The 60948-nt window shown below is 42.5% G+C and overlaps 7 protein-coding genes across 7 annotated transcripts in view; 3 read left to right on the forward strand and 4 right to left on the reverse strand.

Annotated features, from left to right (window-relative positions):
- Positions 1 to 823, reverse strand: part of spata18 (spermatogenesis associated 18) — a gene marked incomplete at its 5' end in the record, with an annotated part of 4709 nt that extends 3886 nt beyond the window's left edge. The window contains one exon of the mRNA XM_080033004.1: positions 737 to 823. Coding sequence (XP_079889130.1) covers positions 737 to 823 — 87 coding nt within the window. The remainder of the gene's footprint in view (positions 1 to 736) is intronic.
- Positions 824 to 2118: 1295 nt separating this feature from the next.
- On the forward strand, positions 2119 to 6054 carry sgcb (sarcoglycan, beta (dystrophin-associated glycoprotein)). The gene is made up of 6 exons (XM_080033007.1): positions 2119 to 2149; positions 2852 to 3061; positions 3475 to 3660; positions 3766 to 3957; positions 4482 to 4613; positions 4792 to 6054. The coding sequence occupies exons 1-6, from the start codon at positions 2135 to 2137 to the stop codon at positions 4990 to 4992; spliced, it is 936 nt and encodes a 311-aa protein (XP_079889133.1). The 5' UTR covers positions 2119 to 2134; the 3' UTR covers positions 4993 to 6054.
- Positions 6055 to 19675: 13621 nt separating this feature from the next.
- On the reverse strand, positions 19676 to 26537 carry dcun1d4 (DCN1, defective in cullin neddylation 1, domain containing 4). Its single transcript, XM_080033009.1, has 11 exons — positions 26505 to 26537; positions 25101 to 25171; positions 24962 to 25001; positions 24540 to 24627; positions 24373 to 24461; positions 24131 to 24201; positions 23769 to 23860; positions 22741 to 22849; positions 22149 to 22253; positions 21871 to 21973; positions 19676 to 21769 (listed from the first exon to the last, which is right to left on the reverse strand). The coding sequence occupies exons 1-11, from the start codon at positions 26521 to 26523 to the stop codon at positions 21714 to 21716; spliced, it is 843 nt and encodes a 280-aa protein (XP_079889135.1). The 5' UTR covers positions 26524 to 26537; the 3' UTR covers positions 19676 to 21713.
- A 3426-nt stretch (positions 26538 to 29963) lies between these two features.
- Positions 29964 to 35576, forward strand: LOC307254462 (uncharacterized protein). Its single transcript, XM_080032856.1, has 9 exons — positions 29964 to 30062; positions 31715 to 31778; positions 32242 to 32297; positions 32416 to 32449; positions 32543 to 32568; positions 32651 to 32756; positions 33147 to 33402; positions 33764 to 35374; positions 35479 to 35576. The coding sequence occupies exons 1-9, from the start codon at positions 29982 to 29984 to the stop codon at positions 35549 to 35551; spliced, it is 2307 nt and encodes a 768-aa protein (XP_079888982.1). The 5' UTR covers positions 29964 to 29981; the 3' UTR covers positions 35552 to 35576.
- A 143-nt stretch (positions 35577 to 35719) lies between these two features.
- Positions 35720 to 45380, reverse strand: ppat (phosphoribosyl pyrophosphate amidotransferase). The gene is made up of 11 exons (XM_080033001.1): positions 44671 to 45380; positions 40365 to 40431; positions 39925 to 40131; positions 39153 to 39265; positions 38918 to 39063; positions 38510 to 38582; positions 38268 to 38419; positions 37013 to 37140; positions 36700 to 36921; positions 36380 to 36500; positions 35720 to 36302 (listed from the first exon to the last, which is right to left on the reverse strand). The coding sequence occupies exons 1-11, from the start codon at positions 44796 to 44798 to the stop codon at positions 36130 to 36132; spliced, it is 1530 nt and encodes a 509-aa protein (XP_079889127.1). The 5' UTR covers positions 44799 to 45380; the 3' UTR covers positions 35720 to 36129.
- Positions 41199 to 49352, forward strand: paics (phosphoribosylaminoimidazole carboxylase, phosphoribosylaminoimidazole succinocarboxamide synthetase). Its single transcript, XM_080032999.1, has 15 exons — positions 41199 to 41313; positions 41501 to 41983; positions 42078 to 42137; positions 42293 to 42853; positions 43509 to 43586; positions 43886 to 44043; positions 45452 to 45491; positions 45604 to 45801; positions 46980 to 47158; positions 47238 to 47417; positions 47510 to 47623; positions 47708 to 47791; positions 48298 to 48478; positions 48803 to 48961; positions 49050 to 49352. Exons 2-15 carry the CDS (start codon positions 41671 to 41673, stop codon positions 49214 to 49216), a joined length of 2472 nt encoding a protein of 823 aa, XP_079889125.1. The 5' UTR covers positions 41199 to 41313; positions 41501 to 41670; the 3' UTR covers positions 49217 to 49352.
- Positions 49353 to 53000: 3648 nt separating this feature from the next.
- On the reverse strand, positions 53001 to 59343 carry LOC307254575 (GTP-binding protein REM 2-like). Its single transcript, XM_080033008.1, has 6 exons — positions 59244 to 59343; positions 59039 to 59099; positions 57602 to 57899; positions 57388 to 57461; positions 55612 to 55789; positions 53001 to 53607 (listed from the first exon to the last, which is right to left on the reverse strand). The coding sequence occupies exons 2-6, from the start codon at positions 59090 to 59092 to the stop codon at positions 53321 to 53323; spliced, it is 891 nt and encodes a 296-aa protein (XP_079889134.1). The 5' UTR covers positions 59093 to 59099; positions 59244 to 59343; the 3' UTR covers positions 53001 to 53320.
- Between the last annotated feature and the right edge of the window lie 1605 nt (positions 59344 to 60948).

Raw genomic sequence — 60948 nt, forward strand, 5'->3', positions numbered from 1 at the left:
TTTTTGTTGTTTTATTTTTTTCTATAGCCTAAATATTCAAAGACCGAATTGTGACATGTGATGGACATGGATGGCAGGCATCCCACTCATGAACCAAAGAGTCTGAGGCTAGCCAAGAGGTGCAACAGGTGCTTTTAATGCGAGACACACACCAACAGGACCGACACAACAAACTGTTGAATCCCATGTATTTACTGCTGCTGTGTTAATTTACACTCATACAATAACCTGAAAAGTAGAAATGTACTGTATGTAGGCTACATTTGAGATGAATCACTTTGTTTCGTTCCCTCTGCAACGCTCTTTTCAGGTAGCGCATGTCTTACAGGAAGTAACGGGACGTGAACCATCTTAACCAACAGGCAAGTAAAACCTCTTTTCAGCCGTGGCCATGGCGACTGGCGTCCATGGCAACCAAACTCATGAAATCAATGTAACCAAACGCATTCCTTCACTGTTATATTTTAAATTATTTCAAGCATTTTATAAACAACAGTGTTAAAATAAATAGTGAGTGAAATAAAAAAAACAGGTCGAGATTAAAACTAAGCAATTAATCACCTTTTAGGTAAGCATTGTAGAGTTATCTGCAAGGCTTTTACTAAGACTCAGATTTCAACTGTAGGCCTACACAAATGTTAACTTTTAGCAAGATGCAGGTAGCCTATCTGTCCGTGGACACCGGCGAAGTGGCTCGGTCAGATTTAGGTCGGTCATTACTAATGGATTGACTTACATGGTAGTCTCTGTGCCAGCTCTCAAGCTTGTCCTGTAAAACGCTGAAGGAAGATGTATTGGTCAGTCTCCTCAAAGTGTCCGCCATGTCCGTCCACACTAAACAATAGCCTACTTGTAAAGTTAAAAATTCCGGGTGTAATTTCTTAGGGAGTGGTTTTCAGTAAAATAATAAAAATATAAATCCTATGCTGGAAGATTCTCTCTCTCCAACCTACTACGCAGATGCCACGCACCGTCTCAGTTGTGGCAACGGCGCGAGGAAGCGACAAACAAAGCGCACAGTGATTCAGATCAATAGGCTATAACCAAGGCTGGCGGACGAACTTGCTGCAGCTCCTGCTCTCCTATGGGTTGTAAACACGAGTGTAATGTCACACCGACAAACGACACCCGCAGAGTGAAGCGCGGGGCCACTTCACTCACACACATCCTGGTGCTGAGGCTGTGTCGGGTCAAATCCGATTACAAAAAACCATAGTCCTAGGCTACTATAGCATTTAATTGGCCCTATACTTTTATTTCTCTTGTAGGCCAATGCACCATACATTCGTAAACTTGTTTCATTTTTTAAATCTGATTCTGTCGGCTATTTTTAGTCTTACACAACAATACAAGGAATAGTTTACAGCTGATAAGACCCAAGCATATAGGCCTACTGTAGGCAATTATTCATGCAAAAATAACACAGGTCTAAATAATGATAATAATAAAAACTGAACAAAATGCTAATGAATGTAATAGGCCTACTAGGCTAATTAAGAGTAAAAAAAAAAGTTCAGCATCATAATTCTCCATATTTTACTGAGCCTCTTCTATAAATTTCACTAGGCCTACATACTGACAAACAATCTATCACACAATTAAGATTTTCCATATGATGCCACGTCCATAGGCTTATCCTATCCGTTTAGCCTTATAAAGTCTATGGTTAGCCTATCAAACTGTATAGGCTGCGTTTGGTTAATAACTGAAATAATAACTGAAATAATCGGTTTGTTACGTTTTAACGAGTAGCCTACTGTTTAGATAGAGTTGTTGAGCATTCAGGAGGGATTGGATTAGAAATTGAGCGCTCGGCTGTTAACCTACGGAAAATATGAATGGACAAGTTTTTCTATTTAAGGATCCTCCTGTCATTGGCTGGCTGAACTTGGGACGGACCATTTTTTATTATCAGAGAAACGTCCCATTTTCTTTTCCTATCTTCATGTCTTTTCCTAGCACGCTCAGTGCACTTAAAATGGCTCATTCTCTCATTTACATTTAACACGGTCTTGCTATTCATGAATAATCATCGTCCCGCTATAATTGAATACAGCAGAAGCAGTGTGTTCGCCCTGCACTGGGGGAATGGTATGCGCCCTGTCACTGTGCGAGCAGGAGAGGGAGGGTCAACATGGCGTCTGAACAGGTCCGTTATGTTCAATATTTGTTGTTATTCTCGCCTTTTACTTCGTTTTTTCGCGCTGTTGTTTGTTAGGAACTCTGTAGTAAATGTTCCAGAGTAACACTTTAATGTAATAAATATAAATGTTATTGGCTTCGTCGTCTGCCCCCCGTGTAGGCTATAGCCTATAATACCAGTGTAATAAATAATGGCCTTCTCTTCGTTATTATAGGCAGAAGAACAAATAAAAACATCACTGTAGCAGGTTTACTGTTTGACAGCAAAGACATGTTTCGAATATAAAGACACCATGAGCTGTATGCTAGTGAGACATTTAAGTTTATTTTCGTTTTGCTGCTAAATTAGTTGCAGTTTATTTTTAGTTATGGCCACACACAGACAGACAGACGCGGGGCATTTAACTGAGATGCATTCCAACCAACGCAGGGCTAGTTGTGTAGCCTACGGACTGTTAGTGTAGATCTGTGCATAGTTTCATACACAATGAAAAACATATTTTGCATTAAGCATACACCAGTATACAGACTCTTAAGTGTAAATTACACTAATTTTAAAGGAAAGTAGCCTATGTAATCATATAATCTGTGTATGGAGTTATGGGAATTAGATTTTAAAGGGTCATTATAATTATTGATACCTTATGATACTCTCTGCTAAAAGTATAGCTGTTAGTGCCATGCCCTGAGAGATTGTTTTGCCTTCTAGGAGAGTTCCAATGGGCCTGTGAAGAAGTCCATGCGAGAGAAGGCAATAGAGAGACGAAATATCAACAAGGAACACAACAGTAACTTCAAGGCGGGCTATGTGCCCATCGAAGAAGAACGCCTCCATAAGACGGGGCTGAGAGGACGCAAGGGAAACATGGCTGTCTGCATCGTTGTCCTCCTCTTCCTCCTCGCTTTAATCAATCTCATTGTGAGTGCTACAAATCTATGTCCATTGGCTGCGCTTGAAGGTGGAGACAGCGATTCTGGAGAAAGCCTGTTGGCAAAATCAGTGAATATCTCCTGTCAATCCTCTACCTGTCTTTACTGCGTGTGTGTGCTGAAACAAGATCCAGTGTTAATACTCAGCATGTAAACAAAGTTATGGTAAACAAATGGGGCCCACCGTTGCTAGCAACATGCCCATTTATAGAGCCTAGGCTGTGTATTAACACCGGATTGGTTTTCAGCGAACACATAGTATGTTCAGGTTGTGAGGGTTTATTCACTGATTTTGACAAGAAATTATTTTGACAACAAAGAGCTGACTCCACCTTTAATATCAGGAAAACGATGGTAAACACAGAATGATCATTGTGTGTTATTGCATGAATCGTCCTTCAGATAACTCTGGTGATATGGACAGTGATACGTATCGGTCCGAATGGGTGCGACAGTATGGAGTTCCACGAGTCGGGCCTGCTGCGCTTTAAACAGAAGGCGGACATGGGCATCGTGCACCCGCTGCACAAGAGCACAGTGGGAGGCCGCAAGGACCAGGACCTCACCCTGGTCGGCAACAATAATCCCGTGAGAAACACAGAGAACTTTTACCATCGTAGGCTAAGCATTTTAAACAACTGAGAACCTGACACAGCTGCTCTATTTTCAAATGTTTAATGTGTGTTGTTCCAGGTTGTGTTCCAGCAAGGCACCACTAAGCTGAGTGTGGAGAAGGACAAGACCTTGGTGGTCAGCGACGTTGGCATTACCTTCACAGACCCTCGTACACAGAACACATACTTCAGCACAGACTTCGACAACCACGAGTTCCATTTGCCCAAAGGAGTCAAAGTTCTGAGTGTAAAAAAGGCTTCCACGGAAAGGGTGTGTTTAATGCTAATCACCACTGGGAGCTGTAGGCTTTCAAAGCAACAATTCACTTATCATTTTGGAGTTTAACAACCTGTACACAAATGACTAAAATACAACAGATTGATTGGTAAATAAATGTAAATTTTAGAAACTTTGTACAATGAACAAATGAAGCATGATGGCCTGTGTGTCCCCCACACACAGGACATCATCAGTGTAAAGTGGAGTTTAGACCCAAAATTCAGTTTTCAGTTGCTGAACGTAGGGAACCGCAAAACAATCCTGGTTTATCTTCAGAATAAGCACCTGATTAGAAAGGCCCGGATTGGAAATGTAAAGGTGAAGTTTGCGATTCACCAAAGCTGTTTGTACTTACAGCAGTGTTTTTACAAGGGTACAAAATAAAGGGAGAAATATGAAAAAAGATCAAATATCAATCTTTCACTGGTTAGTCTGAGTGATATATATTATACAGTATTATTACATTTATGTGGAAATTATATATAGTAAGCTCATGTTTTGTCCCCAAATGTTAGATCACCAGTAGTGCTGCATCTGACCTGACCATTAAAGGGGACAGCAAGGCTATTATTCGTGGAAATGAGGGCGTCAACATCATGGGCCGGACTGTGGAGTTCAAAATGGGCGGAGGCATCGATCTTAGGGCTGTAAGTGACATGTCCTGTTAATATGGCTTGACTGTGTGAAACTGGGCTTGAGGAGTGAACGTGTTTCCACTTCTGCTACAAAAAAATTAAAAAAATTAAAATTGTTGTCTCTTTAAATAAAGCTTTGCAAACACTTGTGAGTGAACAACTCATTAATGTTATGCATTTGTCTTGGCAGGAGAACAGCATCGTCCTCAATGGATCAGTGATGTTCAATGCCTCGCGCATCCCTAATTCCGCAGGAGTCGTGTATTTCGATGAGGGAATGGAACGCTACAAGCTGTGCATGTGTGCGGACGGGACTCTGTTCCGCGTGCAGGTGAAATATCCCAACATGGGCTGCCAGACTTCAGATAACCCCTGTAGAAAAGCTCACTAGGAGACTTGACTGGAATCTTCTCTGCAATCTGCTACCACTTAAATCAGATTACATATGTGCGTATGTATAAAAGAGAAAAAACGTCTTAAAGGACGTCCATCATGACTTGCACATAATAATACCTCTGCAGTTCACCTCACAAGTTCTCCATGCCTCATTTTGTTTGTAAAATAGGAATGGCATTACAGATCATATTGCCACTTGGCCAAAGATATTGTTTTTAAGATATAACATTATTATAAGCGCTAATGTATTTGAATTGTTCTGCAGGTTTGCCAACTCTAAATAAAATGTGTAAAGAGCACATAACAATATATTTAAAAAGTATACTTTTGTATACACACTCCCTTTTGATAACAAGTAGAAGCTAACGTATTTACTTTTTGCCTTACCATCCAGTATTACTAATGTACGAATCTTGGAAAGGGGTTTTTCATTGTTTCTGGCAGCTGTGTTTGATATTTTTTCGTTTATTGTATTCTCTGACAAATGGGTGGGACATTGAATTATAATTAAAGTTTCTGTAATATTAGAAGTGTAAAACACATGACAAATGTTAATCCATCCAGTTATTTAAGAACAGAGTAGGTCTTTCTGTTTCTCTTTCATCTTGGACTCTCTATCGTGCACGTGCCAATGGATTTACGAGGGATGATGTAGAACATAATATGTATGTAATATTCAAATTTTGTTGCCAAAACCTTTTTTTTTTACGACGGAATTATACAACAACAGAGCGAGACTGTGTGTGCACAATGTTATGTTACAGATGGATGAAAATCTCTTTAAATGATGTTCACTTATGTCAGGACAGTTGAAATCATCAGTCGCTTGGTTTGAAGAATATATTGAGTGGTCTGAATTTTGTGCAATATAATATAAAAGAGTTGACCTTGACATTTAACTTTTGTTGGTCTTGTATGTTTTATAACTGTGCTGATGCTGAGAAATGTCATCATCAAGTAGTTGTTCTCAAGACATTAAAAAAGCCAATCAGCCTTATTTGAAAATGTGTTCAACATTTCCTTGCCGTGTTTGTTTCAATAAAGAAACGTGTTGCTATGCCAAACTTCTTATTGTTTGTTTTCATTGAACGTCTCCAGTGCTCACATGCTCCCTTTAAAATCATAAAAGTGTGCAGTGCCTTACTACGCTGCTTTATTATCTAATAGAATGTGCAGCTAGGGCATGGCTCTCCTGGCCATAAACGTTCAGGATTGTAGTTATCTATCACACAGGAAAACAACTACAGTAAGACATTAACTAGGCGTGGTGTAAATGATTGAATGGATTGCAAAATGGCATTTTTGGGTAGGTTGTATGTAAAGCTAAGACGCAGCAGAAATATATTTCAGACTTTGATCAGAACTGCCAGAGACAGTCGCAGTCGATACACTTAGACGAAAACGGTCACAAGTTTCCCTGACAGCTTGGCATTGGTCAGACACACGGGTGAGTTTGTCTGTATTAGTGTTCATATTAGATTTATTTTAATGTAATGATTTACTAATATAATTAATATATATACTATATATGATTCTTTATGTAAATATTGTAAAATATACTAAACTGTAAAAAATATGGTTCACGTTAGTCCTGCATTTTGCAAGCAGGAAAATGTACTTAACGTATGAAAAGCCATGACCTTTTGGCCCATTTGCGTTAAAAATTACTATCATCTTAATAGTCAATAGCCAATACATTTTTCTCAGTGTTGGGTATTAAGCCTACAACCTTTTATGAATTATACATTTTGTGTGCTTAATTCTTTAAGTAACTTATAAGTTATTAGATAAATGTAGAGGAGTAAAAAGTAAAACGTTTCCAACTGAATTGTAGTGGAACAGTAGTGGCATGAAATGATCAAATAATCAAGTACAGTACAAGGGCCTCAAACTTTTAGTTAAATTCCAACATTGACCATGTCTGATCTTATTTAATCTTTTTGAGTGAGCCGTCCATAATCTATCTATGCTTTTACGACAGGTTGAGATGGCAGCAGCAATACAGGGGCTAGTGTTGGCTGTTGTGCTGCTCGCCGCCCCCTCCTCATCCCTACCTGCTTGTCCGGAGCCCTGCACCTGTCAGAGGGACTCCCTTTTGAACTGTTCCACCACTGGCCTATCCTCTGTGCCACTACACATCCACGATTCTGTCAAAGAACTAGACTTGTCTCACAACCTCCTTGCCTCTGTAACACTGGACCGACCACATTACCACCTCAGGACTGTATGGCTGGGGAACAACAGTATCACACACCTGTCTATGTGTGTGGAGAGAAACCTGGGAGGAAGGTTTTATGTCGGTAGAGGAAGAAGACATGTGCCTCGCTCGAGACCTTGGGGCAGATGCATGTCTTGGGCCCCCACCCTACAGCTGTTATCTGTTGAGAGGAATCAGCTTAAGCAATTCCCCAAGGGTGAGTCAGTGCCAGTGGTCATACACACCCATATATAAACCAACGTCACAGCACATGAACAGCACAATAATCACTGCTTCCGGTGACCTCAGCATAAGGAAAGCATGTAAATGTGTTGTAACTTATTTTTTCTGCCACTGTGGCACCTTGGGATAGATTTATTGTATGTATGTAGCCTACACTCTGGTATTGGACTATCTTCACATATTAATCTCAAACACTTCTATATCAGTCATGTGCATGTATGCAGTGCTTGGAAGTGGAGTCTATTCCTAAACTCAAAAATATTTTTTTAAAGCCTTTTTTATCCATGAACCATTTTCACAGAGCAAATGTGGACTGCCCTTTTTAACCATTTGGATAATTTATTTAATTAAAAGTAGCTAAAACACCTTGTCAAACTATTTATAGCCTGACCTTCACAATTTAATTTAGTAAAAGTACACATTAGGCAGAATTGCCTCTGTTGGTGTTATATTATCAGTGGTGGAAAGCAACTACAGTAAGTGCATTTACTCAAATCCTGTCCTCATATCCATTTTACACCACAGTCTTCTTCTTCTCCACCACATTTCAGAGGGAAATGTTGTACATTTTTTAACTTGTTCTACATCAAAGGCTTACAGAGCCTTACAGGTGTTGTCAGTAATGTTGCTCTTTAGACCTGCTCAGGCTGGAGTTGTGTGAAGCCCTCCTGGAATTTTAAGTTATTCGTACTTATCAGAATTATAAAATAGTAAATTGCCCCACAACAAAACTAATAGGAGAACCCACAGAAAGTCCCCACAAATTAGTTTGTGGAGAGATTGTGTGTTTTTGTGCACATAAGGTAAAAAAAAATATATATGTATTATTTATCAGGACCTTGATTGTTCCATAACTAAACACAATGAATGGGGTTCCAGTTTTGCATTCTGAGTGATTTAAAGGAGAAGTAAGTGATATGGTCCTTTTAGCTAACTTCCTGTCAGTGACTGCATTTAGCAGTCCTCTCCCTTGTCCGTACGTCACCACCAGGTAAACGCGCAACCGTCTTCACCAGATAGTGCCGCGATGGAGAGCAGCGTGTCATCGTTCACGGGCACAGAAAACCGCCTCTGTATAGCGCTCTGTCTCCTGATTGGATAAAAACGAGCATGATACTCAAAATTGTATCTGGCAAATACTGCAAAGCTGAATGACTTGCAGACCTGTGTTATGAACTGCTCATACTGTTAAAGTGATTGCTGCATGAATATAGTGTGATTTTATACTTATATTAACTACACATATCACTTACTTCTCCTTTAACTTTCATACTTTAAGTACATTTTGCCAAAACCTGAAAATACTTTTACTTATGTTCTTATACTTTGGTATTTAAATTTTGACTTAAGTAAGTGATCTGTCTAATTTGATCACGTATATACGTTTATTATTTGATCATTATTATTGATGTGTCAATACATCACGTTTCATAAACTGAGCATATGCTTTTTACACTAAAACTTTAAAACCAAAAAGTAACTATATCTGTTAAAATAGATGTGGTTGAATAAAAAGTACATCAGCACCCTCAGAAATTTGATGGAATATAAGTATCATATAACGTAAAATGGAAAAACTCAAACACAGTCCAAATACTGTAGTTCACTGTAGTTCAGTTCAGATAGTTCAGTAAATTTACTTAGTTACTTTCCAACAGGCATTGTGTGAAAAGCTGTTTATTTGAATAATCCTACACATTATTTTCACACAATCTTAATCAATTATGTACTGTATACAGAGTTCATAATACTTCATCTTGTAATGACTCCTATAGCCACACCCAATAATAAGACCGAATTGGTTACATGAAATGCCCATTGTCTGGGTTTAAATACTTTAGAATCTCAAAAGTGTATAAAATGGAAGGTAAACATACACAAAGAATGCATTTCAACCTTATTGCAGCTGAAACACCCCAGCCAAAATGGTGTTCTCTGTTTGTGTTAAGAACATTATTATGTTATGTCAAGTGCAATGTTTTTGGTTAGATTTCACCTTCTGTATGGAAGTAGCTACCGTTTGCTGCTATCCTTGTTGCCACCTAACCAGTGGCTCTGAAACGTTTATACTCATCAGAAATCCATTTAGTTAAGGGATTTTGTCTCTTAGCTTTTCAGATTGTGTCATCTCAATACATTTTCCAGGCATTACCACACTCAAAGCAAAGACTTTGGATAATTAGGTGACTTTAACTCTATGTTGGTGACTTTAACTCTTCTTTTTTCTTCCCGGGATTTTATCTTGTGAACCACTATAAGGGTCTGATCTCTCAGGGGAGGAACCAATGGACAATATGATCATATAAATTCCGATCTTTAAAAACATTTTTGTGTGATTGCAGATAATGGGTGATAGTAAAGGGTCAGAGTCTACGGATGCACACACCTTTAATTGCCCCCTACAATGTTGTTGAGAAATGTCAAACAGTCAGACGTGAAATACAATAGGCATATTGTTTACTACTTTTTTAAACTTTTTTTAAGGCTTAAAAGGCGGACAGCTTATTTGTTTATATCGTAGGAGAAATCTTAACAGTGAGCATTGTTGTCTTTTCTGAGATTCTCACATATAAACAAACCCTCTCATTGATATCCTTTATCTTTTGTACTTTGCTCGACTCAGAAATGATTAAACCTCCCAAGATAATGACACTGTACACCCTTCAGGCAGCCACAGCTTTTATTGACATTCCAGTGGCTTGAGGAAAGGTGTAAACACGCAGTACAACTTTTGTTTTTCCCCCTGCATCATGGTTTTTCAAAGAATTCCTTTTGCGGGGCTGAACATACGTATGTGTGTGTCTTTGAAATGCATTGACTGTGGTGGTTTTAAAAGGCATGTGTGGACAGCCCATATACTTAGCGAGAGCTGTGTTGACAGTCAGTCTTCTTTCCTGTTTGGTATTCAGTTCACAGAAGCCTCGGTGCCTCAGACCCACAGTGCCTAACTTCAGCCCAGCACACTCAGGGAGATGGTCTCCGGCAAGGCAGACTAAGCAGCACAGAAAAATTCTTACCCCCCTAATTATTTAAATTGTAAGAATGTTCACAGTGAAAATAAATAAGCCAGTGGAATTTGGATTCATATTCCAGGAAGAGGGTTTTCACTGATTTGGAGACTTTCAGTATTCACTATCTCAAAGTCCAGGGAGAGCGACAGAAAGGCCTGTAGTTTACATGATTTCTTCTCAGCATTGAAAACTGCGTTAATGCAAACAAATGAACTTCATAGCTAAAGATAAGCAGTTCCAACTACCTTACAAATTCCATTAAAAAGGGTAAAGCTGTACAGGACTGGGAAGACGAGACACTGACCGACATCTGCTATTATGACCGAAAACCTGTAACATTAAGTATTATTTTTCCTTGCTTCCTTCAGGAGCCAGCCCCTTATAGGTTATTGTGGAGTTCTAATTACATATCTTATTTTCTCTCACCAGGGCTGGAAGCTAGTGAGTCGATACAGGTTCTGCAACTATCCTTCAACAGGATCTCCGATCTACGAACAGAAGACCTTAGCCACCTTCGACAGCTAAAAGAGCTACACCTACAACATAACCTCATCACAAGTCTCCACCCACAGACGTTCCAGAATTTAGCCCAGCTCCGGGTAACACTGTTTTTAATTTAATCTAATTCTCTGAAAACATGCACAGAATATTGAGAAGTCCACATTCTTTGCTCACCTGTTATTTCCAGAGACGTATTGTCCAATTAAAAGATAATGTAGCGAGAATAACTTAAGGGGACTTATTATAAAAAACTTTTTCTATGTGCATGCATATTTGGGTATTTGATGTCCTAACCAGCCCATACAAGCTGAAATAAGACAACCCTATCAGTTTCTTTTGGGCTGTTTAGGCCAGAGAGAGTGTGATGCAACAGCCTGCAGCTCATTAGCATATTATTCCCCCCATACAGTAGCCCCACCTAAGGCCCAAGAGATGATTTCACTTAGACAAGCAGTCAAAATGTCCTCGTGAATCTTGCCAATCAATACAGCCTGGACTTTTCGGGAAGGGGGAAGCAGGTGCTTAAACGGAGCGTTTCAGAAAGAGGGTGAAAAAGGAAGGAAAGAGTTAATAGTGAAGAATACCTTATTTTTTGAAGAAAAAACCATGAAACCCACTTCTAGTATACACCAAAAATTCAATCAACACTTATTTATGTATCCCTTTTACAGCAACCAGCTGGTATCCAAAGTGCTTTACATTAAGATAACAATAATACACATTTGAACTGGAAAATTAGCACAATATGTACCTTTAATTCAATTGTTTTGGCAATCAAATTACTTGTCTTAACATCTGGTGTATGTCCATATTGTTCCCCTACAAGGTCCTTGATCTGAGCTTCAACCTGTTGACGAGCGTCCATCCTTTGATGTACCTTAGTCTTCGTAACATTGGGGCAGATGTTAGACTGGCTGGCAACAGGTGGAAGTGTGATTGCAGTGCCCGCAGTTTACGAAGGCAGATGGCCTATGACAGGAGCAGAGGCCTGCAAGTGTGGAGTGTGGTGTGTGCTTCCCCCTCCATCCTGTCAGGCAGAGACTTGCTACAGCTGGAAGAGGATAATCTTAACTGTTTAAGTGCTGAAAACAGGCCAGATCTCCACCAAGATTTGACGGTCTATAAAGGCTCTGAGATACTGCTGTCTTGCTCCTCAGAAGGTAACACAGTGAAAAAAGTGTAACATAACTTTATACATATATAACAATGAAGGTCAGTCCAACATGTCTGTGTGGTCTTTTTTGTAGATGCAGTGTTGTGGACGCCCAGTGGTCAAACATCTGAGAGCCTACCCGAGGCTGGTCTGCTCATCAATGACGTGACAGAGAGAGACACAGGACTATATGTGTGTGTGTCTGAAAAACACAAAGTTGTGTCAGTTTTTAACCTCCAAATCAGTACAATAGGAGGAGCACGAAGAAAAACTAGAAGTTTACCCGGAGCCAGCCGACAAATAATCCCAGGAGGATCGCCAAATAGGACAGGTCAGGAGCGGAATCAGAGAACTACACAGTCGGACTTGACTCTGGCTGTTTGTCTGTCTGTTTTCATCACATTTCTGATAGCCTTTATTCTAGGGGTATTGGCAAGACCCTGTATAGATGTTCTCTGGAAAAGGATCACCACCAAGAAAAGCTCCTCTGCGACCAACTCTGTCTCAGCTGTTGAACAAAGACAATATGACAATGAGGCCTACTACGATGACAATGAACAAGGGGAGATAGGAGCTCACAGGGAGAGGAGAGTCACATTCAGCACTATAGATTATAGAGTAGACAACAATGCACCGTATTATGATACCGTGGCCAGTGAAAGCATCAGTCATGATGTTGTGATTGAATGTGGAGAAACTGAGGCTACAAAGGATACACATGCGGCTGGAGATTCAGGGAGTGAAAACAGCTTTCGACACAGCACTCCAAATGATAACCATGGCAGAGGCCTCTCAGGTGTCATCGATGCAGGCCACTCACACAACGTAGAGTTTGAACACATCGCAGATCCTGCTGAGCTTGAGAAGAGGAGAAGCTTGTCTTCATGCTCAGATTCTTCACTGTCTGACAAAGTATTAAACGAGGACCAAATTATCCAGAGAGACCACGCAACACCCAATGCTCCTAAACTTGCAGAGGATTCTGTTCAGCAGAGATCTGATTTCTCAACAGCTAGAGAACTTGAGGTGCCACAAAATTCCAGCCAGGGCAGAACGGATATTCCTGGATTTCCTTCTGAACCCTTTACAAATTGGTCACCACATACAAATAAAACCAAGCTGACATCCCCTGATGAATGGCAGGACAATGAAGAACAATTTGAATTTAGTGATTCTGTTCCAAGCACATCTGCAAGGTCAAGCAGTGTGAGTGGTTCCTATAATGACTCAAAACTGAGTGTGGCGCTCCCTGCAGATAAACAGAAGAGGGATGATGCGTCCAGCTCCAGCTCATGTGTCAGTGAGGATGGGCCTACGCACTACACTGTGAACTCAGACGAAGAATGGGAAGAGGATGTAGAAAGTAACCTCAATAAGCCTGAAGTCACTGGTGTTCGCTTTCAAAACAATGCTGGTTTTGAACAGCAGATCCATGGTCTAGACTCCATCAGACCTTCAGTGAAACTAGAAAACTCCTCCAGTACACAGGGGATTAAGAAGCATTCGGATATCAATGCCCCGTTACCAGCTTCTGATTTATCTTCTAGTGATGAGAGTATGGATGAAACAACAAAACACACAAAGAAGAAAGAACAAGGAGAGGTGGGCATGGAAGGGCTTCCAAATATGGAGTATCAATCTGTAAGCCATGATGCCATGAAGCCACAATGGCCTGTTCTAGATCTTGAGAATACTACACGCATTAAGAGACGTCTAGACATCAAAGCACCTTCACCAGACTCCAATTCATCTTCTAGTGGTGATAGTGGGGAGGAAACAATAAAGCACACACTGAGGCAAGGAAAGGTGGACATTCCACTACAAAAATCTACAGCAAATATTTATTCTGATACAAATGGGTCTACCCTAGATCTTGAGCATATTCCACTTACCAAAAAGCGTCCAGCACCATTACCACCGCCTGCTTTATCTTCTAGTTGTGAGCAAATGGAAGAAACCCAGTGGCCTGTCCTAGATCTTGAGCATACTGCACACATCAAGAGGCGTCTAGATATCAAATCACCATCAGCGGCCTGCGATTCATCTTCTAGTAGCGACAGTGAGGAGGAAACAATACACCACCAAGAGAGGCCAAGAAAGGCAGACATTGCAGAGCTTGCTTTTCAAAAACCTCTGACAGCAGGTCATGTTCCAGAAACACAGTGGCCTGCACTAGATCTTGAGCATACTACACACATCAAGAGGCGTCTAGATATCAAAGCACCATCACCCGACTCTGATTCATCTTCTAGTAGCGACAGTGAGGTTGAAACATCCAGCCACGAAAAGGAACAGGTGCAGCAGGAGTTGTACATAGAAAGACTTCCAAGTAAAACTGTAAGCTATGACCCTAAAACACAGTGGCCTGCCCTAGATCTTCAGCATATTACACGCATCAAGAGGCGTCTAGATATCAAAGCCCCATCACCGGCTGATTCATCTTCTAGTAGCAACAGTGAGGATGAAACAACACACCACAAAGAAAGGCCAAGGCAGGTGAACACTGCAGAACTTACATTTCAAAAATCTCAAACAGAAAGTAATGTTCCAGAAACACAGTGGCCTGCACTAGATCTTGAGCGTACTACACGCATCAAGAGGCGTCTAGATATCAAAGCACCATCACCCGACTCTGATTCATCTTCTAGTAGTAACAGTGAGGATGAAACAACACACCACAAAGAAAAGCCAAGGCAGGTGAACACTGCAGAACTTGCATTTCAAAAATCTCAAACAGCAAGTCATGTTCCAGAAACACAGTGGCCTGCACTAGATCTTGAGCGTACTACACGCATCAAGAGGCGTCTAGATATCAAAGCACCGTCACCCGACTCTGAATCATCTTCTAGTAGCGACAGTGAGGTTGAAACATCCAATCGCACAAAGACACAGGTACAGGAGTCGTACATTGAAAGGCTTCCAAGTAAAGTATCTCAAACTGTAAGATATGACCCTAAAACACAGTTGCCTGCTCTAGATCTTCAGCCCATTACACGCATCAAGAGGCGTTTGGATATCAAGGCCCCATCACCAGACTCTGATTCATCTTCCAGTAGTTACAGCGAGGAAGAAACAATACACAAACAAGAGAGTCAAAAAAAGGCGGACATTGCAGAGCTTGCTTTTGACAAACCTCAGACAGCAGGTCATGTTCCAGAAACACAGTGGCCTGCACTAGATCTTGAGCATACTACACGCATCAAGAGGCGTCTAGATATCAAAGCACCATCACCAGACTCTAATTTGTCTTCTAGTAGCGACAGTGAGGTTGAAACATCCAGCCACGAAAAGGAACAGGTGCGGCAGGAGTTGTACATAGAAAGACTTCCAAGTAAAACTGTAAGCTATGACCCTAAAACACAGTGGCCTGCCCTAGATCTTCAGCATATTACACGCATCAAGAGGCGTCTAGATATCAAAGCCCCATCACCGGCTGATTCATCTTCTAGTAGTAACAGTGAGGATGAAACAACACACCACAAAGAAAGGCCAAGGCAGGTGAACACTGCAGAACTTACATTTCAAAAATCTCAAACAGAAAGTAATGTTCCAGAAACACAGTGGCCTGCACTAGATCTTGAGCATACTACACGCATCAAGAGGCGTCTAGATATCAAAGCACCATCACCCGACTCTGATTCATCTTCTAGTAGCGACAGTGAGGTTGAAACATCCAGCCACGAAAAGGAACAGGTGCGGCAGGAGTTGTACATAGAAAGACTTCCAAGTAAAACTGTAAGCTATGACCCTAAAACACAGTGGCCTGCCCTAGATCTTCAGCATATTACACGCATCAAGAGGCGTCTAGATATCAAAGCCCCATCACCGGCTGATTCATCTTCTAGTAGTAACAGTGAGGATGAAACAACACACCACAAAGAAAGGCCAAGGCAGGTGAACACTGCAGAACTTACATTTCAAAAATCTCAAACAGAAAGTAATGTTCCAGAAACACAGTGGCCTGCACTAGATCTTGAGCATACTACACGCATCAAGAGGCGTCTAGATATCAAAGCACCATCACCCGACTCTGATTCATCTTCTAGTAGCGACAGTGAGGTTGAAACATCCAGCCACGAAAAGGAACAGGTGCGGCAGGAGTTGTACATAGAAAGACTTCCAAGTAAAACTGTAAGCTATGACCCTAAAACACAGTGGCCTGCCCTAGATCTTCAGCATATTACACGCATCAAGAGGCGTCTAGATATCAAAGCCCCATCACCGGCTGATTCATCTTCTAGTAGTAACAGTGAGGATGAAACAACACACCACAAAGAAAGGCCAAGGCAGGTGAACACTGCAGAACTTACATTTCAAAAATCTCAAACAGAAAGTAATGTTCCAGAAACACAGTGGCCTGCACTAGATCTTGAGCATACTACACGCATCAAGAGGCGTCTAGATATCAAAGCACCGTCACCCGACTCTGATTCATCTTCTAGTAGCAACAGTGAGGTTGAAACATCTAATGGCATAACGACACTGGTGCAGGAGTCGTACATTGAAAGGCTTCCAAATACAGTATCTCAAACTGTAAGCTATGACCCACAAACACAGTGGCCCGCTCTGGATCTTGAGCATAGTACACGGATCAAGAGACGTCTAGATATCAAAGCACCATCACCGGCCTCTGATTCATCTTCTAGTAGTGACAGTGAAGATCAAACAACCCACCACACAAAGAGGGAGAGGCAAGGGGTTGCAGGAATTGCAGGGATCTCATTTCAAGAATCTCAAACAATAAGTCATGTTCCAGAAACAGAGTGGCCTGCTTTTGATCTTGGTAATATGACTCGCCTCAAGAGGCGTTTGGACATCAAGGCCCCATCACCACCTCCTGATTCATTATTTAGTAATGTGAGTACAAACCATACAGTGGTAGGAAAGAGAGAGGAAGCTATCCAACTTAGTCCCTATTACTCTTCAAGCAGCTCAGAAGAGCAAGAGGGTATGGAAGATTTAAGCACCCCCCCAACATCGGTAGAACCAAATCCAGATTCAAGATGGCCTGACCTGGGTCCCAGAGGTGCCCCCCGCGTCAATAGGCGTCTAGATATCAAGGTTCGTTCATCTCCACTTGAGTCATCTTCAAGCAGTGATGAGAGTGAAGGTGGGACTACAGACCTACCTGTGCAGACACAGTTGCCAAAATTGAGTCTGGGTGTCCCTTACATCAACCGACGTCTGGATATCAAAGCCCCATCACCACAACCAGGCTCTTCTGGAAGGGACAGTGAGGATGACAACAAAAGACACGATGATCTCGGATTCCGAGTATCTACCAAATCAATGTCAACAGAAAAGGAGTTCATTAAGTCTTCAAGGACCCTATTGACTAGCATTCCTCGCAATCCAACCACCGACCACAATATACATTTGGAAAAGTATAGAGTTATTACAGATCATGTGGGGGACAAAACAACAAGTGACGACATTAGCAAAACACTAGAGATAAACCCAGAACTTGAGTCACGTTGGGCAACAATGAATCTTGGCGTCTCACGCTTCCGTAAGCGTCTTCAAATTACATCGCATTCACCTGAGCCACCAAATCTGCCGACATCACCTCCACCTGACTCTCGCCCCTCTTACAAGGTCATTGAAAAGTCTTCTGCTACACCAACATTAAAGACACTGCCCAATTTCTCCTCTAGCAGTGAGCATGACGATACATTAACAGAACATGCAGGTAAAGGATTGAGAGGAACTGATAAGGCACCATACCAGGATCATACGTATGTATATGTGTCTCATGCTGTCAATGTCAAACTGGATCAGTCAGTGGTAGAGCTGAAAAGCCAACCCTCAAAAGTGGAAGAGGATTCAGACTTAATACAGCCTAATTTGAGTCTCACCTCTATCCCGCATATCAGGAGGGCTTTAGACATTAAAGCACCGTTACAGAGGGAAGCATCGTCCAGCTCAAACAGTGAGAATGACACGATAGACCACAGTGCTCCTGACCTTAGCCATGGAGTCCCACGCATTAAGAGGCGTCTGAATGTCAAGGCACCATTACCAGAGCAAAGTAGTTCCCCATCTTCCTGCAGCGAGAGTGAAAATGAGGTGAAAGGACAGACTGTAAAACAAAGCATATATACGTCAAATATGTCAGGAATGACAGACAATGACTCTCTAGTCACATACAAGCGTTCAATTATCAAAGCTTCATCACTACCACCAAGTACTTCTCTGTTCCTCAGTGGGGAAACTATTGGCCATGCAAAAGAAAGATATACAGGGGCTGAAATAGTAAATTTCGCCCCAGAAGGTCTATTCCATGGTGTGGGAGACAGAAATACATCTCTTTCCCCAAGCGTAGTTCTCAATAAGAGCTTTGATGGTGTAGTAGAGAAAATGATTGAGCGGTCTGGTCGCACAACATATGTGGACCTACCACCTGAGATAAGGTGGACTGGTGTCGGTCGACAAATATCAGACCCTTCTATCTCCAGTACGAGGAGAAGTTTGGATGGAGGCTTATCATCTCCACAGCAGGCTTTACCTGCAGAGCAAGAACTTCGCCCACCATACCCTAGTGATGGCAAAGTTAAACCAGACAGAGGTACGGCAAATGTGACACTATGGCATGAACACTCATCTCTTAGTGCCAATACTTCTTCTCTTGCATCCAGCAGAGGTCTTAACAAGTTTGACAACTCATCTGGCGGAACAAATGAGATTTTGAGAGCTATTTCTGAGGAGAATAGGGAAAAGAAAGGCCTCAGTGCCCTAACAGCCATGTCTTCAAACAGAAGAGAGTGGGACACAAGGGACGAAATTTTAGATAATGGTGCATCTCGTCTTTTTGATGACAATGTATCACAAGTTGACAAGCCCCTGGCCAAACAGCCAATAAAACAATCATATCTTTCCTCTACTTCACTAAAACAGAGAACAGCTTCAGATTTGTTGTATGATATTCGCCGCTACAGGAGGCATGACTTTGGAGATATGGAACCACCACAGGACGCTCCACCACCTATTCCAACTTCACCACCACCAGATGAACAGTAGAGCTTGCATGGGTTGGAAAGCACCCGATCTTATTTGAAGCAGAGCAGGAACACAGGGGAATCTGACCCTTCTTCACTAATGTCACAAAACCTAGTAGCCTATTTTGACTCCACAAACATTAGTAATTTTTGAGACACTGCATCCTAATTAGCTACAAAACGATAAGTGGCGTTACACGATTTTAAATGTACCAGTCAATGATACAAGTATAGTGAATTATATTATATTTTATAGGCATTAAACTTGAAATTAAATGTAAATGTTAATTTATTGTATGGAACTGTTGCAGAGCGCAGTAGAGGATTCCATGTTTATCTTGTGGATTTACCTTATTTCTGTTAATTAATAAAGACGTCTCTTTGTAATCCATATCATCTTGATGGTCGTGCATTATTAACACATTAAAGAGTCCTTAATAAAATCATCACTGAACAAAAACATGAGCTTTCATTTGTAAAAATTAGTTCATCTATAGGACCAGAGTATTACCGAGGTACATAATGTTTTTTTTAATGGACAATCTATTAACCAAAGAGCCAAAAAAATTAGCCAGTACGTTAATAAACCCTTTTATTTATGTATATAGACATAGGTTATAGTGAAAACAGACATATAGACAGTTACATAGTTTACATACATATATACAGTTGGGACAAGGGTGTTCATCCTCCTGCATTCTTGTGGGAGAATAATAAAACATTTAACTCTCTACATTGGGTAGGCAATCCAACAACTACTTCTATTTTAGAAGTTTTGCTGATGGTTGATGCAATGACAATAGAGTTTTTCATAGCGCTGCAGTTGATTTTGATGTGTATAATCTACCGAAACAAATTCCAATGGGCATTTTATGTGTATCATGACAGTGTGGTGCAAAAATGTATTTAAGAAAGAATAAAAGTGTATTCAATAAATAAAATTAAATCAAGTACAATAGCCACAGCTTTACAGCATGTGTAAAATGGGGCAAATGCAGGAGGGAACTCCTGTTCCACCATGAGGTTACAGGTGTGTTCCAGGTCTTAATAGACACAATCATGTTCTCCATCAGAATTAAAATTACATGATCGTGAATATCAAAATAAGCACAAAACACTTGCACAAATTCCTGTACAAAACCAAAAATAAAACACATTTGGAAAATGTTTTCAAAAAATCTCATCCATTCACAAAAGGCTCTGTTGGAGCATGCATGCAAATATTAAATCTGACGATTCAGCATCACACCACAGCCAAGGACAAAAATGTATACATGTCTTACGAGAACATTATACTAGGCGAAAAGAACAGCATAGCATCATCACAGTTCCAAAATGCCAGTGTCCATTGATTTGATTAGATCCTACGGGTGGTACAAAGCAATGCTATCAGCAAACCTACCTTTCTACTCAAGCCTTAAGGACCTCGTCCTGAGAGGGTCACTGGTCTTCCACTGTAGTTATATTAACACTGTCAGTGTTTGGAGAGATGCTACTAGATGCCACATATCAAGACAAAATGGACACCAGCTATCAACTTTTAACACAGCCCAAAAAGTCTGAATTCATCCTGAAATAATCCCTGACCATTCAGAGAGAGAGAGAGAGTGTGTATGTGTGTGTGTGTGTGTGTGTGTGTGTGTGTGTGTGTGTGTGTGTGTTCTCACACATGTATATACATTTGGGTTTGTTGGTATGTGTGCGGGACACACACACAAAGTGACTTCCATGTTTTTAGGCACAGTAATACTCTTACCTACACAACGTGGATACATATATTAGTCATCAGACCAATAAATGCTGATCAGAGCACTAGAGGCTCACCGCTGTACTGTAATAAGAGTTAGTAAGCAGCAATGCTGATTTGTTTGGTGTTATGAGGTCTGAAGCCTTTGCAGGGGGTTAGCAAACTGTTAGCATTAGCTGGAGCAAAACAGCAGGAGGGAACAAAAACTGGAAGGAAAAAAGAAAATCACTGGCACAGATCAATAGTAAACAACACAGGCATAGGAAACCTGTGATCATTCATTTGACACAGTGTGCTTCTTGAAGAACTCCTTGCTAACTCAAAATATGACTAACAATAGTAAGTGCTGTCCATCCAGAAAAGCTCATTTTTAAGTTCATTGCACAGATATATAATATTCAAATGTGCCCAGGTCAAAGTGACCCTGTAAAAGACTCAGACACAATGCATTAATGGTCGCTTCTGTTGGTTTCTCTTTGCTGAAGACAAGGGGTGAGGAGCGGTTCTCCCACACAATACCATTTTGGCTTCCATCATCCACGCACAACACTACGTTATCCTAACACAGACAGCAATATGACATGTCACAGTGAGAGGGAGCAATGCCACTGGGGATGGCTGCAGGCTTGCCCACTGTGCAACATCTGAAGGGAACATAAGTCCACAATGGCGCCTCCGTGCGCTGGGCAGCATGCACCCAGGCTGAAAACTCAGTGCCCCCACCCAAGCCCACCCACAGCCCTCACCCCTCCTCTACCAGGACACACCCACTGTCACTGCCATACCATTTTTGTGTTGTTTACTTATTGGTTGTTGATTCTCATAGTCGTTTGTTGTCACAGTTGTATTTTTCCGATGTTGCGCTGCACCTATGACATCTGCCTTTCCTTGTACCATTCCACAAACTCGTCCAACAAAACTGGCCCTGATGAAAGGATAAGAGAATACAGGGGATTAGATTTGCGCAACAATCCCACTCCCCAATGCTCTGTTGTCACTTTTATGCTCAGATGCATGTTCACTCACAGGCACCATCCTCATCGTAGTTACTGAGGTCCAGGTTGATTGTCCTGCTGAACTCTAATACATTGCACCATTGGTCTTTGTTGATGACTTTGTACTTGGATTGCTGAGGAAAAGCAAATAAACGCCTTCAATTATTACAGCACCACCAACTTTTAGTTTCAACAACGCTATTTAAGGTCAAACTGGAAATGACACACTCTTATGCAACTTCTACTATATGGGACAACTTTAGTTTTGTAAAATGTTGTTGGGGAAATGTGTAAAACATGGCGCTTTACCTCTAGAAACTGATTGAAGACGGGAAACAGAGGCCACGTCTTTCCTAGAAGAAGCCCCAGCATACACTTGGCTGTGTTTAAGTCCAAACTCCTCTGATCCTTTTCCTGTCCAATTAAAACATGCAGAGCTTTGTGACATTAATGCAAAACGTCAAGCACACTTTAAAACACGGGCCGTCTAGTAGCATCATTATCATCAAACATGGCCAAATGCTCATATCAGGCTGAATTCCTTAACCCACTGCTGTTATGATTAATAAAATACAACAGAGGTCAATTATCACACTAACTGTGTATTTCTCTCATTCACTATTTGTATTTTCATTCACTGTATCATAGAGACATGCCTTCTTGATAATCAAGGTTAATAGGTGTCTAAGTGAGAAAAAAGTCAGACTATGTAAATAGGTAGACACACTTAGAACATCAACATGAGGTCTGAACATTGGCTTGAATTAGACACAAAAAGAATTTCAATCAGGCAAAACACAAACGTTTCTTCCAGGGGTTATTTACATTGAACTGACATGAAATGTTTTCAGAATGCTGTGAATGTAGGCTGCTTTGCAGAAAAAAATATTGCTTGACTCACCCGAGCGAAATCAAAGGCATATCTGTAAATGAGCTTAAAACTGGTGCTGTCGTTTAGGACAGATCTCAGGTAGTCGAGTGAGTTCCTCAGCCTCTCTGTGGAGTCGCACCTGACAACAGCAGAAAAGTTACTTAAGCCTCGTTTCCACTGAATGGTGTGGTGCGGTTCGTTGCGGCTCTAATTTTTTTGCATTTACACTTTCAAAAGTTGGAAAGGGTACCAAAATAAGCGAACCGTGTAGACCTATTTTTGTCAACCTTTTGTTGGGGTACGAACAGGGTGAAGCTGCACACTGCAGTCCGTTGGTTGGTTCGACCGTGCAAGAGATAAACTGCTATATTTAGTCACCACCACCTTAAGGAAGCCAATAGTCATTATAGATATATAAATCAGGGAGAAGGGGTGAGATTAAATACGTTTTCTTCTTCTCACCCCTTTTCGAACAGGTAAAGCAAGTGTAAGACAGTTTATTTTCATTTGTGGTTTTCATTATGTGTAAATATTACTTTATTGTAACTGTCCACTTGTTTCATTTATTTTATTGTTTATTATTGCTTTTTTATTTTTTATTATTTACTTGTTCGAAATAAAAACATTTTCAATTCAATTCAATTCACCTCGGCAAGAGTGCAGAGTCTTGTGGTTAGATAAAAATGTTAGCGTGCAGCTCTTGGTTTGTTGTGTCACGTTCTTCCTCTACATTGAATTAATCAGCGGGCTACACTGTGTCCAGCTGCTACGATGTCACGATATTGACGTAGCTGCTCTGGCCAGCAACGTTCAATGGCTGTGACCCATAGAAGACTGTGTATACTCTGATCACAGATATCGCTGTTAGGCATAAACCCCGCCTACCAAGTAAGGGAATTGTCTGCAGTGGAAACGCAAGCCAGCTCTAGGGTTACACTAGTGCCCTGTCGAACCGTGCCGTTCTGAACCGAACTTTGCTGCTCAGGCAAATACATACTCTATACTTTGACAAGTGCTCAAAAATGTGCAAAAAGACTAAAAGTGGGTAAATGACGTACTGTAGTGAGCCCATGCCTCTCAGCCACTCCTGGAGAGTAAAATATCCCATACTCTGAGCGTCCAGCTTCCAGGCAAGAACCAGCATCACCACCTGGGCACAAACAACAAGCTTTATAGCTACAGAGAAATCCCTAAATAGAAAAAAACGTGTCAATCTATATCATCAATCTGTCAAGTGAAATGGCAAGCCTCCTACATGTCATACACAGAAAAAGACTGAACTCCATAACCCTTTGAACAAAGAACAAGTGTAAATGAGTAGTGGAGTGAAAATTGTTCTGCACAATCTTGTAATAAACTACTAATGGTAATTATGAAGAATAATACCCATTACATTTTAGCGTAGCCACAAGTCACTTACATTCTCCGGCTCCACTCCAATGTCCTCACAGAACTTCTCCATGCCTTCTGGTCCCACCCCATCGTCACAACCTATTTGAGACAGACAAGCGCAAAGTCACATTAGCATCAATTGCACACGTGGAGACAAAAATACATACACCATAAATCAGTGGTTAAATTAAATGTGGATAAATCCAAGAGCGCATTGGTGACGTGAGTGGGGTGATTCCTGGTGCAGAGCTTTGAAATGTTATAATTCACCTGCATATTCATAGAACCACTCCAGGCATCTTTTACTGGAAAATGTCTCCTCCTCGCGGATTTGTGACGTTTCATGTTTTCTGAAAACACTGCAGATGAAAAAGAAGTATCGGCCTCAAGCTCATCGAAAGGTTTTCAAAAAAAAAAAATTAGCAGGGATTACACACCTGTCTTGTCGACTTTTCTTGGCCGACATGTCATCTCCAGCCGAGGGTCTCCTCTTTTTCCTAGGAGGCATGGCTCTGGAGCAACAAGCTAGGGAAGGAAGTGCAAGACAGAATGAAGGGAGGCCACTTTGCACACAAATAGACGATGCATATTGTCTCTTGCTAAACATGCATGGTTTCTCACAAGAGCCGGCAGTCCTAATCGGAAGGACACAATGTTTGACTGTAGTTTGATGCATGGCTGTCCTAGTAATCACAGTGGTGACAGTAAGTATTTGAAGCAGTTCAGCATATTTGATTAAATTGATGCACTTGCATGATTCCTGAAATGTTTGGGTTGCATCCACAGGGCCGAAAGCACTTATTGTAAGTTGCATTTTTTTCTTAAATGTTGTCTAATAAACAAAAGGCTCAATATTTACCTGTGGGGTTGCTATCCTGGCCAACGTCTTCTGTCAGGTTCTGTCAAAACAGATGCATACAAATACCACTTTCTGGACACGACATGCAAACTCACACAAAACTAAAATATTTAATACAATGCTGCAAATATGTATTTACCAGCCTGTGTAAGGTGTGGTGGATCTTATGGATGCTGGCCAGTGTGGTCAAGTGGGAATTCAGCTGAAAATCTAGTTCCATGAAAAAAAAGATAACGTTAAGAATTCAACCTGAAGCATAGCACACACTCACACACACACACAACCTGCTGCTCCTACTCACACGTATGAGGTCGGTACAAGTACAAGGGTACGAGAAGGTGACATCATCACAGCACTAACAAGAACCTAGGATTTTATTTCTTGTCAGCGATCGACATAAAGTCACCAGTCCTGACAAACAACTTTTGTCTGATTTGTACAACAAGTGTTGACGTTTCATAAAAACGACAGAAACATTTCCCACACGATTAAGGGAGTGACTCTGTGCATATTCCCCGAAAGACATGCAAACTCGTCAAAATGTGATCATGCATGCTACCTCGTCGCTAAATGTCATCTATGCATTCCGATTCAAAAGCTGTCATCCACTAGCGAAGCTTTTAATTTAATTCTAGAGGCCAAAACCACACAAAACACAGTGACGAGCTGGTAGCACTAGCTGCATACCTAAAATAGCAGTGCAGACGGGCAACTTGCACAGAGTTTACAAAGTATCAAGAGAGTTGGTCGTATGGGCGTTGTAGTCCGTTTCCTTCAAAGAGGCCATTTAATCCTAAATTATGGCTGGGAAACTAAACTACAATTCCCAAGCCTTTGCAAAACAACTATTTCTTTCAGACCCCTCTACCCCCCCGACATATATCCCAACTGATTGAATGCATTTACACTGTTTTGAAAAAAAAACTAACATCATATTCTCACTGACACATTAGCATTGCGAATACGTTTTGCAGCAGCTGTTGTGAGTGCCGCAAAGCTGGTCAGCGCTGCTGCAACCAGCAATGAAACATGTTTTACACAACTGCGTCACAATTTTCAATCTCTGTAATAGTCTGCAGCTGACCAGAAAATTGACCTATTTACAATGGCATTGCGTTGATCCTAAGTTTGAGTTGAAACACCTATTGCATCCTCAGTCATGATGACTTTAAAGATCCGAACGCACCCATTACCATCGAAAACCTCCAGTATTCAACTAACATCGTCTGCATTCAACTGTGCATTGCTAACGTCACGCAAAATATGAACTTTAGGAAAACTGCCATGTCAAATGTAACCCCCAGCATGTCCAAAACAACTGAAATTACACCAGCTATTCTTCCTTTGTTGTCGCCCAAGACAGCACTGACAAATACAAAGAGCCCCCAGCAAATTATTCGTTCTCATCAAATCCTACACAAGCACGGGCTATGAGTAGACGTTAAAACACAAAACATCTATTAGCTCCTCTGCGACAAACTCTGCAGCATCCGCGAGGGCTCGTAATTTGATGCAGAAAAGCCTCTATAACGTTACTACTTACTTGCCGCATCAGAGTGCATTTTTGTGAAACATACAACTGTCTGTGGGAAGTCTGCAGACCGGCCAATAGGTGGGCCATGTCATTGCAAGCCACGCCCTCGGACGATGATTGAACAGCAGCCCGTCAGATCTCCGCCTGCGCTAGCCGCCGATTGGCTGTTAAAAGTGTCATGTCACGAGAAGGAGAGGGATAGAAATAGACCCCGCCTACCCTTGGATGTGATTGGTCAGGCTTCCCAAACAGGCTGCGCTACCTCTGTGATTCATTGGTCCAGAGATGTTAATAGGCATGTCAATCACCAGAATTTCCTCGTGCAAGCCTAAAACCAGCCCACGATGGAATCTGATTGGCTCCAATTGTAGGCGCTGGATCGGCGCTGGATCGGCGCTGGGTCCGTTTAATACTGACAACTCTTCCGGGCGGAGCTGCCAGTGTTAGTTATGTCCGGTTATGGCCCGTATAGCCATAATCGGCTAAAGCCTACTCACCTCCTCTGTCCGTTCCGGTCACCAGTGGATAGAGACGTACAGTGAGCGGAGGAACTGTCCCAAAGAAGGCTGTAGTATTATAGGTTAGCAACCAGCACTGTAGGCTATGTCAGGTGACCCAAAATCCGTGTTATCAATAAAAACTAACGGACACTTCTAATGTAGTAGGTACCCTGATAGTATATAAAAGGTACGTACGTTGTTGGCCTGTTGTTGGCCCCCAGTTTATTTTATAATATTTTGGACACCGAGTTTGATTGTAGCCTATAAAGCTCTGTATAACTGTCGGAAGTAGTAAACCATTAAATTAAATAAATCACTGATATAGGTCACACAAGTTGACCTGCACCTTGGGGCTGTCCCGATCTTCTCTAACTTTCTTTTTTCTTCTTCTTGATTCTCAGAAGTACAAAAATACATGCACAAACAAAACATTTTCATGCCTTTAGTTTTGGAAGTGTGTTGTATTGTTTCTAAATAATGGTCTAGCTAGTTTGGAAAGAAGCAAAGGAGGATTTTGAATTTCTAAATCTGCATCTATGTAGGCCTACATGGAATTTGGCAAGAAGAAAATAAGATTGATCATAAAATAATGATTAACCTCCTCCTTTCTAACGTCAGAAAAAAAACAAAAAGAACATTTGTATTGGTGAAGGAGAAATCAGCAATTATATATGTTATTGAATAAAATAAAGGACGTTAGACCAAGATTCCGCTGTATGGACTCAATTACAAAAGTCATGTTGAACAAAAGGAGAAATCCGTATCAATGTCATTTAGAAGCCTCTGAAGATATCTTTTAGCAGGGTATAGTATTAATTTGTAGGAAATTTGACTTTTTGCCAAGGGATGTTTTCTACAAATGTATCCCAATAAAATGCAACATATGTTGTTGATACTTTATCTTATTGGAAAAAGCTCTTATAAGAAACATTCAAGTGTCAGCCTCTCAACAACATCAGGGCACCAGAAGGAATAGCATCAAAAACAATAGTGTGTACTCCTTCGGATGTACTGGAATTTGAAACGTGGATAAAAAAGTAACTTAATAGGTGACCTTCTGAGTCGAGAAGCTGACGACTAGACAACTTAATATCAGTGTTGAACCAGTTTTTGAAGAATAATGAGCAATTTGTATTGGCTATAGGCTATCCTGTTGGCCCATAAGTTTAAAGTATTTGTGGGGAGAGAAGTTGTGTTTGTACAGAAGAGACCATTGAGAAAATGGGATAATTTGATGGGGATTCTAAAAATGTTGCATTGTAAAACAAATCGGCCATGTATTTCAAAAATATATGAAAGGGGATACAATTCCAAATTGAAGTCCTGTTGTTAAGTTGTTAATTAAGTTGTAAAACAAACCAAAGTTAAAGTGATGAACCAATTTCGATAACTGGGTTTGTGATCTATTCTTTAGCAGTGTCAAAATATGACTAAAGAATGTCTAAAAGTGACAGCAGGAGGAGATCAGATGTCATTAGTGGCAGCGGGACAGACGTGTGTCTGTTAACTTGAGAGTTCATGTTGTCTTTGGGGTGATGACTAGAGGACATATGGCACAAAAAGTCAAAATGGAAGCCAATGACGCAAATGAGAATATGATTCAATGAACAGTGGGGGAAAAAAATAGCATGATTGGACAATAAGACAACTATAGGCAAGATTCGACCACAGATTAAACTATGTAATTTTTGTTGTTGTGGACACCCACTACACATTTGTACCTGATGAATGGTTTACACTTTAGATTAGGGGGATGTAGAAGGATTTGTAAATTACTTATTAATGATTTCCCAATAATTTGTTAATGAGAATTTCATGATTTAGCCTACTAAAAGCTTTATAGATGACTTACAATGCATTTGTAATATGTTAACGTAACACTTATTAATCAAGAATATATATATTACTGTTGTTGTGTAACTGATCGGTTCATCATTATCTAATGACTTAAATTACTAAATAATACATTACTTATAAATGAACATTATTATAAAGTGTTAACCGATATCCTCAATTGTTTACCCTTTACTTTATTTCAACTTTTACTCAGAGTCAAAGTTTAAATATAAAAACTCAAGTAGGCCTATAGATAGCTACTCCCAAAATCTATTTAAGATTAATCTACGTTTAATCCGTCAACTAGCCTACATGCTATCCACTAAATGGTTTTGCGTGTGGACATCTTGTTTGACATCAAGCGCACAGTACCTCGGCTCCGTCATGTATTAACCATAGATAGTATATGAAAGGTATTGACACAACGATGTTCTTTTCATAAAAATGTGTTCAAATTAATCTACCACTAGGGGGGAGTGTGGAGTCCCTAAGAAAAATTCTACATTTGGTCAGTCCCTTTTATTATACGATCTATGGTCAGTCCTCATTTTCATACAGAGCAATAAAAGAATGGAACATTATTCCTAATGAGCAAAAAGTTTTGGCAGACTTTGACTTGTTTTCATGCCAACTCAAGAAATGGATTGTAAATTGCTCAAATTAGTTTAGTTTTTGAAGTCTTCGTATTGATCTTGTTTTTTATTTCAATTAGTGTATTTTCTTAGATGGCAAATGGTTATTTCATGTGTAGCATATTGTGATATGATTTGTATTTTATATTACATGTTATGTACGTTATTGTATTCTGTGTTGACCTGCACAGGGACTTTTCTCTGTGAGATGTATGTTATTTGTACATGGTCCCTGACAAATAAACTAATAAACTAAACTAAATGCACGTTTCTTTTCTCGTTTTTTCCGTTTTTCATTTTAACCTTTTATGAAGGCATGCCCTGCCCTACAGTATTGTTTAAGAGATGTCTTCGGATTTCCGAGAAGCTGTGAAGGCACCTCGCCCACGCTGTCCAATCATGTGTCTCCAAAGGATTTCGAAGTTTAAGCGCGTTTAGCTTTAGCTCGTAGAGCCTGAAAGGCTTGACAGCTAGTTTCACCGAGTACCAACAACAGGGAAACTACTTTCAGGTGCAACATGGACGACTTTGCCTTCAACAACAAACTGACTGCCAATAACAGGATCTTCAAAAGTTCACTGGACCGAATAATAGACAGGGTGAGTCGATGAGGATAACGGTCCTTGCTAACGTTACCTCGAGCCTGGAGCAGCTAGCTCACGTTAGCGAGGAGAATTGTCCAGTCCGGTGTTGCACCGAAAGCTGTGACCGGCAGCACAACAACAAACACATTTTTGTTTACAACCGTAAACAATAAATCGTATTTGCCCACGCAAAATGCAGTTTTTTGGAAAATGTTATAAACAATAGATTTAGGGGACTCAAATCAGCGCATATCGCCATCAAATAAAGGTAATCTTAAATGATGATGCAGTGGCGTCACTAGGCTGTTTTATTCGGGGATAAAGCCCTGGATATAATTTGATTAGCCCAGAATCTATTTTTTTTTTTGTTAAAAAAAAAATATAGATATATTAATATTGTTTTGCTGCATGCGGAGCCTGTGCCGTATCCGCACGTCGCACATACTCCCAACGGTTAGGACACTCGCATAGCTTACTGCTAGGAATTTCTGTCGAAAGTTCCACAACCATGAATTGACGAAAATGTGTAAATTTTCTGAAGGGCTGTAAATAGGCCAATTTGGCTAAATAGCATGTGATGTGTTTTGAATGTGCAGTAAGTTTTGAACAATCCAGGATGCCTGAGAGCCTTACTACAATATATTCCATTATAGTTGTTTCTCCAGGAACATGAAAGTTGTCTTTTCCTTCACAGAATTTTTTTTCCACTATAAATTGATGCAGAAAAGGCACAAATCGGTGGATAAAAATCCACCAGAATGCATGAAATTAAGTGTTTCTGGGGGAGCCCCCATATCCCCCACCTATAATTTGTCCCCCAACATGTTGAAATGAACCTAGCCTATAACCCTGTACGCAGATATGTTGTTTTTACTTTTTGGATTAAAAAGAAGGCTTGTCAGTCAGTAAACTACATGTCTGGCCCTTTGTGTGATTATCATATAGTAGAGTAGCCCTTTGTGTAAATGAGTTTGACACCCCTGATATAGGTAATGTAAGGTCTGTCTCACTTGTATTCAGTTGTATTAATTTTACTCTGAAATAACTTGAACGGAACTTTAGAGGTCAGGGGATAAGCAGCACAGCAGTCAGGTAGCTATTTGAAGCTATAATAAACTGCCTATTTTGTTTATGTATGTAAAGTTTACATAAATAAACAAAGCAGTAAGTAGGCAGTAAAGCATTATGAAAAAATGTGCATGCACAATAAACTATACAAAAAAAAAATGCAGCACGCGCTCCCTGTCACATTGGTGACATATTTGGTTTCATTCTAAAATTCCTAAACGGAGCATGAAAGGTTGGGAATATTACTACTACCAGCAGTCACTAAAATGTTAATTGTTTGCCTTGCACTTGTCCATCTCGGACAAAAGATTCTGAATGCATCATTAAACTCCACCTGAAGCTTTTTAATTGTTGCCTTAATATAGCAGCACCACAGGTGGACTGTAAAGATAAGAGTACTATAGGCTCTTAAAATGGGCTATTTCTTTGCATTATCTGTGCTTATATGAATGTTTCATGCCAGCATTTTGGCTTGTGCATGCACATCATCATCACATGTAGTTCCTTCCTGTTCACGCGACCATAATATCGTACTTGCTTCACCATATTTAGAGCTTGGTCTGACATAAATTCTCCACTTCTGTAATTGTTTTCACCAGTATTCAAAGCTTCGGTACCAGGACGGGGGAGTAGAGGTGGACCTGGAATGTACAGAAACCCCCAGTAAGTGAACTGCAAAGCTGTCATTTGATCCATTGATTTGGTCCATCATCAGTCAATATGAATAAACAACACTTTAAGTAACTGATTATTGTTGAAAGCCACTTTATTGTATTTGTGGCTTTTCTACCACTTTTTAAACTGAATTATATATCCAGAAAATCAATAATGAAATGTAAGGGAAGTTGTTTTTGCCAGGAGCCTAAAGAAACAGCCCAGTACTTTTCAGAGAGACTTTCACATTAAGACTTAATAGACAAGAAGAAATTATAAACAGTTTCTACGACCTCATGTTACCACACACATACTGTATAGGGAATTTGACTTGGATTATTGGTGCATACAGTAAAACATAAATCAAGAATATGAATAGATAATTTACAATACATTTTTTTTAAAGAAATGTGTAAAAATGTCCTGTGGCCTCGCCTCATTGTGTTTTTTCTTCTCTCCTTGCATGATGAAGCCCTTGAACGCTATTTTAGTGAGTCCAAAAAGAAGCTCGAAAAGCTGGATTCAAAGGTATGGGTCACTGAACGTATTTTACCGCGACACAAACTGAAATAAGTCCTCATGGAATTCACATATTAAATATAGACGATGTGCCTCTTCTCTAATGAAACACTCTCCCTCTCCTCAGAGCCTGATGGATTTGAGAGAGCAATCATTAGGAGGCAAGAATTCATAACCCCATAACAAACATTGCAAATTACAGATATTTTTATTAATTGTACATTCATTAACCTGATTCTTTTCTTCCACCACAGCCCAGGACATTACAGGAGACTCTCGGGTAGATGAACTGCATTCACTTAAAACACTTCTGTCTCAAATGTTTTAAGTTTGTCTTTATAAATTGTGGTTATTTTCAACAGTTGGACTCTACGCTTCAAGATGGTGAAGCCGATGAGACTTGTTTCTCTAGTGTCTCCATGGGCCAGCTTTCTGTGGAGGATAGTAGAACGAACAATAAAGCAACAGGTAAACGTTTGAAATGCCAACAAACAAGGCAGGACAATTTACATTTGTAGGAAAATTGGATCCTTGGAACACTATTTGTAGTTTAAAAAAGCTACCTGAAAATGACTGTTTCACTGTTAATGTTTTTTACAGCAGCATGGCCCACAGTTTTGTTTCCAAACTTATTCTACTCCTGAGTTCGGTTCCAGATGTCTCTCAGTGATTTGGTTTTGAATTATGATGATAGAATTATTCAATACTTAGAATTACATGTGGAGTAAATATGTTTTGTAAACTTACTGCAGGCTCTGCAACAGTGAAACAACCTCTGAAACTGCATAGTGCACCTTTTTTAATGTGTTGCTTAAACATTAGGTGATGCTTTTTTCCCCTCTTGACTTCTTCCCACAGGTATGGATAGCAGTGACATGACTCAGCTGACTGTGAGCTCGTTGGACCAGAGTCAGAGAAACCTGTCGGAGCTTCAGCCAGAGGACCAGGATGAGCAGCTGGAAATGACTCTGAGAAGTCACAGCTCGTCTCTGGTGGAGCTCTACCCCAGCATGATCAGTCGATTGGGACAAGTCTGGCGCAGGCAGCAAGTCTACGAGGCCGCCGACTCGGTGCTGAGGAGGTACCGCAGATGGCGACGGCAGTCAAACAGAAGGTATAAGGAAATGCTTCTCACAGGGCACAGGGTTGAAGGTGTTTGATTATCATTTGGGATTTATTCTGTCCGTAGTTCACCTCTTATTTTTTTTAATATATTTAAATTTGAGCAATTTAAATAAATATTCAAGAAATGCTACTATATATTTCATATTAATATAATTAATAACTTGACTCATGGAGAAGGGGTGGGATTAAATAATTGCACTTCTTCCCCGTTTCGGACATGTCAACCAAATCATCCAGTTTTTATAAATATGTATTTTGCTGTGATTTCTATTTTGTGTGACATCATTATTTTCTGTATGACCCTTTGCTTTCTTTTACATGTTTGAACGTTCAATCAAAATGAAATCCAGTCATGTCAACACCACCTTTGACATCAGTCTGAGGAACAGCAAAGTCGATCTAGAAAGGGCATCCAGCAAGGCGCTGCTCAGGGAGGGCAGTTCATCAAGGGCTCAAACTAGCCATTGGTCTCCCATGAAGGTAGTCACCAACCTGCAGTCTCCTGGGAGGATGGGAGGCTCACCTAGAAGAGAGCAGCACAAGCCTATCCTCGTCATGGACTTCTCCGACCCCTCTGAGTTCCTGCAACCAGACGCCATCTCTCTGAACGAGACCTTCACCGTCTCCCAGGTCTCGTCTCCCGAGGAAACCCATCCAGAAGAGCAGACCTGCTCCTACTCTGTCAGTCCTCCAAAACCTTACTTCCCCACTGCTAGAGCATCCCCGGACCCGTCTCTCAGGTCTAGAAGAAGGCTTCCTCTGGGCGTACATTCACCGCACACCAACGGGTACTCCACGTATGCATCGCAGATGACCGCAGTGAGAGAGAGACCGGACATCTACGGCTCCCCGATCAGGCAGAGTCCGTCAAAAGCCAGGGCGATGACCGGCCCCAGTAGATCACCTCACGACTTCTCCAGAAGCCCCAGATCAGTCTCCACTTCTCTTTCTTCCCCTCAGCGAAAGCCAGCAGTGCCACTGAGGTTGCTCTGCCTCCGTTCCCCCCAGCCACAGCTGCCAACAGCTCAGTGGGACCAGGCCTCGGCAGGTCGGACTCGTCACGGGCTTCGGCGGCACCTTTCCTTCGACTCCTCCGTGCTGTCGAGCCGCGGTGTCCATTGCTCGCCAAAGGAGCTCGACGAGGACTTTGTCAAACTCTACCACAAGTTGGTCTGCCAAAACAAGTCGTCTCCCTTCCACGGTGCCCCTTGCCGTTACTGTGCCAAGAGCTCAGAGGCCAGCAGATTCCACACTTCCTCGGCACTGGCAGCCCTCGCCCTGTCGCCCCACAGCTCCGCCCGAAGGAAACGCCACAGGGAGCTGTGCGGGGACGGCCACCCGCGCTCCAAGCGCTTCAGGGACGAAAACTGTGTGTACTCCCCAGGGTCCAAACGCCACGGCAGGGAGATGCTGCGGCGCAGGCTCTCTACGTCTGAATTGGAGCAGTCACACACAGGCCCCTCCTACAGCCCCAGTAAACATAGAGGCCTCTCCCATAGCCCAAGTTACCATGGCGACCGCTCCGTTAGCCCGAGTAACCATGGCGGCCTCTCCCATTGCCCCAGTAAATATGGCGGCCACTCGCGCTCCAGGGAAGAAGACTGTGTGTACTCCCCAGGGTCCAGACGCCACGGCAGGGAGATGCTGCGGCGCAGGCTCTCTACGTCTGAATTGGAGCAGTCTCACGCAGGCCTCTCCTACAGCCCCAGTAAGCCCGGTGGTCATGCTTTCTCCAGTAAGCATGGCGGCCTCCCCCATAGCCTAAGTTACTATGGCGGCCTCTCCCATAGCCCCACCCATAGCCCCAGTAAAAATGGCGGCCACTCCTATAGCCCCAGTAAGCATGGTATGTGTCAAAGGTCCAGCACCCATCAACACTTGGCACCAGATGCCCATCAGGAGGCGTGGATAAGAACAGGAGCTTCACTTGAGCGCAGAATGGCCAGCGCCCGCTCCCCCAGGTGATTATTATAGAATAATGGTAGTGTTGTTGGTCTGGCCTCCCAGTGTTTCTCACTAATCACCCTTTTCTTCCCCGATATGTGCCGGAAATGGTGTTGAGCAGAGCCAAGCCCACCGAAGTCAACAAGAATCACTGGAAGTTATCACACGATAATGCTCAATACAGTTATTACTAATGTTGAGATGTGTTCAAAGGTTTCCATTCTCACTATTGCCGTTTGCAATTTCACCATTTGTTTGAGTGATTCTGGTGCATTATAAGTCAATACAGAGTAATGTTTTAAAGTTGTAATATGTTTTGTAAATAAAACAATAAAATTAAGAACTTGTTCTCATTGCTTGTTTATTATTTCACTTTGCAATATAGTCATGCAATGTTCAAAGTTATGGAAACAAAAAGTATGCAACAGTCAGACCCAAAAAGAGCATGGTGGTTAAGTTCAGGTGAAGGTAAAAAAAGAAAAGTAAACTTGAGGAAAATAAAGACTCTTTAGACTTTTTGGTCACTAGCGCTTTTCTTTTTACGTGGCACACATCTAAATGCTCCTGTTAAGTTAAGGCTTGGAATGTGAAAACATGAAACTAGACTTTCTTGAAAATACATTTACATAGTAACAGGATTGGTCAGGAGGTTAATGAGCCTCTGTAGAAGAAGCAAGTTGTGCGTTAGGTCCCAGATAGTGGTACTGAAATGCCCGACCAATTTCCCTCCAGTGTACAGAGAGCTTTTCATCCACTTGCATCGATGCAACAGTTACCATTCCAGCTCCACTGGGTATTTCCCTGTCAGGCAGGCGGTGCAGTGGCCCACTCTTTTGCCAGACTTGTTACTGGAGCTGATCATTTCTTTCTCGTGGAGGGAGGCGATTCCCTCCTGCACAGCTGACACCAGGCCCTCTACAGTCAGATACTGGACACTGGCAGCACCTGTACAACAGCAAAGTGTTAACTACATGATGCACCAAAGACTAAGTGTGGATTTGACTTATGTCAGTTGTTCTTACCGATGTATCCAGCAATGTCCTGAAACTCTGGCTTGTTGGCGATGAGCTCTTCCTTGGTGGGGATATTGATGCCCATGTAGCAAGGGTGCCTGATCGGTGGAGAGGCCACCCTGATATGCACCTGTTGAGGAGAAAACAGCAGGATTATACCTAGTTAGTTAGGAACAGTTATTGTTCTTGCTCCCCTTTTTTAAATCCAAATTCAATAGCCCTCCTTTTTATCCTAAATTACTAGAATGAATGTGTTCCTCCTGCTTTCCTGTTCTTTTAACCCCACCAGGACCCACTTTGACCCCACTACTATAGCATATGTCACAAACCTCGGTTGCACCGGCCTCCTTCAGTAGTTTTATAATGGGCGAGATGGTGTTGCCTCTGACGATGGAGTCATCAACGAGCACCACTCGTTTTCCAGCAAAGTTGTCTGTCAATGCCCCAAACTTCTTGGCAACTCCCAGCTGCCTCAAGCGGGTGTTTGGCTGAATGAATGTTCTCCCGACGTAGCGGTTCTTACACAGAACCTCTATGTATGGCAGCCCAGACTGTGTGGAGACAAGAGGAGGACAGGTTGTGAGAACAGAGGTGGATCATGAGGAGTCTCTATGACAGTGTGTCTATGGCGGTAGAGCAGACCTGCTGAGCGTAGCCCAGTGCGGCGGGAGTTGCCGACTCTGGCACGGTGCTGACCAAGTCTGCGTCTGTCGGAGCCTCGATGGCTAACTGCCGCCCACAGCGCTGTCTGACAGTATACACCATCTGCCCTGCAATACAGCGGTGGGAAATACTTCACATACAGTACATGTGACATACCGTCACTCAGACAAAGTTTTTTTTAATTATTCTACAAGAAGGCCAAACAGTAGAAAGGTGCAGTGTTTAAAGGTCACATATTATGCTAAATGCAGTTTTTAAATGTGTTCTAACATATCCATGGGTCCAGGGTGTGCCTAGAGACTGCCAAAATATTTAAAAAAAATAACAATCTCTCCTTTTCTCACTCTCCCCCTTTCTGAAACCCCCACCCCTCCCCCCCAATATACTCCAGTCAGAATTCTCCTCGTTTCTGACCTCACAAACTGGTAAAGCCAGAAGCTTCCACTGTGCAGCCCACACCCCTATTTCTTATTGGTCCACGGCCCCGACAGACAGAGGGCGAGGCGTATCTGGCTTCGCTTCCGGACAGGGGGCGGGGGTAGCTCAAAGATTGTATATTTACGAGGGGAGCTGCAGCTCTTTTTAAAAAATAGGCCATTGTGAGATTAGCTGAACATCAGCATAGTACAATAAATTATCTGAAAGTTTTTTTCAGCAAACAATTAAAGAAAAACGTATTAGGGACCACTAAGACCATATAATATGGTGTATAATAGTACCGAAAAGTGTATAATATGGGAGCTTTAATACTAATAACGTGTATTTTGCAGTGTGTAATAACGTGTATTATCGCATCATCAATAGTAAAGGTTTTACATTGTAACGCTCTATCTGTACCCCCTGTTCGAAGAATTTACAGAAGCTACGGTGGCCTTTAAGGACGATAAGCTAGTTACCAAAGATGGATCAAGTGATGAGGTGTAGATGATGTATTTAGTTATTTGTTCAATAGTTCTTCAAATCACAGCAGGTGCATTTCCTGCAGACGCCCACTGTATATAAAATAGCCAACGGCCGTAAAGTTTGTCCGTTATGCGTTACTGTAGAAACATGGCGGTGCAACATGGCACAACAACTTTTATTTTCAAGTGATTATACACAAATTAAAACATAATAATGAAAATGATATTCCACTTCTACCAAGTCTGTTCTGAAAAACGCCAATTCCCTATACACACTACACCTTTTTAAAGTAAGAGTGGTATAAAGAAAGATCCATGATAAAGATTCAAACCTTCAAAAATAGAGTCTGGTCTGGCAAAGTAAACGTATTCAAATATGCAGAAGGCGGGGAGGTCTCCCTCAGGCCGAGGGACCACAGAAAGAGACTTGACCCCATGCTTGGATATCTGGACAATCTCTCCAGGTAACACCTCCCTGTAGTACCTGAGAACCAGCAAGGACGTGAGGACGGTCATTACCCACAATGTTTTTCATCATAACACAGAGTACGTCACAGTGGTGGTGGAAACTGACCTGGCACCGATGGACTGGAAGCTGCAGGACTCTGATGACACAACCCACCCCTCAGTGTCCTCATCCGCATTTCCTGAGCAAAAAGGGACAAAGACTGATGTCAATCCTCCACCGGCTTAAGCATGTGACCCCAAACCCCTCTTCTAAGGCCTCGCCTTTTAAATCAATTCAATTAAAAAAAACGTTATTGTGTATCACAAAGTGGCAAATTGAATTCAGTTAGTGGCACAAACAACATAAAAAGAACATCAGACTCACTTTAGATCACACAGACAGTTCAATAAAACAGCAAAAGTATGTATTTAAAACAAAGCTGAGTTAAAAGGTATTGTCTATTGTATGTTTATTTGGACTTGTTTAAAGTGCATATTGCTGAGGCATAGTCAGGTAAGACAAACATGTGAATACCTGCAGAGTGCAGCTTAGAGATGGGAACCACCCGTCCAATGCAGAGGGGTCGGTTTCCGTAAGGGTCGCGCACCGCATAGATGACATCTTTATACATCACCAGCAGAGAGTACGAGGTGGGGGTCGCAGTCATCAGATTTTTGATTCTACAATACAACAAAGACATTTTTTTGCGTTTATTATTTTCTTAATTTTTACTTTTGATATGTATTCAGCAATGAGTCATAACACTGACCTGGCAACCCAATCTGGTGCATCCGCCTCCTCCATTGGTGGGGTCAAGGCCAGCAGTTGGGTAATGAGCTCACTGTCTGAGCTGGTGGAGAGGCCTACGCCATGGCGCATTACCTGCACAGCACATAGACAGGGACTGATTCAACATACACTGCCCGGCCAAAAAACCTGGATTTTACTGAGCAAATTGGCAAGAGGCCTTCATCTGTCAAAAACTGCAGTTATTATTTATGTTTCAGTTGGCAACAAGTTATGTAAACCCAAGTGATGCAGTGAAAAGCTTCTTATTCCTTAAACAACAATGTCAGAAGACATATGCTTTGGTTTTGGAAAAGATGAAACAGTTTCAGAGGGGTGAAATAATTGGCCTGCATCAAACAAAAACAAGAAGACGAAACTACTAAAATTGTGTTAAGAACTGTTTAACTAATTAATAAAACCTGAAAAGATAGGGGTGAACCCACATTTTTTAAGAAGAAATGTGGTCAGAAAAAAATATATTTAATGATCATGATGAGAGATCACTTACAATATCGACAGTAGAACTCCCTACTCGGTTTAATAATGAAAGTAAGAGCCATTTCATAATATGTTTATTCATGTCTGAGAAAAGGAAGTTAAATTAATAAATATAGAATAGATGTGATGTGATGCATTCCGTATGAAGAGGCCTGCTTTGCCATCAATAACATATTACATCATACATTTCCAGTTTATTGTTTAGTACCCAAGAGGGGCCCCCGATGTGACTGAAGGGGCCACTTTTTCCTCACCTTTTTCCGCAGGGCATGGGCATTAACCAGCTCTCCGTTGTGTGCCACGGCGATTTTGCCGTGCAGTGTGTCCACCACAAAGGGCTGGCAGTTCTGCAGCTCTGAGATGCCGGTGGTTGAATAGCGTGTGTGACAAATACCCAGGTTGCCATAGCGCAGTTTCAGGAGAGCCTCGGGCGGGATTGCGGTGCTTACCAATCCCATTCCCTTAATACAAAATGCAGGAGGTAATCAGTGAGACATGTTTGATTAGTAAATAAGGATATATAGCCATCATGTTGGGAGTGTGAAAAAAGTTTTAGAGAAAAACAGCAGACCCCCAAACTGACAATACACTACTGTGAAAGACTATATAAAGAGTTTTTTATTGAATAGTGTGAGTTGATTGACTTTGCTTCTGTTTGATTATACAGGTAGCTTGTAGCGATGGTCAGATTTACCTTGTGGGTTGTGTATATGGGGGGACTGGCTCCATTACTCGTGACAAAGCCGGCACTTTCCTGACCCCTGAACAGACAAAAATAAGCACATGTTAAAAAAATAAATAAAAAAAAAAAAAAACACTGAGTAGTACATCAGTGGGGAATGATTTCTGCAATATGTGATATCTCATTCATTTATCCTGTAAAAGTAAAACATGAAGAAACTTGTCCAATCACAACAAGCTTGACATGAACCTTGAGGCAAATCAAACTGGTTTGATTCAGGGGAAAAAACAACAGCCCAGAAACGTGTGCTTCTGGGGCTGTTGAGCTGCCATACGGAGAGTCGCCTTGCTGCAGTTTTCTAGCCTATTTACCAAGCTGCTTCTCGGATTACAGCTGGTCCCGCCCCCTCGGCACACAGCTTAAGCCAGTGGTGAGGCTGCTTTTTCCTGCACGGAGGCGTTGCTTTCAGGCTTAACCGCCTGGTTGCCTAGGGAACCGGGCGGCAGAGACAGACGGATTGGGGGGAAAAAAGAAAAGCGTTTCCAGGTCAGCTCAGGAAACATGGAGAGAGCAGCAGAGAGACAAAGAGGAGGTGATAGGGAGGTTTTGGTGGTGGACGAGGAGAAAGGCTCGCTGGTGTTGGAGACCAGGCAGTGGGGGGAGACAGAGGTGCTGGCTCTGGTGTCTGTGTGGGACGAGGTGGGAGCCCAGCATGTGGCTGACAGCAGAGCCACATTTGAGTTGATCTCAGAGCGTCTGAGGAGGCTCAGTGTGGTGCGCAGCTGGTGGGAGTGTCAGGCCCAGTGCAGGAGCCTGGGGCTTCAGAGCAGGAAGTCTGATGCAGCAAACTACAGCCCAGGAGTGGATGGAAGGCCGGAAGAGGGCTGGGAGGAAGAGGTGGAAGATGTGGGTAACCAAAGAGGAGTCTACTCTTCCTCAGTCACTATCCCAAAGCAGGAAGGTAAATGTAGGCTTCACCACAACTGTAGTGTTGGATCAGAGGATGAAAATGTCAGTCGAACTAGTTTTGTAGAAAACTAAACTTGATTTTTTAAAGAAGGTTTAAAGTCAGATTGGATTTAAACATTTCCATGCAAGCTCCATCTCATTGTTTACGTATCCAAACTAACGTTTGCATGTGTGTGCAGGCATTAGAGGTCGGCTCCAGCTGGCTCTTCCTTACACCCCGAGTGTTGCCGAAGAGGGCGGCCGCCACTGGACAGACGACGAGGTGCGAGCACTACTGTGCGTCTGGGCCGACCGGCGCGTTAGGGAGCGCTTGAAGTGCACGCTGCGCAACAAATCCATCTTCCAAGAGATGGCCCGTCAGATGCAGAGAAACTTTGGGGTGGTGCGCAACTGGAAACAGTGTCGGACTAAATACAAGAACTTGAAATACGACTATAAGACCGCTAAAAGTGCTCACGCTGCAGGAGGAGGAGCAGGTGGTCCCGGAAAATACATGAAGTTCTTCGACGAGGTGGAAGCCATTCTGCTGGACCGGGGGCTGGAGGATGGCATGGAGGAGATGCAGAAGAGGTTGTACGATGGGGAAATGGGAGCGGGGAGGCTGCACACAACAGCACAGACCGCATCCTCAGAAAGTGAAGTCATCATTGAAATCGATGATGGTAATGTATTCAGCCTGAGGTTAATGCAGTAGGTTTGTATTGAAGGCGGGAAGGAAAATACATTTATAATCTACTGCTTTTATACTATTTTCAGATGACAACAGCGATGAGTACGATCTGGAAGGAGACATGGAGTCTAAGTGGAGAGGAGCAGGTAAGGCCATATCAATAGCAGGACAGGATAGGATTTCACGATACATGGGTCACAATATGATATAAAGCAATATATTGCCGTACGACGATGCTATATATTGTAATAATTTGTGATATATTCCACATAGTTCACTGAACTATTACTTTTACTCTCAGATCCACTTAGCTCCGACCAGTTCCACGTGGTCACGGTGTCGGACACGGGGCGCAACTGGAGCGACCAGGAGGTGCGAGCGCTGGTCCGAGTCTGGTCCGACGAGCGCGTGTGCCGGCAGCTGGAGAGCTCCACCAGGAAGAGAGACATCTTCGTCCAGATCTCCAACAGGCTGATGCAGCAGGGCATCGAGCGTGACTGGAAACAGTGCCACACCAAGTACAAGAACCTCAAGTACCTCTACCGCTCACTGCAGAGGGGGAAGGCGGAAGAGGCAGACCCGCGGCGCCTCATGAGGTTCTACGATGAGGTCGACGCCATCATGAATCGCCCCGCTATCGGATCGCCGCACAACACAGGCGGGTTTAGGCTGTCGGAAGACTGCGAGGAAAACAACCATGTCCACGTCTATCTGTCCAGGATGACCTCAGAGGCCAGGGCTCAGGGAGCGATGGAGGGCCGAACATGTAGCGCCGATCCCGTCTCTCCCATGAGCCTCGATGCAACACCCAAAGCTGAGGAAGCCAGGCTGCACACGGTCCAGGAGCTACGCACATTAATAAGTGAGCTCAGTGGCTTAATTATTCATATGCAGCTTTCTGGTGGAAATAACTCACATACAGATGTTCTACAGAGCACAAATGAAACATAAAGAAGCAGAGATACAAGCTTAAAAAAAGGTGGAGTCAGCGATTATGGAGAACGCTTGTTGTCAAAATCACTGACAAAATCTCCTCACGATACCTGTCCGTACTGTGTGTGCTGAAAAGAAATCTGTTATTAATACACAGCATAGGCTCTGAAAACTGGTATGTAAACAAAGGGGGGCCATCGTAGCTAGCAACATGCCCGTTTACAGAGCCTAGGCTGTGTATCAAAACTGGAGAACACATGAAGGTTGCTGAGTACGAGGAGATATTCGCTGATTTTGACAACAAATGTTCTCCAGAATTGCTGACTCCACCTTTAAATCTGCAGAAGCAGTACCCTCAAAATGTACAAAACTTGAGCGCATGTATTGATCAATAAGTAAAACAGCTGGTTTTCTGTAGAATCTAAGTCGTTCCAATGTGGATAATCAATGATTTGCAAGGACAACGTTTGTGGAAAACTTATTTTTTCAATGCTGAAAGTGCCAGAAACAGAATCCCTCTCAAGCACAAGATTGACTAAACAATGCTTAGCTGTGGTGTTGACACTGCTTTATGACATCTGCAGGCTCTTCTGAGACGCGGGCAGGGAGAGAGGAAACCTTCTCAGCAAACAGAGGAATGAAGAGGAAAGCTGTGGCTCAAGGTTTGAAATGTGCCTCCGTCTGTGATCACTTTGTCCGTCACATGCCGTCCACAATCCACTCAAATCATTTCGGACTCAGAGTCCCGTGAGCATCACGAAGCATGATAATGAAATTATCCTAGATAAGGGTGCACACTATGGTATGATGGTTAACAAAGGGCTCAACTCATGCATGATCAAGTCCAGACAGAGAAAGAAACTTTGCTTGCCCTTGGAAATTTTGAAATGTTGCATTATCTCTGATGTATGTAACAAATAGCAGCCTTCAGTTAATAGCATGCCCGTGTTACTTTTTCCAGAGCCCACACTGCCGACACCAGTCAAAAAGCTGCTCACCGGCTCGGACTTTGACAACGTGAAGAAAGCCCAATGCAAAGAAGAGCAGGACCACATCCCCATAATAAAGATCAATTCTGTGCATTCAATGGCCTCCACTGACCCCTCCCCAGAAAGAGAGGTAAATATTACCCATTAACCCCACAGTGGGTATACGGGACTTTAATCTTATACATCAGGAACGCTTGAACTCAAACAGCACTGTATATTTCTCAGAAGAGTACTAAGAGAGTGGCACTAGCAGCAGCAACCAGGCGATTAATCAATTAATTCATTTGTTCCCATATGGTTACAAATCCTGGTGTGTCTAGGGATTTGAAACAATTAGGCCTATTGAATTTAACTGTAGGCCTAGACTCTGGGTAATGCATTATTTTGAATTCAGGTGTGCTCTAAGATGTAGTCTTGCTGTTTGGTGTGCATTGGCCTCACACAACCACTGACCCACAACATTAACCAACTTTGTACTGTATGTAAAGTCTTTTTTCTATTGGTTGGATTGAAGAAGCATTATCTGAATACATATATGGTCAATATGATCATCAGATTAATAGATAATACCCCTCAATTGCACCTCTTCAATTTTGTAAAATCGTATTTTCTGTCTTTGCTGCCTCGGGATTTAACATTTTGTCACTAAAAAAACCAATATAAAAATATTTTATTAAAAACCTGCAACTTGTCACTATGGACTGTGATACTTTTCCTTTCCATGGGAACTTGTGTACATCATCTAGTAGTCACTCACCTGTGCTGTAAGGCCACCAGTCCCAAAGTCAACACCTGGGCCACCTCCAGCTGTGTGGGCCACTCTCCCGCAGCAACGCAACCAAAGACCCCGCACTCCTCTCCTATACCGTTCTCCTCGAACTCCATGTCTGTCCCGGTCCTCTTCCGTTAACCCAACGTGGACAGGCAGCTATAGCGTCGTGTCTGGTTGCCTGAGCAATCAGCGCGTGCGTGCGTGCGTGCGTGGTGCGCGCAACGACGATGGTAGTGCCCAACGCAAACACGTGGCTCGGTTAAAACACAACACAAAGCTATGGAAGCTACTGTGTGTGAGTCTACAGGCCACCACGGCTGATTTGACCACTACCGCAACAAATCTGAGCGGACACTTTATCGAACATGTAGATTTGGAGAACCACGTGGTCTTGTTGCGATGTGGAAAGACATCGGCTAATCTCAAACAGATGAATCGTCCCGCTCTCACGAACGATTGTTCAGTCTGTATTCAATAAAAATTCTTCTGGTGGGGGACAGGCTGGGGAGTTTAGAGGATAGGGACAAACTCCAAAAAAAGTTGTTGGTCTCTCGCAAACTCTTGGCGTTAGAGCATCTTCCCCTCACGTGGTGGCAGACACGCTGCTGTGATTGGCTGTCTGGGGGCGCTAAGGGGGAGTGATTGGTTCACAGGTCACGTAAAAATCTGCAGACTTCTACTTCACTTCCCTCCTCCTCTGCCGCCTCTTCATCGCCTCTCTCCGCACTTTCCAAACTTTTGGTCCATTTTGTGTTCTGTGTTGCAGAGCTGCAGGTGTGTGACAGCGAACATGGCCTCCGCTCCAGGTACAGTACAGAACAGCCACATGTTACACACAACACGAGGTAGCCTTCATGTATATTCAGCTTTTAACTTAAAAAAAAAACGTATGCGCGTGTTCTCTTTTTGTGTGCGTAGAGTTGAAGATCGGCAAAATGCTGAACGAGGGGAAGACGAAGGAGATCTATGAAATCTCGGACCAGCCCGGACTGGTTCTGGTCCAGTCCAAAGACCAGATCACCGCCGGGAACGCAGCGAGGAAAGACCAGATGGAGGGAAAGGCTGCCATCGCAAACAAGACCACGAGCTGCGTGTTCAGGCTGCTGCAGGAATCAGGTGAGGAGGACTCCACAGTCAAACTCACCCATTGGCCGCTCTCTCCCATAGATAGTATATAAAAGCTCTCTCCACATGGTGCGAACGCTCTTGTGTACAGTATTGTTAAAAGCCAAAGTTTGACATATTTTTAAACATATTTTTTATAAATAAATAGGCCTACCATCACTGACCCTCTTTTGATCGGTCCATGGTCTGACCCTTGACCAGTGGTTGAGATAAAAGGCCAAGGAGAGACCTTTGACATATAAACTGTTCTCTTGGGCAACACAACTCCACCACTTTCAGCTTTTTCACTTCATTTTTGCAGACATAGTTTTATTTATTTACATAACTGATTATAATTTAGTCTAATAAATGCCAGATCTGTTATTTTTTTTATATAAAAAGTATTTGCAGTTATCTAAAGCCCAAGTCAGACGGTCAGCTAAACCGCAACAAGGTTGTGTTTTTGATTTTTAAAATGTCTGAACCAACTAATTAAATAGTCTCCTTGTTGCAGCTATCCTGAGTGTCACCTTTTCACCTTTTTATGGCAAAATCCAAATAACAAAGAAGGCTTTTGAGCTGGTCTCATGCAGCTGTGATGGCACGTGGAGGAGGGGGCGTGCATGTTTGACATTTGGTCCATAAAGGACTGTCGTCTTTGCTTTAATTTAAAAGTAATTAGGTACCTAACTAAAACCCACATGACACTCGTGAGTTTGGTGTGTGTCTTGTGACTTCAAACCCTCCTGCTGGATAATTTGCCAGAATGTGACGGCCACACCCCCCCCCAACCAGTCCTGACTCCTACCACCTCCTTTAAGTCTTCATTTTATTATATTTTAAATAGTCAATTTATTGAACATGAAAAGGGCATCCTTAGAATACAAAGAAACACAAAGTAGAACTTTAGATCGTCAGCAACATATAAGCAAACTCAAATAACGTCCATGTTTAAAAGGGTTTAAATGAAGAAGTTAAAAGTTTTTCGGGTCCTATGTATAATAACGGGAACAGATTTACCAAAACCATCAAACAGTCCACAAACGGGAAAAGACAAAGGAAAAATCACTGGTCCAGCTCATAACCATTAAATATTTTTTCATTACATCAAAACCTACTTATCATTAGTTTTCCACAGACTTAAATCCTTTGTCGTACTACAATGACGTTTTGGTTTTGCATGGCTGCAGGCTTGAAGACTGCCTTCGTGAAGCAGCACTCTGACACGGCGTTCATCGCGGCCCATTGTGAGATGATTCCCATTGAGTGGGTCTGCCGTAGAGTGGCCACCGGATCCTTCCTCAAGAGGAATCCAGGCGTCAAGGAGGGCTACCGATTCTCCCCTCTGAAGATGGAGATGTTCTTCAAAGTGAGTCTAAGGGCCTCCGATTTGTTCACGGGTCAAACTACAGCCATATTTATCTAATCGGCTTCTCTCTGATTTATAGGACGATGCCAACAATGACCCGCAGTGGTCAGAGGAGCAGGTGCTGGCGACTAAGTTCTCTCTGGCCGGGCTCACCATCGGCCAGTGTGAGGTGGACATCATGAACCGCAGCACTGTGGCCATCTTTGAGGTTCTGGAGAGGGCCTGGGCCACTCAGAACTGCACACTGGTGGATATGAAGGTATGCAGTGCAGTGCCGCCCTCTGCTGGTTAACATGTGGTACTGCACTCTTCAGAATTGTTCCGCTTCACACTTCTGCCTTTTGTGTACAGATTGAGTTTGGTGTGAACGTGAAGACTCAGGAGATCGTCCTCGCCGATGTGATCGACAACGATTCATGGAGGCTGTGGCCGGCCGGAGATCGAAGCCAGCAGAAAGATAAGCAGGTCAGGATTTTCTCTGGTCTCAACACTTAAATGCCTATTTTATTTTTTTAAATATAGCTGAATTAACTTGTTTTTTTTTTCTAGGTCTACCGTGACCTTAAAGAAATCACCCCAGAGGCGATGCAGATGGTGAAGAGAAACTTTGAGTGGGTCTCTGAAAGGGTCAAGGTACGCTGATTGGCTTTATCAAAACAGGCTTTCATGAATCAACATGCTGTCATTAGACTAGAGAGGTTATCTGGGTTTTGGTTGCTCGCCAGGTTGAATGAATGATTGCATGAATAGTTCATTTCAGTCATAAACTTTGTGGAACAGACTTAACAATTTGTGTGACAGTGCAACCTAAAAATAAAATAAAATCAACATTGATGTTTAAATGAATACATTTCACACGGACTACAATTTCACACAATCGTTGACTGAAAAAATATTAGGCTGAAGCCCAAGGCTTATTTTAGCCTGTCCTCCATAAATCAAATACAATTACCATAAAAAATCTACGAAACTGAGGGGAAAAAAGAAAATATCATTGCAACTTAAAACTCATTTTCCTTTTAAATTTTTAATAATTTTACACTTAAAGGCTTTTTTTCAAATCTCAACTACACATTTTAAAATGTTCAAACAAACCTGGTCTTTCATTGTGCTAACCAGTGCTGTGTTGTGTCTCCTAGCTGCTGCTGGAGTCCCAGGCCAACGGCAGGGTGGTGGTTTTGATGGGCTCCACCTCGGACATGGCTCACTGCGAGAAGATCAGAAAGGCCTGCGCGACCTACGGCATTCCCTGCATCCTGAGAGTCACCTCCGCACACAAAGGCCCAGACGAGACGCTGCGCATCAAGGCAGAATATGAAGGTGTGCATTCCTTTAGTCACATAAGCCAACGTGTTATTCCCTTTCTAGAGACGTGACGCTTTAGTTCTATCAGTCAGCTCTTATATTGTAGTTGCTGCCCCAAGGAATAAGTAGACCTCTGCACACTGTTTAACTTGCAAAAGGTTATGAGCAATGTTTTTGCCTGGGGGACTAGCAGTGGAACGTTGAAGCTAATAAATGATATTTTGCGAGTAAGCCATTTTGAGAGAGTCTGCTTTCTTTATGGATTTACACTTTCCTCTCCCACTGACCAGTCTCAACAAACGGATGTGTGAAGTGTTCTCCTTATCTGCACCCCTTCAGGTGACGGCGTGCCCACTGTGTTTGTGGCCGTAGCCGGCAGAAGTAACGGCCTCGGCCCGGTCATGTCCGGTAACACGGCGTATCCCGTCATCAACTGCCCGCCTCTGACTCCAGACTGGGGAGCACAAGACGTGTGGTCGTCCCTCCGTATGCCGAGCGGTAAGCGTGCAGTAGTATAACTTGTAGAATTTGTCAGTCACCTATTGTTTACTCACAACAGTAACCGAGCCTTCCTCTGTCCCTCCAGGTCTTGGCTGCTCCACCATCCTCTCCCCCGAGGCCGCTGCTCAGTTTGCCGCGCAGATCTTCGGCCTGACCGATCACCTGGTGTGGTGCAAACTGAGGGCCTCCATGCTCAACACCTGGGTCAACCTCAAACTGGCTGACAAGAAGTTACAGGCCTGCAGCATCTGAAGTGGCCCCTTCCAAGCCTAGTGTGCTCTGTCAGGGCCTGCAGCGTCATTTCTCTGTTTAACTGGAACCCCCCCCTTCCCTCCCCTAACAAATGTACTTTTTCACATTCACTCGTCATTCCATTAAAAAAATAAAACTTCAAAAGGCTTCTGTGGTTGTTGAATCCCATCGTAGACTTTTCCACAAAAGACATTTTGACGTGTCGCAACAGGAGAAGCACAGGTGGTATTAGATTAGCTAACGGCTGCATTCCTTTCAGGTGAGCTGGTTCTGGGATCCTGGTGTTGGTATCAAGCAGTTTGAGGGGTAGTCTTGGATAAAAGGACCTCCCTGATGCCTCCAACAGGTGGGATGTTTGCCTAATGTAGTAGATTTGAATAGCCTATTACCAGAGTTGCAGAGCAAGCATGTTTAAAGGTTGCAGGGTGTTCTTAAAAAGCTATTCAATTTTGCCAAAAATATGGTGCAAGATGCTTTTTTCCCCTTTCAGTGGGCCACATCCTGCAGATCATTCTTCCCATCATGTGATTTTAGGGAAATCAATAGAATGTTTTTTTGTGTCTAGGCTCTTTGGAGATGAGCTGCGGCCAAGGGGCAGTAGGCCTCTGTTATCACCAGTTCTGCTCTGCAATGATTCAGCATTTTCTGACCCCACATACAGTTTTACAGCTGTCTGTGCCTCTTTCTCACAACTTCTACAAATACTTCTACTGCTACTATTAGTACAAATACTACTTCACATTTTTTAAGATTGATTTGTCTTTCCACCATCACCATCATTTCAGCTGGAAACTTCATTTAAACTTGTAATTAGACCCTTTACACCTTTTCCAAGTCGTAAGACTCCTTCACTTATTTCTTATATGAAAATCAATTCAGCAATCCCTGCAGATGATACAACCTTTTCAAGCTATTTTCAAGTCTTTCATCACATTGATGATTTTAGCTTCATTCAAACTTTCAAATATTCCATAAATGTTTAAATTGTTATGGGTCTTACTCAACGATCAAATCCCTTCCATACTAATAAAACCCTTTTACAATTCTTCAACTTTTCCTTTATATAAATTCAAACCAGCAATGGAGATGGGCTCGTAGTCCATTGAAATTCTTTTCCACACTTTTCAGAATTGCATGTACAATTTCAGTTTGGAACTGATTTCAAACGTCAAAATATTCCACATCTTTCATACATTGTGGGTATTATTCAGGAGCGTGTCTATGATCCCTCAGCCTTCATCAGATTTTTAATTTTTTTTTACAAGTCGGTCAACCTATCAGGCGAGCTACTGAAAACCCGCCCGCGAGCTACCGGTAGCTCGCGATCGACCTGTTGGAGACCCCTGCTATAGACCCTTTTACATTTAAATATTTTTTGTTGTTTTTTCTTGATGATTTGTTATAAACAGGAAATAGGTTACATGAAGATAATCTGGATCATTTAAAATCCTCTTGAGACTGATAGTTGTGTTGTCTTACATTTTTTTTGTCATACGATGGCTCCCACTGATAGATGGAGAAACCATTCAATAATAAATAAAGCCATAAATAAATGTTAGCTTGCGTCAAGTGTTGTCTATTGTTCCTCTAATGTGTCAATGTGGACTTCTGTGTCTTCTGCAGCTACGTTTGCTCCCGCCGCACTTTACAGGTCGGTGTTTCACTCGTATAGTCCAAGAGTTTATAGACCAAGCAGTAGCCTAAACACATAAACAAATCATTGAAAAGCTGTAAATATGGTAAATACGCAGCCTGGGTTTATAGTAGGAAAGAAATTGATAACGTCTGTTCATCAAATCGAGACATTTCCACTTCCTCTATGGTGTAATGCTCCATCTGTCCACCAGATGTCCTCAGAGCTTTTCAGCTGCCCCACATCCACCTGCTCACCTCATTTTTACTTGCCCTCATCAACCGTGCCTGCACTCTGACTAAATATGTCAAATAACAGTTAAAGTACCGACAGCTCATTACCCAGATTCTGTACGGTACTCAAAAAATGGATATTGTTTGTTCCTTTTTAGTTTAGAAGTGACGAAAAAAAAAATTCAAACGAGCACATCATCAAAATGTAACTTTTCAGTTGGTTAACTGTGATAATACAGTAATAACCATTCCAAATAATTTTAAACAAATCATGTGTTATTAGAACAGAATTTCTTAACCAACTTTTAGATCTTTCACAATTGCCAAAAAAATCTGCACTATGAGTAACTCTATTTATATTTTTGTTAATTAGAATTGTAGAGAAAAAGTTGCATTGAACACAAATTTGATTTTATATATATATATATATATATATATATATATATATATATATATATATATATATATATATATATATATATATATATATATACTGCATATGTATATTGATTTAGCATTTTTCAAGGGTTTAGTGTTTCTCCACTAGAATTATGCTCTTGGTGATTTGGAGAAGTCTATACAATGTTGTTAGGATAATTGTGAAATCATTTCTTAATTTATCTTGCGACACATTATCGATACACTAGCGCCAGATATAAATATTTTATTACAACATGCAGGTGTTCTGTAAAACAGGTTTCCCCTTTCGCTATTGTGAAAGTCACTATTTAAAGTTGCACAATGCAACATTTTTTACATTATTTTGTGAAGCACAGATTGCACACTAACGAATCTCATAAGCTTCTCATGTCAGTTCTGTAAATGAGTACATAATTACTACCTTTTGGAGTTAATGGGTATTATTTCTTCTTCAGTTACACAGATATCATGATGTATCCAATTGTAGATTAAATGTCTTGCAATATATCGATCATCGCAAATATCATGTATCGCGATATTATCATTATCGAGGGCCAAATATGGTCACAGTATCCTATCGTGAGTTACTAGTATTGTCCCTTCCCTACTATCCGGTCGATAAATACTTCCTTATATTTGCCATTTCAACCACATTCATAGCATCTTCATCTGCCACTCAGTTGTGGGATCTAATCTCAGCCACAAGAGGGAGCCTGTTTCCCATGTTGACGTGCCAAAATCTTACCCTTTCAATCTGTTCCAGTAGTTAGAAGCCAAGGGCGATGAGTCAGAAGAATATCTTTTCAATGTTTCTACTTCCTTTATAGCTTGGCTCTCCCTTTGCTAACAAATGATGTGAAAGACATGTGATGTGCTACATCTTTGTTCTCATGTGGGTGGAAGTGGGAGGATGGAAGTGCTGAGGGTAGAGAGGGATACAGATGTGAGCATGGAAGCTCATATCTTGACAAAATCCTCTGTGGTTTAATTTGGAGTTTTATGTTTCAATGCCCAATTTAGCACATGTGAAACTGTATAAGCAGCATAAAGGGTAGAGGTGTACAGAACTGGAATGGACATAATGACTGTATGGCTCAGTGATTACAGGTCTCCATGACAACCGTAACATGGCAACAATCATCATTATATATACAATAATCCTGCTTTCCTTCTCAGCTCCATCTCTATTTATTGCCATGCTGAGCTCTCTGAGTCCAGTTCTCATCTCTTTAATTCCCTTGCCTCCTCGGTGGCCTTTTACTTTTTTTGTACTTGCTTCCCATCCCCATGGATACCACACCAGCTGAGAGGAAATGAACACAACGTGAATCATCAGCAGAATCAAACACACTAATGAATTCTGAAGGTATGTGGTCATGACTCTATGCCGCGCTGATGTGATTGTAATAAGCAGAATGGGATAACCTGTGAAATAACGAGGCAAACGTGCAGCGACTCTGTCGAGACTCAAAAAAGCTCTTTATTTAGCTGTGGGGGAGGCGGTTACGCATCACTACTATAGTTTATTTACACCTATTCTAACAGCATTTCATTTTTCCTTCTGTGTTTGGACTCGTGTACAAAATGTCTATGTCTAACGTTAATAATAAACATGGTTACTAACATTCTCGTCATTCTCATCTGCTGGATCATAACACTGTCCTGCCCTCACTGTGGCACATTCACACCTGCTCTGTCACTCACAACTTCTTGCTGCATCTCCCTCCTCATCCTCTCTTTGTTGGGATTAGCCTACTACATCACATCCAGCTACTTGTGTTAAACAATCTAACCATTGGGCTCGCCCGCCGGGCCCAATCACAGCCCCCCCAGGTCGTGGCAGGAGCGGGACTTCTGCCTCAGGATCTTGCCCCCCTCTCGAGGGTACCGGGGCATCAGGCTGGACAGGAAACGCTTGGCCCGGGAGGTGATGCTGCCGCGTTGTTCTCCGTCTATCATGTCCTCAGCACTGCTCCCCGGGGGCCAAGGGGACTGGCCCCTGGCTAGTCGCACCGCACACTCCAGGAGCTCCGGAGTGCGGTGGTCCAGAGAGGCAGAGATCTCCAGGTACAGGCATTTGAAGAGGGCGGCGCTGGACATGGCCTCTGAAGGGAAGAGATGGGACGACACATGAATTAAGGTTTGTTTTGATATGTGTTTTACGTTTCAATTAAGACTGACAGTGACCAGGGTTAACTGCAGCAATGTTAATAGAAACACATTTTAGTGCAGCACAGTAGCCCTGCAGTCAAATGGATCATTTTAGTAGTGAATTTCAGACATACAGAAACAACACTCTGAATAATGGATAACAATGCAAACATCAATTAAAGGTTCAGTAAGCGGAATGGTTCTTTTAGCTAACTTCCTGTCAGTTACTGCAGTTAGCAGTCCCCTCGCGCGTCCCTACGTCACCACATTAATGCACTGCGGTCTTCAAGCAGCGAGTTATCTAGCATCATCTCAGATCCATAAGTGTGATAAAACATGATAAAAACCATCAAAACAGACATTGGGAAGGATTTTTACCTGCTCCGCCATTGTAGGTGCATAAACATTCACCCATCTGTTGCTCTGGCGTGCATCGGCAGTGAGACGGGTGTCGGTTTGTAGCATTCTCTCTTGTGATTGGATATTAATTTCGGGATCCCCGAACCGTTTATTTGCCGATTACATGCAGAGCAGCTGACTGAGAGATCGGCTTTATAAAACGTGCACATTATGTAAGTGATCACTGTATGAATAAAGAGCGATTTAACACTTATATTAACATAAATAAACCGCTTACTTCACCTTTAACATATGACAGAATGTCAATATTGGAACAAACAAATACATGTATAGAACACTTAATCAGTAAGAACACATTTTACAAAGTTCAAGTTACAAAATAAAAATATAAACCATACTGTATAAATAAATAGAGTCTGTTCTATTCTAAGTTCAGGGTGACGGGTCCTCAGCAGCCAGTGTGTATCATGCAGCAGTCAGCCCTTTAAAGTGACATTTTTAAGGACTGGACATAACTGGAAAAGGTGAGCAAACCTTCAGGAGCAGCCAATTATTTCCTTTAAGTCAAGCTGTGTCTTTAATTAGAGGGCTTTGTACCAGAGGGTAACACTAGATGGGGTATTGTTCATCCAATTTGACAGAAACCCACTTGAAAGCAATTACAGCCAGCTGATCTAAAAGTTTATAGTGTGATGATGGGTGGGTTTTCTGAAGCCTTGCTAGTCGGTGTTTATCAGAATAATCTTGTGGGGCTGATATTTGACGTGGTGCTCAAAGACAATATTCAGCCACTCTCAACATGTTGAGGGACAGGCTATAGACTGTTGATAAAAGAGCAAAACATGAAACAAGAGATGTGGTTTGCTGGCAGGACTTGGAGCAACTTACAGTAATAAGAGTGGATGTGACATCAGTTTTATCTGCGAAAAACAAACTGCAGATATTTTTAGCTTAGCTTAATTTTAAACAAGCCTCTGGGCGATGACTGTAAAGAGTAAACACTGTAGACCATGTTAAAGGTCATGGTCATTTATTTTCCTACAAGAACTCGCTGTCTTCTGCCACGGCCAGAGCAGTTTTGTTTTTTTACGTGAGATATATTTCTGTATTTCTTCTTTTTGACTCTGCTTTTCTCACTGGTTTGAAGTCTTATTTCCCCACTTCAAATGTTTCCTCAGTATAAATCGACACAAAAACAAGAGATTCTCTCTTATGTTTATTCATACTCACTAACCAGTTGACTCTCAATGAAACTAAACTAAAGAATAACTAGGATGTCTTTTCAAAACTTAACTGCGATTGAGGTTTATTTGGTCATCATTTTTCAATTTTGAAAAGAAACACTTCAGATGCTACACAGGCTCGTGCATGCTCTCTTCCTGCTTTAGCTGGAATTTTGACTGCCTTCATACGCCCACACTAACATTTGCATTTTACCATTTTTCACCCTAAGTTATAGTGTTTACAGACATAAATAGAGAGCCCAAAATGTCACCGCCAACTGTGAAGCTGAAAGCCATGGGGGAAATGAAACAGCACAGCAGGTGGGGTCGAGAAGGGCAACACGCACAAAAGAGGAAAACGGAGGTCCACCTTACCTTGGGAGGTGACCTCACGTGTGCGAACCAGGTCACTCTTATTACCAACGAGGATGATGGGAGTTTGAGGCTGTGTCTCCCTCAGGAGAAGTCGGAGTTGAGCGGTGCGGTGGAAACTACGCCGGTCGGTCACTGAAAACACCAGCACACACACCTCGCACAGCAGAGCCGACAGGTCCTGAGGAGAAAATATGATACTATACAATAGTGTAGTTGTCAACATATAAGTCAGTGTATCTTAATGGTATGATAATAGTCAAATGTGAGAACATCACAGACCAGCACCAGGAAGAGTATGGAGTGACAGCCTTGACAGAATCTTTATTTCTGATTGTCTTGTAGGCACTCAGAGTTCAACATCTATCAGAGGAACAGACTCTCAGGGCAGAGTTTGACCCTCTATTGCTCTCATAAATAGTGCTGCCTGGAGAAACAGCGGACAATAGATTGCTCTATCTAGATTCCCCTGTGGTTAAGTGAGAAATGAGGACCGAAGAAGGCGCCAACTGCTGTGAACATCAAACTCTTCCTCTCCGAGACAGAGGGACTAAAAAATCCCTCCTAATAAAATATCCCTGAGTGAACTGTTCAAACTGACTGGGCCTCGGCCTGCCTTTAGCAGCAGCTGCCACAGTTCGTTGACTTTTCATTTCATTTTGATTAAGCCAAGAATTGAGTGCGGACCAAGGGCACCACTCCGCATTTTACAGACATTGACGTTACTCTACAATTATATTAAATTAAATTCCTTTCTTAAGTCGACATTTACACAACAAATATAACTCAATATTCAAAGAGTAACACATGAAAATCCCCACATCAAAAAGACAGATCGTGTCATGAGTGTTTGCCTCTGTATATTTCACACATCCACCAAAATCAAAAGCATTAATGCAGACATTTGCTCTGTGGGCTCTCTCTCTCTCTCTCTCACTCTCTCTCTCTCTCTCTCTTTCTCACACACACACACACACACACACACACACACACACACACACACACACACACACACACACACACACACACACACACACACACACACACACACACACACACACTGTACATATTCTCACACACAAATGCACACTACAACATCCAATCACACACAGATGCCTGTGAACTGCACTCGAGGGAAAAGAGGAATAAAGTGTGCAAAACAACCTGATAATGAGCTTCCCTCAGTCCACCAGATGCTGCTGCAGCAGATTTACTGTCCCTCCCTTTTGCCACAGTGTTCCCCCAGAGCTTGGCATCAATTCTTACAGTGCTGACACATCCAATAAACACGACAATATGTTCCAGATTATGGAACACGTGAAATATGCACTATGCAAGATGCACTGAGCATCTATTTTATGTATTGTAGTACCTTTCATTTTCATTTTCTTTGACCTATTTGTTCTTCAACAATATATTTTCCCTTTAACATAATGTATTATGCTATACGCTAGTTGTACTAGCAACCTGTCAAAGGTGTATCCTACATCCTGTCCTTGTGCCTCATGGGATAAAATCAAGTTCCAATTCATGTTTGAATGAATGGGAGCTGTAGGTTTTCTTTAGAAATCCAGGTGCTTTGAATTAAGAAAATCTCATAGTGAAAAGTGAATGAACAATACTTTACTCTGACAGGAGTCAGGACCCACGTGTGTATATTTAAACTACAGTGAAAATGCCAAAAAGCTGCTGAGCACACAGTGAACGGCTGCAGAGAGAGGGCTAATGAGGGAGCACAGAGCAGGGAGTGTGGGAACGGGGAAGTGTTGTTTGGCTCACCTGTCGCCAGTTGTCATAGATAATGATGGTGCTCTCCTCGTCGTCCACATCGACGACACGCACATAACCCTCTCCTAGGGACAGGCACAGGAGCAGTAAGGTGTCAGCTGGGAGAAGGCTGCTGCGCTTCATTTACTTTGAGACAGCTTATTTACCCACTGCTGCTCACTGCATTATAGCTACTGCCAGACACACACACACACGTGCTTTGTACCTTCAGTATCCACTGACGCATTCCGGTCCATGTCCCCGCCGAGGGCTATGGCCAGAGAAGACTTGCCCACGCCGTTCTGCCCCAGCAGGGCGATCCTTAAAGGCCCATCAGGTCTAACCTCCACAGGCAGATCCAGGGCCGGGCTGAAGCTGATTGGTGAAACGGAGGGTCCGACTGCACCCGATGCCCAGTCACAGTCATCGTGGACGGCTTCCTCTCGTCTGAGCTGGTGCTTGATGGGCAGAGGAGTGCTGCCTCGGCGGACGGGCGGGGCGCAGGACAGAGTCATACTGTCACACTTGAAGGAGAGCAGAACAAGAAGGGACACTCTATTTAGAAGTGATACTTAAGCTACTGAGCAATTCCACATGAGGACCAGCAAGAGACTGAATGAGCCTATATCCTGTTATTTAATCGCTTGCACGAGTAAAGCTTCAAAAACACTGAATTCTACATTGTCCTATTGTATCTTTCATTGGACTGATCCTGCCTCTTAGGTGCACCCGTCTTTGAAATCCCACCATCTCACTGCTATAGTAACACATGCAACCATCACTCCCAAGCCCAATGTAAATTAACTAATAATATTTTATTTTCAAATGATATTGACACAGCCAAAGCACACATAAGGCCATAAGGCTTTTTTGCACAAGCTTAGCAGACTTCTCTGAGTAAACTGGTGGGGTATCCCTTTAAAGCTGACGTTTCGTCCACTTTGGGGCAGTGGAAACAAGCTTTTTAAAGCTCATTCAGAAAAACTGTCAGCAAACAGAGTTGGCTTTTTTGACAGATACGGAGAAACATCAGCATTAATTTGACATGTGTGTGTCCATGTGATAAATGTAAGTGCAATATTCACGGGACTTTTAGATGTGGATTTGGTTTCTACCACCTCCCGAAGGAAATATCTTTATAGCTGCTAAATGCTCCACTATGTTTCCTAGCTGGGGTCTCTACCATAGACTGTAAATAAAAGAGGACTCCACCTGTGTGTGTGTGTGTGTGTGTGTGCTGTGTGCTGCTTAGCAGGTCGTGTACAGCGGCTTCTGACAGCTTGTTCTCTGAGAACAAGCAATGAGAGCCTAGAGAGTCAACCAGGACAGTGAAGTTTTGGGTGGGAAAAACTGAAGAATTCTTTACAACAGTTGTGACTCTTAACCGTAATAATGTTTAGAATAGCATATACGTTCATCATGAGTGAATTGTTGACCCACATAAAAATAAGAAACTGACTGGAATGTAGGACGCCCCTCCCTGCACCACCACCACCTACCTAAAACACGCACCCGCACACACAAGCGCGCACTGGCAGCCCCGTAACCCACTTGTAAATGATATATCAGCAGACAAACACCAACCACTTTGCCCCCCACCCTGGTCTGATGAGCCCTAATTAAACGCTGGGATGTAGTGGTCTTTTTTCGTCGTGCACTCTACCTTGCTCGCGGTCTCCTCTTCGTTGAGCCTGTCCTCCGGCACATCTGTCGGCATCTGCAAACTGAAATCAAGCCACCGGGAAATGAGGACTCTCCGGGAGACACAGAACACCCCGTCCCTCCCCCTCTCCTTCTACCCAACCCCACACACCCACACTCACTTTAGGAGCCCCCAGCAGCAAAAGCAGTACGGTATGATCACTCACCTGTCACGCAGCGCTCGGCAACTACAAAGTAAGCACAGTCTCTCCCTCCCTTCCTCTCTCTCTCTCTCTCTCTCTCTCTCCCTCTCTCTCTCTCTCTCTCTCTCTCTCTCTCTCTCTCTCTCTCTCTCCTCCCTCCTCAGTTCTTAGGGCCCGGGTCCAGTTGTTCAGTGCAGTCCACTCTCCACACTGACTCCACTCTCTCGACCACTGTGCAGATGAAAGTGACTAAATGTTACTATAGCCTACCCCTGAGCACTCACGCGCCCCGGGTGTTTGCGTCAGGCGCGTGCAGCTGAGTCGTGAAAGGAGTTGCGGTGCTGCAGCAGGGAGCAGTGCGCGTGGAGAGATGCCAGTGGCACGAAGCTGATATTGACCTTTTGGAAGATGCAGGCGATACGGAAAGTTGCCGCTGGGGGGCGGCATAATACAAGGCATTCCCCTCACTAATTGGAGTCGTTTGTGTGTGTAATTGTGTGAGTGGGTCCTAAGCGAATATATGTTTTAAACGTTAAAATGTGTGTATATTCGGTAGAAAAGTGGCATTGCAACCATACCTGTCTGCCTTCTAGGTAATCTATATCAGCCTGTCTAACCCCCCCCCCCCCCCCCCCCCACCCCCCTTGTGTCCTCCTGAAAATACTACAGTGACCCATTTACATCTCACAAAATCAAGTGGATTCTAGTGCCTGATGATCCAAGGAGTGTATTTGGACATGTTTTCTGTCAAACGTGTGAGTGTGGCCATGAGCGGTGGTGCGTCCCTCCCACACAAAGCCACAATAGACTCCGGCAGTGAGCAGCCAGGGCCGCTATTATAGCCCTAATCCTGCTCCTATTATACAGGCCAGAGAGAGAGCGAGAGACACAGAGAGGGAGGTAGAGCCGAAGATGAGGTCATCCCAAACAGTGCACACCCAGGGTCACTGCCTCACTATAGAGGGCCCAGAGATAAAGAGAGAGGGCTGGCTGGAGCATGGCGTGGGGGGCTGCAGGGCGAGCTGCAGGGGAACAAAAGGGCCTGCGCAAGACTGAAACGTGGGAGATGCTCAGAGGAAGGTGAATGGACGAGAGGTGAGGTTGCAACCTACAGTCTATGGTTGCAACATGTGTGCAAGCTGAACATGAAAAACACACCACAGCACGACAGCATGATGGTAAAGTACTTTGTTTTATTTCATATGCATGTGAAACCACACTACAACAGGAGCAGTGAGAACCACAATAATGGCCCTCAATATTTATTTTTTGCAATAATGTTAACTCTATTCATAACTGGATCAAATAATAAACTGTAGGAAAGTAAAAATACACGCTATTGGGCTAAAACCAGTAAAGTAAAATAATTAGCATCAGTACATAAATAAACAATAAATACTGAATAAATAAGTGAATAAATAAAAGAACAATGTATTTAACCTACACCCAAACAAAATAAATAGCTCTAATGCATGAACCCTGGCAATGATTTCATGGGACAGTTAAAGAGATTGTCTCCATGAAGAGATTGTTTTGCATTTTTTTTAAATCCCTGCACCGTTCATTTTCTGTTGCATCCGTAGCCCACAGTACCCGAATCCACAGTGACCAGCTCTGTGGTGCTGCTTGCTGCATAGATGTGGTGATTGTCTTTGTTACAGAGGTGTTCAATCTGCCCAAAAATAGCTTCTCTATCCGGAGAACTGGACACAACCACACAAATCATGCC

The sequence above is a fragment of the Ammodytes marinus genome, assembly GCF_949987685.1.
Source record: "Ammodytes marinus genome assembly, chromosome: 8".
In the NCBI taxonomy this organism is placed as follows: Eukaryota; Metazoa; Chordata; class Actinopteri; order Uranoscopiformes; family Ammodytidae; genus Ammodytes; species Ammodytes marinus.

Excerpts from the sequence above, each read along its gene's own strand:
- sgcb (XM_080033007.1), top strand. Across the intron at positions 3,958-4,481 it reads AAAAGGCTTCCACGGAAAGG|ATCACCAGTAGTGCTGCATC; the intron begins GTGTGTTTAATG and ends CCCAAATGTTAG. Across the intron at positions 4,614-4,791 it reads GAGGCATCGATCTTAGGGCT|GAGAACAGCATCGTCCTCAA; the intron begins GTAAGTGACATG and ends TTGTCTTGGCAG.
- dcun1d4 (XM_080033009.1), bottom strand. Across the intron at positions 24,628-24,961 it reads CCAGGATAGCAACCCCACAG|CTTGTTGCTCCAGAGCCATG; the intron begins GTAAATATTGAG and ends TTCCTTCCCTAG. Across the intron at positions 24,202-24,372 it reads GTGGTTCTATGAATATGCAG|GTTGTGACGATGGGGTGGGA; the intron begins GTGAATTATAAC and ends TGTCTCAAATAG.
- LOC307254462 (XM_080032856.1), top strand. The coding sequence starts at position 29,982 with ATGGACGACTTTGCCTTCAACAACAAACTGACTGCCAATAACAGGATC. Across the intron at positions 30,063-31,714 it reads TGGACCGAATAATAGACAGG|TATTCAAAGCTTCGGTACCA; the intron begins GTGAGTCGATGA and ends TGTTTTCACCAG. Across the intron at positions 33,403-33,763 it reads CGACGGCAGTCAAACAGAAG|TCATGTCAACACCACCTTTG; the intron begins GTATAAGGAAAT and ends AATGAAATCCAG.
- paics (XM_080032999.1), top strand. The coding sequence starts at position 41,671 with ATGGCCCGTCAGATGCAGAGAAACTTTGGGGTGGTGCGCAACTGGAAA. Across the intron at positions 43,587-43,885 it reads GAGGAAAGCTGTGGCTCAAG|AGCCCACACTGCCGACACCA; the intron begins GTTTGAAATGTG and ends TACTTTTTCCAG. Across the intron at positions 47,624-47,707 it reads GCCAGCAGAAAGATAAGCAG|GTCTACCGTGACCTTAAAGA; the intron begins GTCAGGATTTTC and ends TTTTTTTTCTAG.
- ppat (XM_080033001.1), bottom strand. The coding sequence starts at position 44,798 with ATGGAGTTCGAGGAGAACGGTATAGGAGAGGAGTGCGGGGTCTTTGGT. Across the intron at positions 40,432-44,670 it reads CTGGTGGCCTTACAGCACAG|GGGTCAGGAAAGTGCCGGCT; the intron begins GTGAGTGACTAC and ends TTGTCTGTTCAG. Across the intron at positions 40,132-40,364 it reads CCATATACACAACCCACAAG|GGAATGGGATTGGTAAGCAC; the intron begins GTAAATCTGACC and ends TTTTGTATTAAG.
- LOC307254575 (XM_080033008.1), bottom strand. The coding sequence starts at position 59,092 with ATGCCGACAGATGTGCCGGAGGACAGGCTCAACGAAGAGGAGACCGCG. Across the intron at positions 57,462-57,601 it reads TGCGTCAGTGGATACTGAAG|GAGAGGGTTATGTGCGTGTC; the intron begins GTACAAAGCACG and ends GCCTGTCCCTAG. Across the intron at positions 55,790-57,387 it reads TCTATGACAACTGGCGACAG|GACCTGTCGGCTCTGCTGTG; the intron begins GTGAGCCAAACA and ends TTTTCTCCTCAG.